Below are 64,149 nucleotides of genomic sequence, written 5' to 3' on the forward strand. Positions count from 1 at the left end.
GCCTTCTGTGTTTGAGAAATGTGATCTGTATGGTATTCTATGCAGTGAATATTTTTGGTTTTATTTAATTGTAATTTTATTACAGATTTGTTTATTAATGAGGAGAGGGGGAGGGAGAGGGAGAGAAACAGAATGCAGAATGTCACAGTGGCACTAGTATGTGTGAGCTTAAACTCAGAACCTTGCACTTGACAGTACAAGATTTTATCCACTGCACCACCTCCTGGGTCACAGTGTGTTTTGTTTTGTTTTGTTTTGTTTTGTTTTACTTAACAGTGTAAGGCTTCAGAGTCAGATAACCCTGGATTCAAACCCCTGCTTTGCACTTCCTACTATATGACCTTGATCTTAACCTCTTTAAACCTCAATTTCCCTTCCTATGAAATGGGCAGGATATGAGCTATAGATTTGGATTTTGGAGAAGTATGGTCAAGAAGACAAGGCTTATAAAGTGCTTATCAGGGCACACCTGGTAGAATGCACACATTATAGCACAAAGACTTGGGTTCAATCACCTAGTCCCTACCTGCAGGGGGAAGCTTTACAAGTGGAGAAATAGTGCTACAGCATTCTCTCTCTGTGTGTCTGTCTGTCTGTCTCTGTCTCTCTCTTTTCTTCTTCCCTCTATCTCTATCCTAAGTAAATACTTAAACCAAACAAAAAACCAAAATGCTTATTGTATTATCTGGTTCATAATGAGCTTATTTTCATTGTTATTCCCAGAGTTTTGGTCCTCTAAGGCAACTTGTTCAGGTAGATAGATAGGTAGAGAAAGAGACAGAGATACAGAGAGACACAGACAGAGAGGGAAAGATCCCAGAGCATTAGTGGAGCCGACTGGAACCTGGGTCATGTGCATTGTCCATGTGACCTATCTCAGCAGCCCTTACTGTGAGCTTCTTTGTGTTGGAAGGTAGGTGTTTCAGGAGGAGACACCAAGATTTGGAGCAGGTACACACCTTCTCCGGAGTCCCACTCAGCCAGTGGCTGAGAGAAGAAACCAAGTCATAGGGTCCTGGCCTCCAACTCCACCCACTGTTCTCTCCTCCCACTCTTAACCCCCTGGGCCTATTTTGTTGCCCAGATCTGGGAAGGCTTTGTTTGGGGATTGTTTTTCCTAAGAAGTTTCTTCTGTGGAGCCACTGGATGACTCAGAGGACTGAGTCACCAGGAAGCTGAGCCCTGGGAGAGGAGTGGGGAGGGACAGAAGAGGAGGGAAAGGAGAGAAAGGGAAAATAATTTTTTTTAAATTTTCCTTTTTGTTGCCATTTTTTATTATTGTTGTTATTGATGTTGTCATTGGATAGGACAGAGAGAAATGGAGAGAGGAGGGGAAGACAGAGAGGGGGAGAGAAAGAAAGACATTTGCAGACCTGCTTCACCTCTTGTGAAGCGACTCCCCTGCAGATGGGGAGCCGGGGGCTCAAACCTGGATCCTTAAGCTGGCGCTGGGGGCTCAAACCTGGATCCTTAAGCTGGTCCTTGTGTTTTGCACCACCTGCGCTTAACCCGCTGTGCTACCACCAGACTCCCAAGGGAAAATAATCTTATCTCCTACCTCCATGCCAACCCTGGTTCTTCTACTGCTGGGTTGGCTAGATCTGACAAGCCCTTTTTCCTGCCTGGCCTTGATTTACCCAAGGGATGGTGAAGGGATGGTGTTAGGCTTTGATGAGGGGTTCCCTGTGCAAAGCTGAGCCTCACAACCTCAGGCTCTTGAGGTTCCATTCTCAATCTGGAGACTCAGAACCTAGGTGTGGGGTCTGAACATCATGTTTTCTAGAGCTCCCTGGTGATTCTGCAGCACTCCTGGTTTGCAGAAGTGTTTGTGGACCACTTGCTCCAAGTGCTTCTTGGCTGGGCCTCAGGGTGGCTGCCTCTGCTTTGTCCTCCACAAAGGCCTGGAGAGCTCACTGCTTTTGCTGATAATTTTGCACAAGCTAGCCCTTTGCTGCTGATTTGGCTTAGTTGAAGTGGGTGGACTTTCTTTTCTTTTCTTTTCTTTTTTTGCCTCCAGGATTATTGATGGGGCTCGATACCAGCACTATGAATCCACTGCTCTTTATGGCCAATTTTTTCTTTTTCTTTTTTTTTTTTTATAGGACAGAGAGAAAATGAGAGGGGGAAAGGAAGATACAGAGGGAAAGAGACAGAGAGATAGATACCTGCCAACCTGCTTCACTGCTTGTAAAGTGAACCCATGCAGGTGGGGAACTGGGGGATTGAACCAGGATACTCACACTGGTCCTTATACTTCATACTATGTGCACTTAGTCCAGTGTGCCACTGCCTAGCCTCCGACTTTTCTTCCCCCTTAAATAGTCTCATACATACATCAGATTGGCATTACTGAGGTCCTGAGGCTCCAGGTTCAATCCCTAGCACCACCACTTTCCAGAACTGAATTTTCTCCCCCCCCCACAAACAAATATGTAAAATACATGCTTTTTAAAGAGAGAAAGAGACAGAGAAAGGAAGAAGGGAAGAGAGGGAGGGAGGGAGGAAGGAAGGAAAAAAGGAAGAAAGATGGGGCTGGCAAAATATCTCATTTGGGTAGTGTGTTGCTTTGTCGTGTATGCAGCCCAGGTTTGAGCCTGGCCTCCAAACACTAGAGGAAGCTTTGGTGCTGTAGTTTCTTTTTTCTTTTCTTTTTTTCTCTCACCCCTCACTACCCCATCTCACTCTCTCTGAAAAAGTCAATCCAAAATAGTGAAGTCTCAGAGGTGACAAAAAGGAAAAAAAAAGTTGCTACTAAGTACATCATATTGATGTATGTGGCATGGTCCATGGAGCGTGATCTAAGGTCTATGTGACATGGGACATGCATCGGTGCATACATATAGGACAAGGTCTGAGGAAGGCCATGGTGAGGGGCATAGAGAGCATGGTGTGTGTGACAGTGACTTGTTACAGAGTGCATACTACCAGGACAAACAACCAGAGCCCAGGGTTTGATATGTAACAGCAGGGCCTGCTTCTGCACCAGAAGGATTCTTTCAAGTCAGCGCTGGGGCCCCAGCTGGCGGCAGCAGGAGCCAGTTTTCTCCTCTCACAAAGGCTTGTCTGTTTTGTCCTCCTCCTTCTTGTTTCTTTAGTTGCCAAAGGGTGGGAGTATCCCAGAGGATTGGGCCTCAGTGTAGCCGCCACCAGCCCTCCAGCTCAGATGGGGGGTCAAGGCTTTGGGTCAAATCCATGGCTCAGGAAGATCCTGCTGGCCCCTAGGTCCCCCCTTTCAGAGGCTGCTCTGAACACAAGCTTGGCTAGGGTTGAGCAGGGTAATTTTCCTTTAAACCATCCTCTTTCATACTCCCTGGCTATGGCTGCTGGCTATGAAGGTGTCTAGAGAGGAGAGAGGGCTGTGCAGGGCTGCTGGGCTAGGGAGTGAGAGAGGACCTCTACCAGCTGTTAGTTGAGGGGAGGTAGAAATGGGGAGAGGAGAGACAACAGCTCACAGACCAGCATCTCTTGAGCCCTTCTGGCACCCAGATTAACTCCTTCATCTGCACAAGTGCTCAATAGCCTGATGAGGATACCAAGGCTCAGAGAAGTGAAGAACTTGCCCAAGGTCCTTGAACTCTAGACCTCAGCTCATTGGAGGCAGGATGTTGAGAATATATATATATATATATATATATATATATATATATATATAAATATTAAAAATATATATAATACATATATTTAAGATTTATTTTTTTATAATAAATAACTAGTAAGTCTGTGAGAAAGGAGGAAAAAGAGTACCAGAGCATCACTCTGGCATGTGTGATGCTGGGGATACAACTTTGGATCTAATGCTTAAGAGACCAGTGTTTTATGCACTGCGCCATCTTATGTTGAAGGCATGTTAACGCAAAGTTAGGTGATACAGAGGATGTTGTTGGGGGTGGTCAGTGGGAGGGAGATAAGGCTGCAAGAATCCATGAGCGTCAGGTCTCGAAGGATCTTGAATACAAACCTGGGAGGTCTGACTTCTGTCTGCACTGGGGGCTGTGGAAGGGTCTCAAATAGGGAATGATGCAATAGCACTAGATTACAGAGATCCTGAAATGAGCGGTGGGGGTAGGAAGGAGTGTAAGAAGGAGAATGTGGGGTCGGCTGGTGGCTCACCTGATTAAGTACACTTATCACCATGTGCAAGCACCCACTCCTCACTTGCAGGGAGCCACCTCATGAGCAGTAAAGCAGCAGGTCTGCAGGTGTCCTCTCTCTCTCTCTCCTTAACTCCATTCCCTTCTCAATTTCTCTCAGTCCTGTCCTACCAAGTATAACAAAAAAAAAAAAGAAAAAAGAAAAAGAAAAATGGCCACTGGGAGCAGTGGATTTGTAGTGCTGGCACTGAGCCCCAGTGATAACCCTGGTGACAAAAAAAAAAAAAAAAAGGAGTGTGTGTGTGTGTGTGTGTGTGTGTGTTCTCTCAACTGTACCTCAACCTTTGCATACTCTCATGGGAAGACTGATGATTCCTTCTGAAAATGCTTGAGAAGATTCTAGAAGCTCCTTGAGAGACAGGTACCTACCTGGAGGAGAATGTTCTGGCAGGTGACTGAGAGGGTGGAGGTAAGGCCGGAAGCACACCAGGGTGAGGTAACAGCACCCCTGTGTCCAACCACATGAAAGGCCCAGTGTTTTGAGTACTGACTCTAATTGAGTTATTTCCCATGGTTATGATCACTCTCTGAGCTGAGAAAGGAGAAACAGCATTCCAGGACCGTAACATTATTTATGTCTGAGAGGAGAACATACTCAAAAGAAAACCTACTGAGTAGCCTAGAAGGTGATACAGTAGATAAAACACTGGACTTTCAAGCATGGAGTCCTAAAGTTCAATATCTGACATCACATGCACCAGAGTGATGCTTTAGTTTTCTCTTTGTCTAATCAACACATCTTTTTTAACTTTTTTGAAATGAAAACAATTAATAACAATAAAAACATTGTTGAGCTCCTGGTAGTTCTATTGTACTAAAAAGAGTAAGATAAATTGCAAGGAATCTCTGACTAGTGTTTGGATAGTGTTTCCATTGTTAATATATATATTTTTAACTTGTCTAATGCTCTCATGTGGTTCCAGGGATTTGAACCTGGGTCTTTGGGTATAGAAAAGTATATGATCTACCAGGTGAGCTACCAGGTGAGACTTCTCATAGTTGGTTTTTACTAGTAGCAAGTTCTGGCAAACTTGGAGATGACCTGGCCCTTCTGTATCTGAGGACATTGGCTCAAAGAGATTCAGTCAAGACCATCCAGGTAGCAAGGAGCAGGACAAGAGTAGGATAGTGATTCTAGAGTCCTTGTTCTTTTAAGTGGGGCCTGGTAGGGGGAAGGGGGTATTATAAGGAGAGACTCAAAGAGTGCATGAAGGCAAGATGTGCACTTTCGATACTGACTTGAGGCCCTTACCTGAGATACCTCCCCACCTCTAGTTCTACTCACCATCCTTGGTCTCTGCTCCTTGGCTGGGACCTTTGGGTCTCCACCTGCTTGGGAGGCTGGCCATAGAAATCAAGGTCAAGGGTGAGTGTGAGGGTCAGTGCTCTGTTTGTATACAGGACCTGGGCACATGCTGGGGTTTGCCTTTGGGTTTGCTAATGGCTCTTGAGCCTACTGAATGCAAAACACAATGCCTGAGGCTCTTTCATTTTTCCCAGACAACCCATAGGGAAGGATTCATCACCCCATTTTACAGAGAAAGAAATTCAAGTGCCTTGAAACAGCCATCAGCCTTCACTCCTTGGTGACAGAGATTTGGGCTCTATCCAGTATCAACCTGAGCTTTGTCTTGTGCTCCTCTGGACAAAAGGTTGTGTTGCTTTCACTCTATTTGTCATTCTTGTTATCCTATGCTCCTTGGCCCAAGCTTTTGGACTCCCAGTGCCCTGCATCTGTCCCCTTTGTGTGCTGACTGCAGGGTGCAAGCTGACACCCAGACCAGAGGCTCCTGCTTTGACCAGAGATCAGCAGGGAGGAAGTTTTGCTGGTGAGGCTCGGGGAGGAGATGGGCTTCATTTGGAGCTGAAAGTAGGAGGGAAATGATACCATCTCCTTGCCCATAATCATTGTCTCCTTATGGCCATTACTGACCTTGGGAACCTCTAGCACCCCTAGGAGATCCTGGTGAAAGATGAACTCCATCCCCAAGTAGGCAGGAGACCTCGGTGCACAGTTTATCTTTTGCTTTTTCAGTCAGAGTCCTTGAGCCCTAGCATCCAAAAGGGTCTTTTTTTCCCCTTTCATTTGTGATTAATAGTGGGTTACAATATTTTAAGGTTATAATGTATATCATTCCACACCGTGCTCACTACCACAGTTCTGTGTCCCCACCTTCCCGCCTCTCGAAGATAACCACCCAGAGCATGGCCCAATGGGTCTTAAGTGATAGGCTGGTTATCTTATTACCTGAGTCCTTTTGGCTGAGTTACTACTGGGTGACTCATTACCTTTCTGGAGGAGGGAGAAGGAAATCAGCATTTTAAAACCTGAATTTACCATAAATTATAATTGCATGATAACATTTTTGAAGTTTCAGGCGTGCATCACTAAGAATTGGTGTTTGTATAGACTGCATCAGGTTCATGACTAAAATTCTGATTCTATCCTTCACTACATGTTTTATTTCCTTTACCTAATTTACCCATCCCCCCAGCCACAAATTTGTTTTAGAGAATCTAAAAGTTTCTCTATGAAGCTAGCACTTAAAAAAAATCTTTTTTAGGGGCCAAGTAGTGGTGCAACTGATAAAGTGCACAAGTTACCATAAGTGAGGACCTGAGTTCAAGCCCTTGGTTCCCACCTGTAGGGGGAAGCTTAATGAGTGGTGGAGCAGGCAATGTCTGTCTCTCTTCCTCTTTACCTCTCTCTCACCCTATTTCTCCCTATCTTTATCATCATCATCATCATAATAATAAAAAAATAAATAAAATAAAAGGAAAAATTGCAGTCAGGAATAGTGGCACCAAGCCCCAGTAATAACTCTTCTGGAGAAAGAAAGAAAGAAAGAAAGAAAGAAAGAAAGAAAGAAAGAAAGAAAGAAAGGAAGGGAGCCTGTTGGTGGCACAGCTGGTTAAGTGTACACAGTATAGTGTGTAAGGACCTGGGTTCAAGCCTCCAGTCCCTACTTGCAGAGGGAAAGCTCCACAAGTGATAAAGCAGGTCTGCAAGTGTCTCTCTGTCTCTCTCCCTCCCTATCTCCCTCTTCCCTCTAAATTTCTCTCTGTCCTATCAAATAAAATAAAGTTTTTAAAAAAGCACATCAAATATTCACAGAAGATTTACGTGTGTGTGTGTGTGTGTGTGTGTGTGTGTGTGTGTGTGTGTGTGTGTGTGTAATGAGACAGAGAAGTCAAAACAAGAACTTTTCTTAGTTCTGGCAAAGTGTGGTGTTGGGAATTGAACCTGGGGCCTCTGAAGCCTCAGGCCTACAAGTTGGTGCACTAAGAGGCTTTGTCTCTAGCCTAAAAACAGCATCTCTGAAGTCATGGTCCAGGGATACTCCACATTTATGCAGGTCTCATTCAGTCCTCTCCATTTGCCTTGGAGAAAGGCATTTCTATGCCAACTATCTCAGTTTCCTGGTCAGTATCAGTGCTGCCTTAGTCTTTCTTACCCAGCCCCCCCCCCCGAAACAATAACTGCTGCTTCCTTTGTACGTGTGTACCCTGTACCAAGCTCCAAATGCATGCCACCCTTCATTAAATTCTCACAGCTCCTGGAAGAAGGTATTCTAATCCGAGTTTCACAAGGGGAGGAAATTGAGATCCAGCTTGCTTGCTCACAGCCACATAGACTTGCAAATGGTGGGGCAGGGATTTGCCCCAGACTTTCCTGGCGGGAGCTCTCTCTACAGTCAATCCCAAGCAGGGGAACTGCCTCCCTTAGTTTCTGCTCTTTTTGGCTGGGATGGGAATGGGGGGCACCATAGAGATAGTCCCTGTCTTCTTCAGTATCTACAGCTGGGTCCCTTCATTGACAGCTAGTTTGTGTCTTGGGCTCATCTGTGGGCATGCTGAGTGGTGCTGGAGGAGCCATGACAGAGTTGTTTACAGCAATTTGCAGCCCAGTCTGCTGGCCTGCCAAACCTCCCAGGGCCAATTTCCACCCTGGGGAGGCAGAATTCTGAAGTGAGTCCCGGCAGGAAGGGCACTGGCCAAATCTGGCTGCTTCCAGGGCACGGGGTTAGGAAGTCGTGGAGCCAGACACCCTGTCAATATCCTGCCCTGGCTGTCAGCACCAGGTGGGGTTGCCTCTGAAAGCTGGGAAAGAGCCAGTGACTTTGGTCCCTGGGATTGCTGGCCTCTGGGAGGTGGCCTCGGCCAAGCCCCACTTGCCTTCTCCCTGACAGCTGGCCACACCCAGGACAGACAGCCAGGGCAAGGCTCCAGCTGGCATTTTAGGGAGCCCTATTATGTCATGGACACTCAGACCTTTGTGCTGGCTGAGCCAAGACCTAGGTTCTAGGTCTGCTCTGCTAGGTACTTGCTGTTGGACTCTGAGAAGTCATGCTTTTGTTCTTGGTATCATCATCTACTAAGAGCATGGACTGAGTTGGGAAGGTAGTTCAACCTGTTAGAGTACCTACCAGCTTGCATGCCTGAAGCCCCAAGGCCCATTTCCAATCCCATGTATCACTATATGCCAGAACTGAATAGCATCCTCTCTTTCTAAGTAATGAAATAAATGAATCTTGAAATGGACAGAGAACCAAAGAGTAAATGAACTAATGAACACAGTTGCCAATTAGCCCTCCTCTGTGTCACATGCTTCCACAGACAGTTTTGCTCCCAAGATCATAATCATCTTCTACCTGGGCATCATTATCTTTATTTTAATTAATTGATTAGTTAATTAATTAATTTTCTGCCTCCAGGATTATCACTGGGGCTTGGTGCCTGTACTACAAATCCACTGCTCCTGGAGGCCATCTTTTTTCCATTATTGTTGTTGTTGCTGTTATTGTTGTTGTTGCTGCTGCTGTTGTTTTTGTTGGATAGAACAGAGAGAAATGGGGAGAGGAGGGGAAGACAGAGAGGAAGAGAGAAAGATAGACACCTACAGACCTGCTTCACCGCTTGTGAAACAACCCCCTTGCTGATGGGGACTCGGGCTTTGGAACTGGGATCCTTGCCCTGGTCCTTGTGCTTAACCTGTTGTGCTACTGCCCCAACCCCCTCATTATCTTTATTTACAGATGACTCCATGAGGCTCCAAGAAGGAAAATAACTTGCTGTAGGTCACACAGCCCAGACTTGAGCCTAGGAATCTCATTGTGGGACAGTGGGTATATCTCAGCAGTAGAGTATATAATTTGCATGCATGAAATTCTGGGTTCAATTCCTGATACCCCCAAATAAAAAATAAATAAAAGATGCAAGTAACATAAACAAAACCTCACAACATCCCTCTGGGAGTTGTATTATCTCTTCTACAAAGTCATGTTCCCCTCATGTGGGGTACATGTGCAGAATGAAGGCCAGTAAACCTGAAGATCAGGCAAATAAACCTGAAGATTAAAAAAATGCTAACTTTGGTGGAACTTCTAATGTGTATCTAGTTTTGGGTTTTCTCATGGCTCCTTGAGTTAGATATCATTTATTTATTTTTTTTGATCATCACTAGAATTTCACTGCCCTAGGCCAAATAATTTCAGATAGAAACAAAAAACCAGAGGGAGAGAGGGAAAAATACCATAGTACCAAAGTTGCCTCCAGTGCAGTGGGGTCTAGGATTAAATCTGGGTGGTGTGCTCAGAAAAGCAGGTGCATTACTTAGGTGAGCTATCTTGCCAGCTCTGTTCAGTCCTCTGTTCAGTTTATAAATGAGGAAACTGAGGCCTGAGCAGATTCTGAAAAAGCATGTCTTTTCATGGACATAGGCCTCCTGAGATTTCAGTAAGGTCCTGCCAGTTTCGCTGGGTTTCATAACTGACTTCTCTGTTTACTGACCATTGTCCTAGTTAGCCAAGCCCTGGGCCAGAGGGGTGGGTGCTCCCTGGAGGACCCAGAGAGCAACAGCCATGAGCCAGAAAGCAAACAAGCTGCAGAAAGGACTTCCCATGGGTGGCCAGATGCCTGGGAAATGAAGAACAACAGTGTTTGGGATGAAGAGAAAAGAACAGGGTGGTGTCTTTTTTAGGACTGGCCAAAGCCTTTTGTACATTGTGGTCCAGGGAAAAGGGTGAGGCCACCTCTCCAGTCTCTGTAACTTCCCTGGGAGGTCCAGAGAGTCAGGGAGACTAGCCTATGATCAGAGAGGAAGCAGGGCCTGCAGCTGGTTATGGGGGTCTTGGTTTAGTTACAAGGGAGGGGCATGGGCTATACAGCCACTTCCCGGGACAGATACTGGTAAGCTGCCTGTTGTGTGCCTGGTAATGGACAGGAGCCAGGACACTCAAGATCAGACATCAAGGGCTCTCAGAGATTGAGAAGGGAGGCGGCTAGCAGCAGTTCACAAATGGTGGCAGGACCAGGTCCTGTCCCAAGGCAATGAAACCCTGCAGACCCTGTGCGACTTATGAGCGACACAGAACACGGGGACCACACTCCACACCCTCTATTTCATGATTACAGCCTAGGGAGCTTCCTCACATGTGCCTCCATCTGTCAAGTACTTGGGGGGACACAAAGGCTCCTCTGGTGTACCTCCTGCCACAGCCTGGGGGTGTGGTGGGGTCAGCTTCTCCAGGGACTACTGGCTACAAGGTCTGGCTGGGACTTGACTGGTGTAGCAAATTCAACCCTTTACCCTTAAAGGGCACTCATATTCCTAACCAGCCAGGATGGTGTCAGGAGGCCCATGAGCTCCATAAACAGGCTGCAGGGACTGGAAGTAAGCAGACTCATGTCTGAATCTCCACCATATCTCTGTCTGGCTGAGCAGCTCTGAGCAACTGACTAAACCTTGCTGAGTCTCAATTTCCCCAGCTGTCAAAAGTGAATTTAAAGCCAGTTTCTCCTGGTTCTTTATGGAGACACAGTACTCCCTCCCTGTCTTCTCTTAGAGGCATCTGAGCGCAGAAGTGAAGTGATGTTCTTCTGGTAGCTGTGGCCTTCTGACAGTGTGGCCTCCTTCTGTAGGCCAAGGGGCTCTGGACTGTCTGATTCAGAACATGTAGCAGGCATGGTCCAGTGCCCCATTTTACAAATTGCTATGAGCCCTGAGGTTCAGAGACAATCAGTCTCTGGACATGATCACTGAGTCAATCGCTGAGAATGCCTGGTCTGGGGATGATGCTTTAAGTCCTAGTCATGGGCTTCCCCTGTAGTTTGCACATGGATACCTTGAGGCCCAGAGTTGGCAGTCAGCTGAGGTAAAGAACAAACACCTCATCACAGACCCCTGCAAGCGTCAACCCGGCTTTGACCTAGCACGTTATGATTGGACCCTCCTCAATCGCTATCGAACAGGCCATGGCCGGTGCGCCGCTATGTTCCATCGCTGGGGAGCCAGAGATGACCCGAACTGCCCCTGCGGCTACAGACAGACTATGTCCCACATAGTCAACGACTGCCACCTCTCCAGATTCAAAGGAGGTCTCGAAACTTTACATCAGGCTCAACCTGACGCTGTTGACTGGCTATGGAAGAAGGGCAAACGCTAGAAGAAGAGGCTCACCCAGGAAGTCAGTGGCAGAGCCACAATTAGAACTGAGGCCTCTTCCTTTGCACCCAAAGGCCTGTCTTTTGCACCTAAGCCCTTCACTCCCCTGAAGTCAGACATCTTTCTTAAGGCAGGGAGCAGCATAAGGCCATGCTCCTCCCATTACAGTGTCCACATCACTGCCCAGTAAGGAGAGTCTCTGAGCTTTGGGACCCCCAAATGCAGGGGGTAGGACTACTCACAGGTCTCTGGTGCTGAGGATCTAGGTTCTAGAGCTATGTGACAGAAAACCCTGCTGGGACTTTGTGATCATTAACCTGGGGGCCAGTGACCCTGAGCTAGTAGTCAGTGACCTCTAGGGCCAAGGCCAAACATCCCTCTGTTAATCACCAACTGGGTAAGCCAGGGTCACCCTATTCCAACAGAAGCTGTTCAACTGCTGGTTTGGATTCACTTGAGGGGCCAGCTAGTATGACAAGGAAATTTCTTCTCCCTACTTGTTCAGAGTTCCCAAATGTTTGATGAACAGGCATCACTTTATGTATATTTGTAAAAGGACTTTTTCCCACTTTTTAAAAAAAATTAAAGATAAAAATAACTGTGTGTGTGTCTGTGTGTGTTTGTGTGTACACATGCATATGTGTGGTGGTGGTACAGAGCACCATTCTTGCATATGCTGTGTTGGGGATTGAACCCAAGGTCTCAGGCATGCAAGTCCTATACTCTATCTGATGATAGTCACCCTGAATCAGGTTTTTAATGCAATTAAATGAAGCTGGGTGAGTGACATAGCTCACTTGGATAGTGCACTGCTTTTGATATATGCATGACCCAGGTTCAAGTTCAGACCCCACCACATTGAAGGAAACTTCAGTGCTGTGGTCTCTCTCTTTCTCCTTGTCTCTGGCAAATAAATCAGTATAGAGCAGTTCTTCTTCTAGCGTTTGCTGTTCTTCCGTAGCCAGTCAACAGCGTCAGGTTGAGCCTGATGTAGTTTCGAGACCTCCTTTGAATCTGGAGAGGTGGCAGTCGTTGACTATGTGGGTCATAGTCTGTCTGGAGCCACAGGGGCAGTTCGGGTCATCTCTGGCTCCCCAGCGATGGAACATAGCGGCGCACCGGCCATGGCCTGTTCGATAGCGATTGAGGAGGGCCCAATCATAACGTGCTAGGTCAAAGCCGGGTTGACGCTTGCAGGGGTCTGTGATGAGGTGTTTGTTCTTTACCTCATCTGACTGCCAACTCTGTTTCCAAGAGTCTGGAACAGAGAAGTTCAGTGTAGGCTTAGGGGACCAGATTGGGTGATGAGACGTCAAGCGTTGGACAGGGTGGGCAAAGATATCCGCGTATATTGGCAGGTCCGGTCGAGCGTAGACGTGGGAAATGAACTTAGATGATGCCGCATCCCGACAAATATCTGGCGGGGCGATGTTGCTAAGAACTGGCAGCCATGGAACCGGGGTGGAATGGATGGTTCCAGAAATGATCCTCATGGAGGAGTATAATTTGGAATCGACCAAGTGGACATGGGGGCTACAGAACCATACTGGGGCACAGTATTCTGCAGTGGAATAGCATAATACCAGAGATGATGATCGTAGTGTGGAAGCGCTCGTGCCCCATGAGGAGCTGGCCAGTCTTGCAATGATGTTATTCCTCGCGCCCACCTTTGCTGCAGTTTTTATGAGATGTTCGTGAAATGACAGAGTGCGATTGAGAGTAACGCCAAGATAGACTGGGTGGGCGTCATGCCGGATTCTCATATCGCCAAGCTGCACATTTAGCTCACGCGAGGCCGAGGCATGGTGTAGATGGAAAACAGATGATACCGTTTTTGCAGTGCTAGGGATTAGTCGCCATTTTTTACAGTAATCAGATATCAGAGACATGTCTTTCGTGAGTGTTTCCTCGAGGATGTTGAACTTTGATGCCTGAGTTGCACAGCAGATGTCATCGGCGTAGATGAACTTCCTTGAAGAAGTTTCTGGGAGGTCATTGATGTAAATATTGATTAGTCGATGAAGCTGCTCGATTCACCATCAGTGGATTCGATTTAATATGCTATAATCTCCATCCTAAACACGGCCGAGCCATCTACGCCAAATCGTGTCTTGCGGACATTTACCATACGGCCTCTTCGACCTTCTACGACTCCATTACTATTGGAACTATTCAGCTCGTCAATGTATATAAGCCTCCCAGTGCCTCATGGGATAATGAGGTCCTGCCTAGCCCGAATCACCCAGCCGTTTACGTTGGAGACTTTAATAGTCATCACCAAGACTGGGGATATTCCTCCACTCGTGCTGACGGCTCTATCTTAGCCGACTGGGCTTCAGCGAATGACCTCTCCCTATTATACGAACCCAAACAGCCAGGCTCTTTTCACAGTGCTAGATGGAATAAAGACTCGTCACCCGACCTGTGCTGAATTAGCACAGTCAACGGCCAAGCCTTTCCCGCTACGAGACAAGTTCTCAAGATCTTCCCGCACAGTCATCACCACCCAGCTATCATCCACATTGGTCTCCAGCTCCCACTGATTCTATGCTCGGAGAAACTAAGATGGAACTTTCGGAAAGCAAACTGGCGTCTGTTCAGTGATCTTACCAACAAATCTGTTCCTGCAATTCCAATGAACTCTATCCCCTCTGAAGATTCCTACAGGCGCTTCCGCCAAGCCATCTTCAAAGCAGCTTCCCAAGCCATTCAGTATAGAGCAGTGTACACATGTACATCTTTGAGTCCCAGTATCGTGCAAGCACCATGAATAGCACCACTGAGGAGCTCCATGGATGGTGGAGCAATGCTGTGATGTCCCTCCCTTTCCTTTTAAAATCAACTATGACTGCCAATACCCATGTTCAGCGGCAAAGCAATTACAGAAGCCAGACCTTCCACCTTCTGCATCCCACAATGACCTTGGGTCCATACTCCCAGAAGGATAAAGAATAGGAAAGCTATCAGTGGAGGGGATAGGATACAGAGATCTGGTAGTGGGAATTGTGTGGAGTTGTACCCCTCTTATCTTATGGTTTTGTCAGTGTCTCTTTTTTATAAATAAAAATAAAAAAATCAAGTATGAGAAAAATCAACCCAGGAAAACCCCTCAGCAGTGATATTGTGTAAACATGCAGTCCTGAGTTCATTCCCTAGTGCCACAATAAACAAACAAAAAAAGCAGAACAAGTATATTGCATACACACCTATAAGTATAGTATATTGAACACACAGCCTTGATTAACACAGGTGTGAACTGCACATGTCCTTATATTAGAGCTTTTACTGTAAACAGATATCATAGAATTCTGGTACTGATAATGCAATCTAGTTTTGTAAATGTATTTTCTCTTCTCTCCTTATGATTTTCTTAATAACATTTTCTTTTCTCTAACTTACTGTATTGGGAGAATACATATATAATGTATATGATATGCACAACCTGAGTGAAGTGACTATATATAAGATTTATATGCTATAAATCTTCCAGTCAACAGCAGGCTATTGATAATTAAGTTTTGGGGGAAGTCAAAATTATCCAAGGAATTAACTCCCACATTGTTCAAGGTCAACTGTAGTTTCAAACCCTACAGCAAGTTGTGTTTATGTTCAATCACATATACTGAGGTGTAGTTTATATACTGTAACAATTCACCCATTGACAGTGAGTAGCATTGTAATTTTTTAATAGATTTTTTTTCAGTTGTGTAATCACCACCATGAAAGGAGTGTTAGAATGCTTTCATCACCCTAAAATGTTCCCCCATGCCAGTTCCAGTGATGGGTGCTTACTCCAGCTTCAGGCAGTCAGAGGATGTGTGAGAGTATAATTCTCTCCTTGCATTCCTTTCACCAAACTGCCTTGACCTTTTGGTGTTTGCCCTCCTGAATTTTTTTAAGGATCTACACAAAAACAGAGCCACTTCTCAAAAAGAGGAGAGGAGCCATGGTGTCATTGTTGTACAGTTTATCCCTGGCAGCCAGAGGTCTCTCTGTGCAGATAGAATGCCTACTATGTGCTAGGCACAGTCAGATCTGGCTCTGTCTTTCCCCCAGCTGTATAGTGGTCCATTGTTCAGTGGCTCCATCATTTACTCAGCCAGGACCTTTCTTCAAACAATGCTTCAGTGAACATCCTTGCACATATATTTGTGTGTTCCTCTGTGAGAAATACAGAAAGAAGTGGAACTGCTGGTGCATTGTGCTCTTGTATTTGCATAACCACTCAGAGAAGTAGAACCTATGACTATGTTCTGTTTCTAGCAGAATTATGAAAAGTGTGAGGTTTCTGTAATCCTCCAAACACCATTGGAGAGGGAAGAGCTCTCTGAATCTAGGCCAGAGCTGGTTCACTGCTGGCTCTGCAAGTCTCCCTCCAGACTCACAGCCTAATAACTCAGGCATCTCTCTGTGGCTCCCCTCAGACACCAGAAGGAAGTTGGGACTTTTCAGTGTGGCACACCAGTCCCTGTGAGCTCCCCCTGCCTTCTCTGTCCTCATCTCATGCTCTGTGTGCTTGGACTAGGCCTCTCACTATTCACTGGATGTGGCCTGTTTGCCTATCTTTTGCCCATGCTATCTCTGTCTTTCCTGTCCTACAGAGCCCAGGTCACAAGAGCCCTTCATTCTCCATGTAACCTCATCATCCCTACTGTCTGAATTGTCTTTTCTCTCTGTGCTCCCTCAGTCCTTTTTCTGGCCCACATTCCCCCTTAAGTGGGAGGAAGCTTTGGGCGGTGGGGTGCCAACTTCAGCCTGATTAGAGAGAGGCTGGTCTCCCAGAGGAGACAGACAGGAGACAGACGGGTGACCAGAGCTTCTGGGGAAATGGAGGGGGATGGGTGGGTAAGGAGAGCTTCAGTCTGCTCAGTTGCAGGCCAGGGCAGTTTTCACATGCAGATTGGATCTTCAGTAACTACAATACCCTTTTAGTAGATGAAAAAACTGAGCCATAGAATGAGTGACTAACAGAAAGTGGAGGCAGAAATCAAACTTGGGTCTCTATCTCTCCAGTTCTCTTTCCTGTGATTACCCCAGACTATTTGGAATGGGGGAAATCTGTGATACAAAGGGAAGTGGAAATCAGTTGGAAATAGCAGAATGGTAAGGAGGGTGTGAGGAAGGTTGGCAGAGGTGCAAATTAGACTTAGGTGTCTGAATAGCACTTCTCATGTCCTAGTAGCCATACCTTCTAGTGGGGAGAGTGGAGGCAAATGAAGAGAGTTTAGGATTAGGGAAAGAGACTTCCATCCTTTTCTTGTCTTGTCTTCTCCCCTGGAATGGTCAGTAGAGTGGATCCAGGGGAAGCCTTCTGCATTGGTGGCACCTGCAGGCTACCTAGGTGGGGCTTCCACCCATACCCAAACTACTTGGGTTCAGATCCAGGCTGCCCCACTTCTTAGTTGTATGCAAGTTGCTTAATTTTATCCCCTGAACTCTCCTCTCTGTCAAATGAGTCTGTCCACAAACCCACTCCGTGAAGGGTGCTGTCATCTGTCTGCCTTGGTATAATGTATGGAAAGGATCCAGTAAATGTTAGTTGGTGTTGTTTTCTTATTGAGAATGTTAGGTGTGGAGAGGGGAGGAGGCTCACGTGGGTTCCAGTTTAACCTGCATATGCCCGCCCAATTGAGCCGGAACTGAGTTAACACCTGGTGCTTGGTCCCACCCGGGAGTTGGGGTGAAAGGGTGGACTAGCCCAGTCGGGTCGATCCCCTTGGGAATCCAGATGTCACCAAAATCGAGGCCAGATCCCCGCCCCTCCTGATCCCGCGGGGGCCCAGCCCAGCCCAGCCCAGCGCGCTCCCTGCAGGGCGGTCCCAGGCTTGGGCCGGCGGGCTACTTAAGGTGGGGGACCCGGAGGCAACCGCCCAGGTCTGCTACTGGGGTAGCATGATGGCTGTGCCCCGCTCCGCGCTGCTGGGCGCGCTGGTCCTGGCCTTGTGCGCGCTGCCGCTGCGGGCTCATGCGGCCACCGTGCCGCGAGGGGCGCCCCAGGGACGGGTGCCTGAGACTCGGGTGAGTGCCCGGAGGTCCCGGGGGCTCCCGGAGTAACTCTATTGTGTAGTTCTTGCAGATACAACGCTAGGAAAAGGGGAGTAATTCAGGTCTAGAATGGATAAACTGTTTTGTTGCTTTGTAAGTATCTCTTGCTGCTTCTGGGGCTCCCGTGGATGGAGGTGGGGAGCTGGGGGGGGGGGGGTCCTCCTGGCTGTTTCCCTCCTTTGAGGCTAACCTGACCTTGGCCGGATTTCATTTCTCTCGCAGCCTTCCGATATTCTTACCCATGTCTGCCACCAGGTTTCTCCTTTTCCTGTTCTAATTTCTCTTTCCTGTAGCCCTGTTTCTTCTTGCACTCCAGCTTGCTCCTTGTCCTGAGTTCTCTCTCCCTCTCCAGTAATTTCTTTCTAGGATCAGCTCAGCTCTGTGCCTATGGTAGTTAAAGTCATTCCGTCCTTCCTGTTACGGCTTCTGTCTCTAGGTTGTTCTCCTTACACCGTTTCTCTTAAGCATTTCTCCACCAGCTGCTTGCCTTCTCTCAGTCTGTTTTCTCTGACTTTTGCCACCAGATCTGTGCTCCGGCCAAAGGCGACCCGCTCTTGCTGGTTTCCTCCCTCAGGCTCCAGCTAACCATGCTGCTGCTCCAGCCAGAATCCCATGCTTGTCTGACAACCTTCTTCCCAGCCGTGACACCTCATCTCCAACAGGCTCTGCAGACCCTGGCTGTGTCCTTTTTGCCTTTTCCAAGAAATGGAATTGGGGGGGGGGTTGTTGAGGGTGGGCAGGAGGGAGGAGGCAGACAGCTCAGGAGACCACTTGGGCTAGGTCATCTAGGCTCTTCTGGGGGAGAGGGGTGTTGGGGGTAAAATTGGAATATGGGAAACCTCCCCACTTTCCAAGGGCAAAAGCAAACAGGCTGTGTGAGCTCGGTCCAGTCCCCTTTCCTCTATGGGTTTTAATTTTTCTACCTGCAGAGTGGGGTTGGATGCAATCCTCTCTGAGGATCCTTCTAGTTCTAAGTGTCACTGAGAATGCTGGAAGGGAACCAGCTGAGCGCCTGGGTCTCCCCAAGTTTACACTGCCAATGCTGGTGATGATGGGGGGGGGTGTCTTTCTGTGACTGCTGAGCTCATGCTCTTTAGAAGCTGGGGCAATTCTTCCTTTGCCTTTTTTTTTTTTTTAGCTTGGGGCTCCTGGAAAAGGCATTTCTCCTTTCTGTTTTTCATCTATCCCACCCAATTGGCACTAAGAAGCAAAGATGTCACCTCCCTATCATTAGAGAGTTGAGTAAGAGAAACAGGTGCTGCCAAGAACAGGGTATGAAGCCTAAACTCTGCTCTGTTTGCTCACTCATAGAGATAGAGCAGGGCAGAGCAAAGATGGCTAGAATCCCATGGGGCGAGGAGAGTTCAGAGGCTCAAGTGAAATGCTCTTGGTGCTGGAAACCACCCTCCCTCATGCCCAGGGTCTTTCCCCTGCCAGGCCCCTGCCCCTGCTTAGGCTCTCTCCTATCTCTTCCAGCCCAGCAGCATGGTGGAGCACCCTGAGTTCCTTAAGGCAGGGAAGGAGCCTGGCTTGCAGATCTGGCGTGTGGAGAAGTTCGACCTGGTACCTGTGCCCACCAACCTCTACGGAGACTTCTTCACTGGTGACGCATATGTCATCCTGAAGACAGTGCAGCTGAGGAATGGGAACCTGCAGTATGATCTCCACTACTGGATGGGTGAGGCTGGTTCCCTCCCTGGCCCCTTTCTTTGATAAGCACAGACCTTTGAGGTGTAGTCTATGAGGGCCACCTATAAGATTGAAGTGACCACTGAGTATCAGTAGATGCTTTGGCTAGCATCCCCAGACTCTGTAGTCTGTCCGGGCCCAGCTCAAGCTGTGCCCTTTGGTGTGTTTCTGTGGCATGGTGTTGGCACCACACTGTCTCCAGGAGTTCCTTTAGCTGTCAGAACTGGAGGTATCTGGGGACTCTAGGCCCTCTCTGCAGCATCCCTGGCCCAGCTCCAGTCACACCCCAGCTTACCTTCTAGAGTTGGGAGTCTAAAGTCTGTCCACTCTGCTGTGTGTCCCTATGAGTCCCCTCACTGAGCCTCAGTTTCCCAATCTGAAATAAACCCATGATCTCATGCCTGACTTCACACTCAGGAGGTCTGAATATGCATGTGGTGACAGAGGTAGAGAGGTGAGTATATGCAAAGTTTTCAGAGCTAGGGAGGATTCTTAAAAAGCATACAGCTGGGAGTTGGGCAGTAGCGCAGCAGGTTAAGCGCAGGTGGCGCAAAGCACAAGGACCGGCATAAGGATCCCAGTTTGAGCCTCTGGCTCCCCACCTACAGGGGAGTCGCTTCACAGGTGGTGAAGCAGGTCTGCAAGTGTCTATCTCTCCCCCTCTCTGTCTTCCCCTCCTCTCTCCATTTCTCTCTGTCCTAGCCAACAGCAACATCAATAACAACAATAACAGTAATTACAACGATAAAACAAGGGCAACAAAAAGGGAATAAATAAATAAATATTTTTAAAAAGCATACAACCAACTCTCAAATCACACAAATGGGTAATAAGAGACACTGGTGCAGGGTCTTCCTCAGCTTCTACAGTTGGGCCAGGGCAGTTCTGGGGGTTCCAGGCATCTCCTCCTTAGGCTGCCAGGACCACTTTGGAGATATGGGACTTATACTGCTTTGATGTCCCACAGGAAATGAGTGCAGCCAGGATGAGAGCGGGGCAGCCGCCATTTTCACTGTGCAGCTGGATGACTACCTGAACGGCCGAGCTGTGCAGCACCGGGAGGTCCAGGGCTTTGAATCATCCACCTTCCTCGGCTACTTCAAATCTGGCCTCAAATACAAGGTGGGTCCTGGATGGTGGGGACAGTGTCCGGATTCATAGGTCCACTCATCTTTTTTTTTGAATAATTAAAAAATATTTATTTATTTATTCCCTTTTGTTGCCTTTGTTGTAGTTATTATTGTTGTTGTTATTGGATAGGACAGAAAGAAATGGAGAGAGGAGGGGAAGACAGAGAGGGGGAGAGAAAAATAGACACCTGCAGATCTGCTTCACTGCTTGTGAAGCAACCCCCCTGCAGGTGGGGAGCTGGAGGCTCGAACCAGTATCCTTAACGCTGGTCCTTGTGCTTTGCACCATGTGCACTTAACCAGCTGTGCTACTGCCCGACTACCAAGGTCCACTCATCTTTCAGTCTAATTGAGGAGAGGTGGGCAGGCCCTAGGTTTGAATCTTGGACTCCTTTTAGCTGTGGGACTGTGAACAAGTCATACTTTCTCTTGGAGCCTCTGATTTCTTGTCTTAGAATGGAGAGACTGCACAGGATTGTCTTCTAGGCTTTGAGCAGCACAAGCAGACCCTAGGTGGAAACCTAGCCCTTTATTTGCCCTGGACTTGGGCCTCATCCTGGTCCTGTATCCCTTAATTCTCTCCTTCCCTCTGCCAGTAACAGGTTCCACGGTAGACATTTGTGAGTGCACCCTTGATCACATTCCTCTTGTGTTCATTAGCGTCTCCTTTGAACTTGAACTCCAAAGAGACTAGGCCAACAGGGCTCTCCTCTCCAGCCCCAAGCCAGATAGGGATGAGCAAAATTAAGCCAAGAGGCTGTGCCCTCATATGCTGTGTGGCTTCTGAAAAGGCTCCCGGGACCTTCCTTTTCTCTCTGACTGATTGTGGGCCAGTTGTACCTGCTGTTCAAACTTGAGAAGAGCATTTGGTGAAGAGAGAGTTGGGAAATACCAAGTATAGGGTTTGGCAGTTTGGTCTGGGGAAAACTGTTGCACTACAAAGCTGGGTTTCATTTTGGTCAGGGAATCATAAGATCACACACTTTAATTGTCAGGCCTTAGTGCCAGAGTCCAAATCTTTTATCTTTTAAGAAAGGGGAATTGGGGAGTCGGGCAGTAGCACAGCGGATTAAGCGTACGTGGCACAAAGTGCAAGGACAGGCGTAAGGATCCCGGTTCGAGCCCCTGGCTCCCCACCTGCAGGAGAGTTGCTTCACAGGCGATGAAGCAGGTGTCTGTCTTCCTCTCCCCCTCTTTGTTTTCCCCTCCTCTCTCCGTTTCTCTATGACCTAACCAACAACAATGACATCAATAACAACAATAATAACTACAACAAGAGCAACAAAAGGGAATAAATAAATAAATATTAAAGAAAAAAGAAAGGGAAATTGAAGCTCAGAGAGGTTAAGCAACTGACCGGGGGTCAGTTAGCAAGTCAGTCTCAGTAGGGATCAAAATCCAGATCCCATAATTTTCCATTTTCTTGCCTCTACACCAACCTGTCTTTTACAAGCAGGGTCTTAGATTCCCCAGTCCAGTCCCATCTGTGCTGCTGACATGCTGTGTGACCTTAGATGAGTCGTGGTCCCTCTCTGCATCTCAGGATCAGCCATGTGAATAAGATAGTGACCCTGTCTGCCCAGGTGAGGCACAGGGGACTGGACCATGGGAAAGTGCTAAGGAGGCTGAGATAGCAAAGAGAAGGGTGGTATCCTGGGAACAGGGCTTCAGCCATCAGTTGGGTGGGGTGTCCAAGTTTCAGTCCCTGGAACCTAAAGAGTACCCTCTGTCTGCCTGACATCACCCATGCCCAGAGTCACCTGCTGGGTCACCCGGCTCTTCCTATGGCCCCTCCTGGGACCTGGGTTTACTGAAGGAGAGAACAGCAAGTTGGGACCCAGCCCCTGGTCTAGAGAAAGATATGACTCTTTTTAAAAAAAAATATTTTATTTATTTATTTTCTCTTTTGTTGTCCTTGTTGTTTTTCGTTGTTGTTGTAGTTATTATTGTTATTGATGTTGTCGTTGTTAGATAGGACAGAGAAATGGAGAGGGGAGGGGAAGACAGAGAGAGGCAGAGAAAGATAGACACCTGCAGACCTGCTTCACCACTTGTGAAATGACTCCCCTGCAGGTGGGGAGCCGGGGCCTCGAACCTGGATCCTTATGCAGACCTTGTGCTCTGTGCCACCTGCGCTTAACCCGCTGCGCTACCGCCCGACTCCCGAAAGATATGACTCTTTTGCAGTTCCTGGAGCAAGAAGAGAAAAGAGCACTTGTCCAGGAGTCAGAGAGATTAAGATTCAAATACCAAGGTTGCTTTCTCTAAGGGCTGTGAGCTTTCAGGCCAGCTGTGTGTCTCTGGGTGTGTACTTACACATTTCTTTGTAACTATGTTAAAGAAATTGCCATTTGTTTAACACATTTGTCAAGCTCTGCAACAGCAGTGTATGCTTATTGTTGTGTGAACAGCAGCGACTTGACTCAAGCAACTCTTGCAGCTGGTAAGTGAATGGGCTGGGATTCAAACCCTAGTGAGAAGGTCCTACCATTGAACTGATTCAGAGTGGGCATTTCAGGACTCCTGGTCTCTGATCTTAGTGTAAATGGAGCCTAGCAATCTGCATGTTTGGCAAGCTTCCTTTTCCCTCCTCTTCAATGATCTTTCTGGGATGGTTTTGAACTGAACTATATTCTAATAAATTTTCCCAAGGATGGCTGGCTCCCAGCCCATATCCAGATTTGGAGCTTCGGTACTGAAAGACCCTGACTCTTGGTGGAAATATGAGGTCCAAGGCAGGTCCTATTTTCTGCCTTTGGCAAGTCCTCTGGATGCCCCCACACTTGGCAGGCTCAGCCCCAGGTTCTCAGCCTAGCACCCTCATTAATTATAAATCTCCAAGGAGCAGAGTTTGTTACGCAAGACTTGTTCTGGTGAAAGCCTGCCTCTTGGAGCCAATTCTATCCTCAGGGTGTTCAGAGGGGGCAAGGAGGGGTCAGGAACCAACAGAAAGGGTTACATAGGGTGCAACCCATCTTGTTCTGTGACACCCAACCCCTGAGATCCTCAAAAGTCGCTAAATCTCCCCCCTACACTTAATATTGAGGGTTAATAGTTTACAGTACAGTTGTTAATAAATATCCCTGTGATCTGCAAAACACTTTCTCCCCCAACCTAAGTCCTAGTCTCACCATCACACACCAGACCCCCAGAGCCCCTCCTATCCATCCCTTTCCCTTCTTCACCACAGTCTTTTGCTTTGGTGCAATACATTACAACCCGCCCACATTTTACCTGCTGTTTTCCCATACTGTCCTTGCTCCTTAAATTCTGCCTGAGTGAGTTTTTCTAAATCTATTGATCTCTCCTCCTCTCCTCTTCTGTTTCTTTCTCCCTATTTGTTTTCATACAGAGATACCTCAGAGCTGGGTTACATGATATCCTCTGTTCAGATAGAATCTGAACTGGCCTGAGTTCTGGAAGCCCCTTGACCCAAGGAGCACAAAGGGAAACCCACAGAATGCCTCAAACCCTTCCTTTCCTCCTTCTTATTCTTAGATATGGAACACCAACTTCAGAGGGTGACAGGAACCAGCCCCAATTAATAAATTTTACTAAGTTCCATGAAAAGTTTAACTTTTTTTAAAAAGTGAAACTAGGTGGCATAGTGAAAAAGCTTTGGACTCTCAAGCATGAGGTCCTGAGTTTGAACCCCGGTGGCACATGTGCCAGAGTGATGTCTGGTTCTTTCTCTCTCATCCTATCTTTCTAATAAATAAATAAAAATCTTTAAAAAAAAAAGTGAAACTAGGGAGTCAGGTGGTAGTGCAGCAGGTTAAGCGTACATGGTGCGAAGTATAAGGACCAGTGTAAGGATCCCCACCTGCAGGGGTCCCTTCACAGGCAGTGAAGCAGGTCTGCAGGTGTCTGTCTGTCTTTCTCTCTGCCTCTCTGTCTTCCCCTCCTCTCTCCATTTCTCTCTGTCCTATCCAACAATGATGACAATAGCAACAACAGTAATAACAACAACAGTAAAAAACAATAAGGGTAACAAAATTGAAAATAAACAAATAAATAAAATTTTTAAAAGTGAAACTAATAGTTTTACTCCCTCTAACTGAAAGTTTATTAAGAGATTTCAAACATTATAGAAATAAATGTTTTAAGCAGTAATGTCAACCATGAGTCTACTCTAGAAGATATACACAAAATGGTGGGTTTTCTCCCCCCTTTCTGTCTCTAGTCATATTTACATTTATAATCAAAGATAGATATAAAACTATATAGATTTTATTTATTTATTTATTGGATAGAGACAGCCAGAAATTGAGAGGGAAGGGGGTGATATAGAGGGAGAGACAGAGAGACACCTGCAGCCCTGCTTCACCACTTACACATTGCCAACATGTGCGCTCAACCAGGTGCGTCACCGCCTGGCCCCAACTGTATAGATTTTAGTGTTCATTTTAAAGTGGTTTTTATTCAATTTTGTTCAAATAATTTGTTAATAGTTTCTGCCAACCTAATGACTAGACATAGAAAGAAAACTTAATTAATCAGTCCTAAAGATTACATTAAAAACTAAACAAAAACAAAAAATTCCTCTTCTCTGCCTTTCTAGATCTACTAATATATTCTAAGAACTTGCTATTATTTATTTATTTTCTTGTTACCTAATCTGTTCAAGTCTAAATTCCTAGATCAGTAAAATTAAGTAGTTATTAATCAGAAAATACATGATCATAACCGTTATAAATCAAGCACTCCTTTATTGTTTTTAGGCTCACCTACAAAGAATTTTCTGAAACTAAAATCTGTGGCACAATACTCTTCCTTTTGTGTTTTTTTTATTTAAAAAAGGTTCTATTTTTAATAGCAAAAATGAAATATGTGTTTGAGTAAGCAGACTATCTTAGAGGCATGTGGGAAAAAGAAGTAAAAGAGAAAGCGTCTTTCTCACCCAATCACCTCTCTATCTCATCTCCAGTATCATTTAGATAACTTTTTCAGGTCCATTGTCTCTTCACCTCCAACTGAAGGAAGTTTTGGGGTGGGGGCTGCCCTCATTGTCAAACTTGAGCAAGGTCAAGTCCCCAGAAAGATGGGGCTGACACACCCAGACTGTAATAGCCAGTTGGGACCCTGGACACCAGGCTGAATCTCTCTGCACCTCAACTTTCTCGCCTGTGAAGTGGGATAATCAGAGTGTCTGCTCCCAGGACACCTGAGGACTGCATCACATGTCCATAGAGCAAATGTCCCAACTCCTGGCGTGTGCCCAGCAAATATCAGCCTTGGTGGTCATCACCAGGTGAGCATGGCCATTGTATTCCCTTCCCCAGCTGTGCTTACTCATCTGCTCCCCTGTAGGAGTGCCCTTGAAACACAGTAGAGGGAAAAACATACAACTCAGAGAACCATTTGGTGGCTCTACTCAAAATATTGTGGCAAGGTCTCGTGCTGGTACAAAGAAAGGGCACTTAGAAGCACTCCAGGCACTTCGAATAGGAAAAAAACAAAAAACACTTTTCTGCTTGAGCCATTTTGATCCAAACAGTGGTTTATTTTTCCTATCTCCTATCCTAGATAACTCTAGTGATCTTTCATCTGAGTAAAACAAAACAATAACAATAACCACCACCACCACCACCACCACCACACACACCCTGATGTTGGAGGAAGATTGTTTCTTTCTTTATGGATTTGGTCACACCTTGAGTTAGATTCTGAGCTTCAACATCTTAGCAGCTGTTCACTTCTGGGCTTCACTTTTTGCATTTATAAGATGGGCATAATGATACTTTCTTCATAGATGTTGCATGCAAAATGCCCAGCACAGTGAACATTGTTAGTGCTTAAGTAATTCTATACTGTTTACTGTGTGTTGACATAACAGAAACCTCTGTCTCATCCTTGAAGAGTCTATGCAGTGAGATACAGACTTAGCTTTGTTTGGTGGCAGAGAGGATGGCTGCATTTGGTTGCATTTCTGGTCTGAAGGGAAGTCTTGCTCCACTGCAGAAAGGAAAAGCTCAAGACTTCAGAGAAGAAAGAGACTTATCTAAAAGTCACCAACACTGTAGTGACAGGGCAGGGACTTGAATCTGTTCCACAAACTACTTCTAAAGGTATAGCTAGTAGAATTTGAGATAAGGAGTGACTGAAGGGTACAATGATGGGGAATTTACCTGAAGGTGATTGGTGCACAGTCTAGAATGCCCTCCATCTCATCCTTTCCTCTATGTCTACACCTCACACTTTCCTCTTTGGACTGATGCTATCTCCTTGGCCCCACAGAAAGGAGGCGTGGCATCGGGATTCAAACACGTGGTACCCAATGAAGTGGTGGTGCAGAGACTCTTCCAGGTCAAAGGGCGGCGTGTGGTCCGAGCCACTGAGGTGCCTGTGTCCTGGGAGAGCTTCAACAATGGCGACTGTTTCATCCTGGATCTGGGCAATGTGAGTCCTGACCTTTCCTATGACCTTGGGGTTCCTTCAGCCTGGGCGAGCTTGCCCTAGAGAAGGATCCATGTGAACAGGTGCAAAGACCTGACAGACAAACCTCAGGAACAGCAGGCCATAGGCACACACATGTGCTACTCATATAAGTCAGACATGCCTGCAGAAACTCAGGTGCTGACATGTTCAGCAAATAGATCCCCACATCTCAATTGTGTCAGACCCATGTGTGCAGACCTTGACCTCAAGACTTCCACTAATGTACAACTTATTGACATCGTGTGATCATATGTACAGCTTAGGTACCTATAAACATTTCATTACGACTGTACAAATACATGACAGTGTATGTACCAACTAGCCTTTTTGCCTATCCTCTCCCCTACTATCAGCATGATGAGTACATACACATAGATTTGGGTGTGTTGTTCAAGGGCCCATGTATTTGCAATATGTATAGTCATATATACATTTCTTTTTTTTTTAATTTTTATTTATAAAAAGGAAACATTGACAAAAACCCTAGGATAAGAGTGGTACAACTTCACACAGTTCCCACCACCAGACCTCCGTATCCCATTCCCTCCCCTGATAGCTTTCCTATTCTTTAACCCTCTGGGAGTATGGACCCAAGATCATTGTGGGATGCAGAAGGTGGAAGGTCTGGCTTCTGCAATTGCTTCCCCACTGAACATGGGCGTTGACTGGTCGATCCATACTCCCAGCCTGTCTCTCTCTTTCCCTAGTGGGGAAGGGCTCTGGGGAAGCGGAGCTCCAAGGCACATTGGTGGGCTTGTCAGTCCAGGGAAGTCTGGTGGCATCCTGCTAGCTTCTAGGGACCTGGTGGCTGAAAAGAGAGTTAACATACAAAGCCAAACAAATTGTTGAACAATCATGGACCTAAAGGCTGGAATAGTGCAGATGAAGTGTTGGGGGGCCCTCCATTTTGTAGATAGCTAGTAGGCATATTTTAGTTATATTTCAAAGGGCCTGTAGCTATACTAGTGCATTTTTTTGTTTGTTTGTTTTTGTTTTTTGCCTGAGCCTGAAATCTGATATGCAGGTGGATCCAAGTTATTGTCTGGGGAGATGATGTCATGGCTGGGAAAAGGACCAGAAAGCTGGATCAGGGAAGAGAGTAGCTCCTTAATTTGGGAAAGGGGTATAAATATTGTTGATTATAAACCCCATCGATTTGATGTGATCTGATTTGGGGTCCATAATTAGCTTAGGAGCCTGTGTGACCTCTGCATCCCTCTAGATCTGAGCTGACATTCTGTGGTCATGAGTAGGAATATTCCATGCTTCCCCAGTATCGACCCATCTTCCTCAGGTGTAGCATAGAGTATGTTGTCCATCCTCCCTTCGGAGATTAGAACATTCTCTACCATTGTTGATCCAAGGTGAGGGTAAGGTCCTGTGGGGGCCCACAAAGGAATCTATTTTGTTATTCCCTAATTTAAAAAAATATTTATTTATTTATTTCCTTCTGTTGCCCTTGTTGTTTTATTGTAGTTTTTACTGTTCTTGTCATTGTAGGATAGGACAGAGAGAAATGGAGAGAGGAGGGGAAGACAGAGGGGCGGAGAGAAAGATAGACACCTGCAGACCTGCTTCACCATTTGTGAAGTGACTCCCTTGCGGTGGGGGGGCAGGGGCTTGAACTGGGATCCTTATGCCAGTCCTTGGGCCTTGTACCACCTGCACTTAACCTGCTGTGATACTGCCTGACTCCCTATATATACATTTCTTTTTAAATTTAATTTGTTTATTTAAAAAAGGAGACATTACCAAAACTGTAGGATAGGAGGGGGTACAACTCCACACAATTCCCACCACCAGATCTCTATATCCCGTCCCCTCCTTCCCCTGATAGCTTTCCCATTCTTTATCCCTCTGGGAGTATGGACCCAAGGTCATTGTGGGTTGCAGAAGCTGGAAGGTCTGGCTTCTGTAATTGCTTCCCCGCTGAACATGGGCGTTGACTGATCGATCCATACTCCCAATCTGCCTCTCTCTTTGCCTAGTGGGGTGGGTCTCTGAGGAAGTGGAGCTCCAGGACACATTGGTGGGGTCGTCAGTCCAGGGAAGTCTGGTTAGCATCATGCTGGCATCTGGAACCTGGTGGCTGAAAAGAGAGTTAACATACAAAGTCAAACAAATTGTTGAACAGTTATGGACCTAAAGGCTGGAATAGTGCAGATGAAGTGTTGGTGGGTACTCACTGCAGAGTATTGTGTACTTTGGCTTTCAGGTATATATTTTGCCCTAGTTTATGGATACGTGTGAACATATGCTCTATCTCAGGGGACCTGGTCTATATCTAGGTTTTGGGACTTTGTTAGGAAGTGAACCACCTGGAATGGAATTAGAGAATGCTATGAAAGGAAAGGTCTCACCAGAGTAATGAAGCTGAAGGGTTGTCATTCCACACCTGAAGTCTCTGGAGACAGTCTGAAGTGAAGCATGCTGGGGTGGCACTCCTTGTGTTGATTAGGTTGTGATCGGCAGATGCCCTAAGGTTCCAGGACTGGGGGAAATACAGGCTCTATCGTGGAAATGTGAAGTTCCTGCTGTCTTAGGGTTCAAGAAGACAATGGATAGTTATTGTTATCATCACATTATTTAGTAATTGGGTTAGCTTTGAAAAGTCCCTCTGTTAGGATTTGCTGTATAATACCCAGCATCTTGTATATAGCTGTGCCACTGGTTGCTTTCTTTTTTTTCTTTCTAGTCACTGGGGCTCCATACTGGCACTATGAATCTACTGCTCCTGGTGGCCATTTTTTTCTTTCTTTCTATTTTATTCCATAGGACAGAGAAATTGAGAGGAAAGGGAAGACAAAGAGGGAGAGTGATAAAGATAGACACCTGCAGAACTGCCTCACAGCTTGTGAAGCATCCCTGCTGCAAGTGGGGAGTGGGTGCTTGAACCTGGTCCTTGCACTGGTCCTTGCACATAGTACTGTGTGCACACAGCCCCCCTCCCCCATATATGCATATTTGTAGATGACAACTTTTGTGGGATGCACTTTCCTAGACCCATCTTGTGGATGTGTGATGCTTTATATGCATTCTCACAAACCATATGCACTCAGACCTGTAAATAGACATGACCTGATGTCATACCCAATTTCATGTGCATATATGTATGCATGGTGCATGTTTGTGCAAGTGTATGCACTTACTTAATCTAAACTATTTATTAGGGTTCTCTTGGGGGCTGGGCAGTGGTGTACCCAGTAGAGCATACGTGTTACATTTGTAGTCATCTGGATTTAAGAACCCAGTTTTTACCTGCAGGGCTTAAACTTCGTGGGTGGTGGAGCACTACTTCAGATATCTCTCTTCCTCCCCCTTTCCTTTGAATTTCTTTCAGTCACCATCAACAAAAGAAAGAAAGATGACTTACCAGAAACAATGTGTTCATCATGCAGGCACTGAGCCCCAGAGACAACCCCCACCCCCCAAAAAAAGCAAAACAGAACCGCAAGCTTAATAGGCATACAGGAAAGTGTGAATTTTGAGTGCACAACTGTATTAAAGAATATACCTATATATTGAACACCTGGATCAAGAAACTGTTATCTGTGTTAGAAAGCACTTCCTGCCCTTTTCCATTCTTTTCTTCCCCAACGATGACTATCATCCTGAACTTTCAACATCATAGAGCATTTTTTATTGTTGATTGCATATATAGAACCATTCTCTTTTTGTATCTAACTTCTTTTGCTCAACTTTATGTTTTTGAGACCCATCCATATGATTGCTTTTAGTTGTAAATTCTTTTTTCTCTTTGCTATGTAAGAGCCAATTGGGTGAATATGCCACAGTTTATTTGTCAATAATTTATTGATGTGCACTTGGGATAGCTCCTAGTTTGGAGGCCTTACAAGTGAAGTTACTTTGAATGGACTTGCACAGGAATCTTTGTGGACACAATAATGTTGGGTGTATTCCTGGGAAAGTGCTTCTAGTTCAGAGTAATTATTGTCAAATGATTTTCCAAAGTGGGTATACCAATTTTTACTCCCGTTAGCAGGCAAAATTTTTATGCACACTCTGTGTAGTTGTGTCTGTGAAGAAACACAGTTCCCGAGCTATGTATTCACATGCCTTTACACACACACACACACACACACACACACACACACACACACACACACACACACACTCACACACTCCTGGCCCTCAGCAAGGCAAGCAGAGAACAACCCCTTAGGCTCCTGGCCATGTCCCCGGGCACAGCTTACTCGGGCTATTTTACAGGACATCTACCAGTGGTGTGGCTCTAACAGCAACCGTTTTGAGAGGCTGAAGGCCACACAGGTGTCCAAAGGCATCCGAGACAACGAGAGGAGTGGCCGAGCTCGAGTGCACGTGTCTGAGGAGGGCAGTGAGCCTGAGGCGATGCTACAGGTCTGTATAGCTACATCCAGTGGTATGGGGGAAGGGTCACATGGGAATAGGATTGTCATCACTTCTACTTGGTAGGCAATTTTGAGGTGAATTTGTTTTTACACCAAGTTAGGACTCTTTAGAAAGTGGGGAAGGGGAACTTCTAGCCTCCATGAGAGGATGGGACTGGAATTTTCTGGTGCATGTTGGGACTGAGCCAAAACTTCCAGTGGGGGAAGACACAGAGCTGAGGGCAAGGGTCTTGGTATCTCCTAAAGGCAAATTTGGTGCTGGAGCCAGATCAGAAAAGGATGACAAACTCAGTGCCCTCCTCCCTTTTATGACCATTTCTGGTAGTTGATCACTCATTTAGTCAACTGCATGATGACTCTACCAGTCATAGAGGTGAAGGAAAAAGGAGACCAATGAGCTCTGCTCCACCCTACTCAGCAACTGCTGGTCTAAGGAGTGATAATCTCCACCTTCTAGGAAGAAGAATAAATGATTACTATAGGGAAGAGGCTGAACAACAACCGTGGTTTGGAAAGGGGCCATTGCTATAAGTAGTCCAGAATGGAAGAGTGAAAAGAGCACTAGTGTGAGGAATTTAATGAGATCTCTTAAAGGCAAAGCAAGGAGTTCTTCACAGGCATCTCTGATTCTACTCCATATCCAGGAAGTACATGAACAGATACAGATATCTGGGGCTGGGATGCTACAGGGGGTAGAAGGTCACCGTGTGTGAGTGTGTGTGTGTGTGTGTGTGTGTGTGTGTGTGTGCATGTGCGCGCGTGTGTGTGTGTGTGTGCGCGCGCGCGCACATGTCTTCCTTGCCTTTCTGGGGACTCACTCTTGCCTCTATCTATCTATCTTCTGCAGGTGCTTGGTCCCAAGCCTACTCTGCCCCAAGGTACTGAGGACACAGCCAAGGAGGATGCTGCCAACCGCAAACTGGCCAAGCTCTACAAGGTGGGTGTCAAACTTCTCTGTTTCCTGATTGTAGAGTCAGGACAGGCAGGCAGGAGATCCAGTCCTCCCAAACTCCCTGGTTATGGGACCTTGAGCAAAGCCAGGTGGAGGATCACTTCCACTTGTCTCTAACAGCACACACACACACACACACATACTCTGGCTTTGCCCGTTTACATAAAGTATATGAGAATGCAATCAGCTGTAGACACATCGAGACTTCTTTCAATGTGGTTTGGGATCTTGGGCAGCCCATCTCCCTTCTTGGGTCTTAGTGGCTATTAATAAGGAAAAGAACAATAGGGTTGACTTTGTGGGATTTCTGGGAAGTCTTAAGAAAATACTAAAGGAGTGAGAAATGGGAATAGATGGGTTGTGGTTAATGACTTTATAGCTCTTGTGATTTTAAAAATCAGAATTGATGCCTGCCTTGACCTAAGGAACTCTTGGCACACATTGTGTCCTAGGTTTAACTGTGGTAAAATGACAAAATGGTCTGTAGATTGTCAACACCTTCTCTTCTGCAGATTGTCAACACCTTCAAGACAACCACATTATAGATTTTTAAATAGATTTTAATTCTGACTATCAAGTAATTAATCATAAAAAAATAATAAGCTATACCTAAGAATATAAAAAAACAATGTGGGGCCCAGGCAGTGGTGCACCGGCTTAAGTGCACATACTAAGCACAAGGACTCATGCAAAGATCCAGGTTCAAGCCCCTGACTCCCCACCTGCAGGGGGGACACATCACAAGTAGTGAAGTAGGTCTGCATATGTCTGTTTTTTCTCTCTCCATCTCTCTCCCTCTCCCCTCTCAATTTCTCTCTGTCTTATTCAATAAAATAGAAAAATAGAAAAAATGGTTGCCAGAAGCAGTGGATTTGTAGTGCTGGCACTGAGCCCCAGTGATAACCCTGGAGGCAAATAAATAAATAGTCAACATCATTTTACTAGTTGAAGATAGCAAACACTATTTACTTAGTATTGGATAGAGACAGAGAAATTGAGAAGGGAGTGAGAAATAGAGAGGGAAAGAGACAGAGAGACACCTGCAACCCTATTTCACCGCCTGTGAAACCCCCTGCAGTTGGGGACCAGGGGCTTGAACATGGGTCCTTGTGCACTGTAATGTGAATGCTTAACCAGGTGTGCTACTGCCTGGCACCCTACACTTTTTATGTTTTAATTATGAGAATAACAATACTGAGTTTAAAAAAATCAACTTTTTCAGTGAAAGAAGATCCAAATACATTTTCCTATGTCTAAGTATGTATCTTTCTATCTGTCTGATAGAAATGGATCTAAAGTATTCATGATATTCATGACTTTTTCCCCACTTGATGTGGTCAGGAATATTTTCTATAATTTTTTTCTATACCCTTGTGGTCCTTTAAAATTTTCTTTTTTTTTTTGTTTAAGATGGGAAAATATATATATATATATGTAGAGAGAGAGATATTAACACCAAAACTTCTTTCAGGGTGGTGTGTATCAGGCTCTCACCTGGGTGGATCCCATAGCAAAGTAGGTGTGTGGCTTGTAAGCACTTCAGCAGATCCCAGTTCATGGATAGTAGGCAGTTTTCACTTTATGAGAGAGTTTTGTGAAACAATGAAGGAGGTGTTGGGGCAGAGGGGGAGAGAAGGAGGGGCTCCAGACCAACATGGGTATATGTGGAGCAGTTAGTCAGTGCTAGAGTTGCAACTGGGAGCCTCTAGCATGCAAATCCTGTATTGTACAAACTGAACTATCCCTCCCCCTACAGCTTGATGGATTTTTTGCTTTGGAATAATGGTTAAGCTTATAGAAAATTTGCAGAAATGCTATAGAGGATCCCCATATTTCCTTCATCTAACTTTTCCATAATACTGTGAAATTGCCAGTAAATATATTTTAATAGTTTATTTATTTTCCTTTTTTGATCATTGTTGTGGTTATTATTATTGTTGTTATTGATGTTGTTGTTGCCAGATAGGACAGAGAGAAATGGAAAAAGGAGAGGAAGACAGAGATGGGGAGAGAAAGACACCTGCAGACCTGCTTCACCGCTTGTGAAGCGACTCCCTTGCAGGTGGGGAGCCAGGGGCTTGAAATGGGATCTTTATGCCAGTCCTTGAGTTTAGCGCCATGTGTGCTTAACCCGTTGCACTACAACCTAACCCCCATAGCCAGTAAATATATATTTTAAATATTTATTTATTCCCTTTTGTTGCCCTTGTTGTTTTATTGTTGTAGTTATTATTGATATCATTATTGTTGGATAGGACAGAGATAAATGGAGAGAGGAGGGGAAGGCAGAGAAGGGGAGAGAAAGATAAACACCTCAGACCTGCTTTACTGCTTGTGAAGCGACTCCCAGCCCGGGGGGGTTCGAACCGGGATCCTTACGCTAGCCCGTGCACTTGGCGCCACATGCGCTTAACCCGCTTCGCTACTGCCCGACTCCCACCAGCAAATATTAAAACTAACACATTACATTGGCTGCATACTGTCAAGCTAGACTACCCACTTGATTCAGGTTTCTCCAGTTTTTTCATTCCAGGTTCCAATTTGCTTTCAGTTCTTTTTATATTTTGTTTGCCTTTTATATGTTCAGCTCTGGATTTGGTAGTGCTGTGGGTTGACTCTAGGTCCTCTTTCATGCAAGTGATGGGTGCTACCACTGTGCAGATTCTCTCCCTTCCTTTTCTGTCCACAGGTCACACATTGAACATGCCCCTGAGTTTGAGGGTGCAAATTCAAGTGTCACCACTGCAGTGTTGTTTGTGGTATGGGTGGACTCTGTTGGCTTGGGGATGCCCTCAGCAGAGAGAGGCATGAAAGCCATTAATTTTGGTTCCCTCAGGTCTCCAATGGTGCAGGCTCCATGTCTGTCTCCCTCGTGGCTGATGAGAACCCCTTCGCCCAGGGGGCCTTGAGGTCAGAAGACTGCTTCATCTTGGATCACGGCAAAGATGGAAAGATCTTTGTCTGGAAAGGTACTGGGGGGCAGGACAAGGATTTTAACCAACGTCTGGGACCTTGGGACTTTGGGTGGAAGCTCTTATGGCCTTGCAAGCTCTTGTGGGAGGTGAGGGAATACACTTCAGGTACCTTGCGACAAGACAATGAATGGAAGTCAGGGATTCTTGCACTGAGGTCCTGACTTTGCAGTTGACATACTGTTTGACTTGGGGCTCTAGTATTCCCTCTCTGGGACTCAAGTTTCCAATTTGAATACACTAATTAGAAATATGGAGCTAGAATTGGTATTGTCCTGTGATCAGATAGGCTTAGGGGCAACACTGGGCTAAGTAATGTTAACAGGTTTATTTATTCTAGAACTTTTAAAAGCCTTTGAATTGCTAGTCTATGATGAGGAATTTCCTGAATGTGGTCTTTTTTTTTGTTTCCTGGAGACTCTATGCCAGGGGACCATGAACAATTTGTGGGGGGGGTCAGGGCGGTAGCGCAGTGGCTTAAGCACACATAGTACGAAGTGCAAGGACCCATGCAAGGATCCCAGTTCGAGCCTCCTGGCTGGCTCCCCATCTGCAGGGGTCACTTCACAAGTGGTGAAGCAGGTCTGCAGGTGTCTGTCTTTCTCTCCCCCTCTCTATCTTCCCCTCTCCTCTCAATTTCTTTTTGCCTTATAAAAAATTTGTGGGATGTCTTGGGACTGATTGTGAGAGGCTGTGGGGAATCATTGATCCAGCTGTTCCCGAGATGTTCTGAGAGGGCACAGAGCATCCTTTTCTGATGTTTCTTGACTTGTCCAAGGCAAGAAGGTAGATGGAGAAGGAGATAGTGGGTGGACAGAGGACGCAAGTGTGTGGGCAGGGGTAGTGAGGGAGAGACTGAGTCCTCATGTCTACTACTATTATCATTTGGGCTTCTCTGCCTTGATGACAAGCAGACTTAGGGTTAAGGGCTGGCATCGGCTGGCCGAGGATTGTCAAGGCACAGGAGGACATTCAGGTTTGGGAGTCTCCAAAATGTGCAGTGGAAGAGGTCTCTGATGGTGGCCAGATAGCCTGTAGAAGGGAGGGGGCCTGAGTGTTCAAGAAGTCTTGGCCAAGTCACTCACTCTCTCTAAGAACCTGTCTCCTGGGAGTCAGGCAGTAGCGTAGCGGGTTAAGCGCACATGGCGCAAAGCCCAAGGACCAGCATAAGGATCTTGGTTCGAGCCCCCGGCTCCCCACCTGCAGGGGAGTCGCTTCACAGGTGGTGAAGCAGGTTTGCCGGTGTCTATCTTTCTCTCCCCTTCTCTGATTTCCCCTCCTCTCTCCATTTCTCTCTCTCCTGTCCAGCAATAACAATAATAACCACAACAATAAAAAACAAGGGCAACAAAAGGAAATAAATTTTAAAAAATTAAAAAAAAGAAAAGAACCTATCTCCCTTGATGTAGATGTGAACAAGTAAAACTGATCTCTGTCACACAGGGAGGTTTGGAATACACAAAGTAATCTGTGTAGAATTCTGAGCACAAAACACATGTGCAGGGAGGTGGGTGGTGGCACACTAACACATGTTACCCTACGTTAGGGCCTGGGTTCAAGCCCTAGGTCCTAACCTGCTGGGGGAGGGAGAGCTTCATGAGTGGTAGAGCAGTACTACAGGTGTCTTCTCTCTCTCTCTGTCTCTCTCTGTGTGTGTGTGTGTGTGTGTGTCTGTCTGTCTGTCTTTCTCTCTCCTCTATTTCTTGACCCTTATAAAAAAAATAGCCACCAGGAATGGTGTAGTTGTGTAGGTGCCAAGGCCTAGAGATAGTTCTGGTCGTAAAACCAAACAAAGTATGCTCAGTAAATGGTTCACAGTGGTGACTATGTCTCTGTCTTCAGTCACTTCCTTTGAACTCCCCAGGGAGTTCAAAGAATAGTCAGATCTTGGGGGTAGGACTCTGACCTCAACTTTCCACTGTCTAACAAAAATAGGAATGGGGGGCCGGGTGGTGGCACACCTGGTTGAATGCACAAGGACCCAGGTTCGAGCTCCCAGTCCCCACCTACAGGGGGAAAGCTTTACAAACGGTGGAGCAGGGCTGCAGATGTCTCTCTATTCTCTCCCTATCTTCCCCTACCCTCTCCATTTCTGACTATCTCTATCCAATGAATAGATATAATAATAATAACAAAAACAATAATAATAACAATAACAATAAAGAAAAATAGGAATGGGAATTTTGGCAGCTGCTTCTCTGAACCATTGGAAATGCAGCACTGACCACAGGCACCTCTCTCTCACCACCTTTCTGGCTGTGAACAGGCAGGCAGGCCAACACAGAGGAGAGGAAGGCTGCCCTCAAGACGGCTTCTGACTTCATCTCCAAGATGGAATATCCCAAGCAGACTCAGGTGCACTGCTGAGCCTCCAGTCTGGTTGGGGAGGGCCTTGGGCAGATGCACTGGGTGTGGAAGGTATCTCCTGAGCTCAGTCACAACTGGCTCTTCACTGCCTTCCTTCTCACACCTCCAGGTGTCTGTTCTCCCTGAGGGTGGCGAGACCCCACTGTTCAAGCAGTTCTTCAAGAACTGGCGGGATCCCGACCAGACGGATGGCCCGGGCTTGGCCTACCTCTCCAGCCACATTGCCAATGTCGAGCGAGTGCCCTTCGATGCTGCCACCCTGCACACTTCCACCGCCATGGCCGCCCAGCACGGCATGGATGATGACGGCACAGGCCAGAAACAGGTACCTGGGTGGGTGGGCATGCTGGGGCTCTTTCCTCCCCCCTTTACCCACCCGTCACCCAGACACTGCTGCATCTCACTCTTTAAAGTTGAGCTGGACTAAATCATTGTCATTTTGTGTGCTTCTGGGAATTGAACGCAAGACCCCAAACATGAAAGGTGTGTACTTCACCACTGAGCAACCTCTCTGGTGGACCACCTCCCCCTCTCCAACCCCTCCAAGATATTTTTCTCTGAGGTTTTCACCTGCTAAATGAATGAGATTTTTATTTAACTAATTTCCCCCAGAACACTACTCATCTCTGGCATATAGTGATGCTGGAAATTGAACCTGGGACATTTAGTGCCTCAGGCACAAAAAACTTTTGACATAACCATTACCCTACCTCCCCATCCCTGAATGGCGCTCTTTTGTGTTTTTATAACCAACATGCCTGGAGCACCTACTATGCACTGTGCAGGCCCTATGCCAAGAGTCTCAAAGCCCTCCCTGCCCCTGAGCAGTCCCTGGTCTGGGAGGGAGCTGACCTCAGCTTCAGTCAGACTGCTTAGTTCAGAGTGGTCCCTGGAAAATGGAAAGTGAGCACAGGAACTCTGAGAATACAGGAAGGGCTAGAGGGGTGGGCTGGGATGGGGAGGCAGATCCAGCAGCCCTCACGGAGATGGGGAAGTCTTTGTCAAGGCTCAGAGGATGTGCTGGAGTTTGTAGCCAGAAAGGAAGAGCAGCAGATGGTTCAGGTAGGGGCTGTCCTAGGAAGTTGGTGTTCATCATATCCTCAAGATGTGGACTTGATATTTATTTATTTATTTAATTTTAAATTTATTTATTTATTATTGGATAGAGACAGAAATTGAGAAAGGGAGGAGGAGGAGGAGGAGGTGGAGGAGGAGGAGGAGGAGGAGGAGAGAGAGAGAGAGAGAGAGAGAGAGAGAGAGAGAGAGACCTGCAGCTCTGCTTCACCACCCCTGCAGGTGAGGACCAGGGGCTTAGATCTGGGTCCTTCCACATTGTAATGTGAGCACTTAACCAAGTGCACCACCACCTGGTCCCTGGACTTGATTTTTTAAAAGCAGCAACTTCACAGGCTGCACTCTGTACTTTAGAAACTTGCACCAGGAGTCTGGGAGGTGGAGCACCTGGTTTAATGCACATGTTACAATTTTCAAGGACCCGGGTTCGAGTCTCCAGTCCCCACCTACAGAGGGAAATATTTGTGAGTGGTGAAGCAGTGTTGCAGATGTCTCTCTGTCTCCCTCTCCATTACCCCCTTCCCTCTCAATTTCTGGCTGTCTCTATTCAATAAATAAATAAAGATAATACAAAAAATTGTTTAAAGAAAAAAGGGGGCTGGGCAGTAGCGCAGTGGGTTAAGCACACATGGTGCGAAGTGCAAGGACTGGCATAAGGATCCTGGTTCGAGCCCCCAGTTCTCCACCTGCAGGGGTGTCACTTCACAAGTGGTGAAGCAGGTCTGCAGGTGTCTATCTTTCTCTCCCCTTCTCTGTCTTCCCCTTCCTCTCGATTTCTCTCTTTCCTATCCAACAACAGTGACAGCAATAACAACAATTATAACCACCACAACAATAAACAACAAAGGCAACAAAAGGGGGAAAATAGCCTCCAGGAGCAGTGGATTTGTAATGTAGGCACCGAGCCCCAGCAGTCACCCTGGAGGCAAAAAAAAAAAAAGGCACAGAGGCAGGAAAACACTGAGGGGAAACCCCAGGAGGAGGTCATTATTGCTTAGGGAAGAGAAGATTACCTTGAGACCAGGTAGGTTACAGTGAAAGCAGAATGTTTGTGTGGAGCTTGGAAACATTTATGAGGCAGAGTCAGTTTCTGACAGATAATGATTCTATTTCAGATGATAGAAATATCAAAGGCATTGATTGTCATGCATTCACTAGTTCCGTGGGAGGGGAGGATGTGCTAACGGTGTTCAGTTTAAGGCAGGGTGGAAAGAACCCTGGCAGTCCATCTGTGTGGCCTTCAGTGAGTTATTTGACCTCTCTGAGCCTGACTTCCCTAACTTGTAAAATGAGGTTGAAAAATTTTCAAGCTCTGTAGAGATTCTGGAATGGTTTCCTCAGACTTGGAAAAGGCCGTGTCTCTGCAAAATAAACACCAGGTGGCGCTGCAGGCCTGTGTCACCCTGTAAAGACGTGCAAGCAGTAGAGAATGTGCGGCCACTTTGTGATGAAGGTGCCGCCTGTGACGGTCTCTGAAGTAAAGGCAATTCAATCAGGATGAAGAATGATAACGATAATTCCATAGCTTCTATCTATGAAGCTGTCCTCCTGTGGCTGGCACTGAGCTAGACTTTTATGAGTAAACTTATGTGAGGCTCCCAACAGCCTCCCCCAGGTTGTTGCATTTCTTTTTCTGGGGGACACATGAGAATGAGTTGCATTTTTCAGAGAAGGGAACTAAGACTTTTATAGGTCAAGTAAACTACCCAGCACAACTGCTCAGGGAGGTAAAACCTGATTTGGAGCTGGGTCCTATGTTGACATGAGTCCTTAGCCCTAACTGTGTTACATTAGCTATAAGTGCATTCTAGAATCTACCAGGTAGCTGCCAGTTCCTACTCTGATACCTGAAGGGTAATAAAGGGTGAGACACAGAATAAAGACCCCGAGGTAGAAGACCAGGATTTGAATCCTAGTGGCTCTGTGATTTGGAAGTGTTTAACTTCAAGCCTGAGTAACGGAGTCACTTATAGCAAGCTTGCTCCATTGTGTGGCTGATCTGAGTTGGAGGTGGGAGTGTCTGAACCCTGTTTTGCTCTGGCAGATCTGGAGAATTGAAGGCTCCAGCAAAGTGCCAGTGGACCCTGCCACGTATGGGCAGTTCTACGGAGGGGACAGCTACATCATTCTGTACAACTACCGCAGTGGAGGCCGCCAGGGACAGATCATCTACAACTGGTGAGGCTCTGGGACCATGTGCTGAGTGGGGAACTTGAGGGGGAGGACAGTGGCTGGGCCTGAGCATGGCTACAAGGTGATAACGGAGGGAGGAGAAGGAAGGCCTGAGAGTGTGAGGGCCTGAAGTGGGACAGATGCTAGACAGTAGGACAGGCTCTTAGCCACAGGGAATCACCATCTGCCATTTCTCAAAGCAATTTTTACATTATTATCAAATATTACACGTTCCTAGAAGAGATACAGTGAATAAGGAGAAGCCTCCAAATAGAAAGCTTTTTAAAAAAATATGATGTTTACTTTAGTTTTCTGAGAGAGAAAAAGAAAAGAGATCAGAGATCAGAGCACAGCTCAGTTCTGGTTTATGGTGGTGCTGGAGATTGAACCTGGAACCTCAGAGCCTCAGGCATGAGAGTTTGTTGCATAACTATTATACTATCTCCCCAGTTCCAAATAGAAAAATCTTTCCTCTAATTCTTTTTTTTTTTTCTTTTTAATTTTGTTTTCCAGAGCACTGCTCAGCTCAGGCTAATGGTAGTGCAAGGGAATTGAACCTGGGACTTTGGAGCCTCAGGCATGAGAGTCTCTTTGCATAACCATTATTCTGTCTACTCCTACCCATTCCTCTAATTATTTATATAAACTTTTACATAAAGGTGCTATCCTCCTGTATGTTTTCTAGTAAAAGATTTTTTCATTTCCCTAAAATTAGACAGTACACTCATCTGATTAGAACATCAAAATTGGACATAAAGATCTCTATTGAGAATTCTTTTCCTACCCTATCTCTCTCCCTCACCCTGCCATAAGTGACCCCTTTTATTACTTTCTTCTATATCTTTTCAATAATGTTTTATGCAGATATTATACTATTCATGACTCTTGTCTTTTCTTACACAAACACCTACTGCACTCTGTGCTATGATCCCCCCCCTCAATACTCCCTAGAGTTCCCTGTGTACCAATGTCAATGTGCAAAAAGCTTCCTTGCTCATTTTTATAGCTGCATGCTATTCCACTCTGTGTTAGCCCTGTGGTTTATTTAGCAAATTCCCAGTTGATACATTCTTGGGTATCCAAGCATTTATTTGGATGTAAAATAAGATTACTGTGGCTAGTAATCTTAAACAAACGTGATTTTGAGTGTGTAGAGAAATATTTGCAGAGCAAGTTCCCAGGAATCGGATTACTGAATTGAAAGGTAAATGTCCTTATCATTTTGATTAATAAATAATGTTTTACATTTCCATCAGCAATGAGTGAGATTGTCTATCTCCTTGTAGCCTCACCGGGCACTGTTATCAAACTTTTGAATATATACAAACCTTACAAAGGTTAAAATGGTGTCTCATCTTTTTTCAATTTATATTTGTCTTACTGTGTAATTTCAGACTTTTAAATGATTGACTGTTGGGTTTCTTCTCCTCCTCCTTTTTTTTGGTTTTATTTTCCCTTTTGTTGCCCTTGTTTTGTTGTTGTAGTTATTGTTGTTGATGATGTCATCATTGTTGGATAGGACAGAGAGAAATGAAGAGAGGAGGGGAAGACAGAGAGGGGAGAGAAAGATAGACACCTGCAGACCTGCTTCACTGCCTGTAAAGTGACTCCCCTGCAGGTGGGGAGCCGGGGGCTCGAACCGGGATCCTTACTTCGGTCCTTGCGCTTTGCGACATGTGCACTTAACCCGCCCAACTCCCTCTCCTCCTCCCTTTTTTTAAAAAAGTTTTTATTTATTTATTTATTTATTTATTTATTTCCTCTTTTGTTGCCCTTGTTGTCTTTTTATTGTTGTTGTAGTTATTGTTGTTGTTATTGATGTTGTCGTTGTTGGCTAGGACAGGGAGAAATGGAGAGAGGAGGGGAAGACAGAGACGGGGAGAGAAAGATAGACACCTGCAGACTTGCTTCACTACCTGTGAAGGGACTCCTCTGCAGGTGAGAAGCCGGGAGCTCGAACCGGGATCCTTACGATGGTCCTTGTGCTTTGCGCCAGATGCGCTTAACCTGCTACGGTACCGCCCGACTCCCCTCCTCCTTTTTTACCAATAGGCTTATCACTGGGGATTGGTGCCTGCAATTTTACTATTTTTAGTTAACTTTTCCTTTTTCTTTCTTTTTGATAGAGGGTGAGAGACAGAAAGATAGGGAGAGAGACATAGACGAGAGACACCTGTAGCACTGCTTCACTGCTAATGAAGTTTCTCCCCTGTGTGTGGGGGGTGGTGGTGAGGGAGGGTCAGGGGTTAAGCCTGGGCCCTTGGTCATGGTAACATGTGCACTCTTTTAGGTGAGCTACCACCTAGCCACCAGGATTGATTGATTTAAACTTATTTAGTCTGGCTAAAGAGGTGTGATATCATTCAGGTAGTTCTGTATACCCCTTCTATGTTCAGATCTTAGCTAATCATAGTGTAGTTAGCAAACCAGGAAATTAACATCGATGCTGTACTGTTTACAAAAGTTTTTTTTTTTCTTCCAATTTTCCCACCAAGATTCTTTTTTCTGTTGTATGCTCTGTCCCAGAGATTCTCATGGAATTTAGTTATCACAACTCTTACCTGTGACAACTTCTCAGTCTTTCCTTTTTTGGAAAAGCAGTTACTTATTTGTAGTTCTTCTTATTTTTTTTTAGTTATGACCCTGCCACCTTGAAAGACTACTGATCAGTTATTTTGTAGATACCATTTGACCTCACAAGCCCAGAATTATAAAATACAACTTAGAAGAATATTTTGACTCAGTAATATATACCCACTGTACGAAACTCATAAGGAGGATTGTAAAAATGAAGATTTTGGCATACTGATTTGGCCAATGTTGTTTGCTTATATGAAAACATTTTGCAGTATAGGAAGAGGTTGGGCAGAATGCCAGCCCCACCTCAAGTTCTCCTGTCCACTGGCCTTTTGGTGGACATGTTCATATAAGGCAAAAATCCATATATGTCGTTTTCCATAGATACCACTGTCCCCTAACCCACTTTTCCACTTGATCACCTTTCTGTATCTTAGACTCAAGTTTCAGCACCATATCTCCTGGCTCCCTCCCCAGTGCAGACTGAGTGGCACATTTAGAATGAGGAAGTCTGTTGGTTGTGCTCAGGTCTACAAAAGAAGGCAAAATACCAAGCTAGCTGGCTCTGTTCCCTCTCTGTGGCTCATTTTCGTTACCTATCAGCTAGAGATGTGTGAGATCCTCACACCCAGGGCCATAACGAGACATGGGATTCCATGGGAATCTTGATGCTGAGTGTCACTTTCTCTGCAGGCAGGGTGCCCAGTCCACTCAGGATGAGGTTGCTGCGTCCGCCATCCTGACTGTCCAGCTGGATGAGGAGCTGGGAGGGACACCAGTCCAGGTGAGCCCAGGTTGCTGCCCTCCTGAGCCTCATGGTGGGCTTTGTGCATCTGTGCACTTATCTGACTGCTCCTTTCTCCATCTGTCCACCACCCATTGACCACTCTATCTATCCATTTATTGAGGGGCTCCCATGTGCCTGATACTGCACCTGCATCCCAGAACACACAGACCCATCCCTTCCCTGGTGGGCTACGCTGTCCAGGGGAGATAAAAGGTTCACCAGAGGTAGTCGGGCAGTAGTGTAGTGGGTTAAGCGCACGTGGCGCAAAGCGCAAGGACCAGAGTAAGGATCCTGGTTTGAGCTCCCGGCTCTCCACCTGCAGGGGAGTTGCTTCACAGGCAGTGAAGCAGATCTGCAGGTGTCTATTTTTCTCTCCCCCTCTCTATCTTCCCCTCCTCTCTCTATTTCTCTGTACTATACAACAATGATGACATCAATAACAACAATAACTACAATAATAAAACAACAAGGGCAACAAAAGGGAGTAAATAAATATTTTTTAAAAATTAAAAAAAAAATGGTTCACCAGAAATATCCACAAATGTACGCCTAAGTGAACATGAGGCAGCCTGGTGGAAAGGTCCAGAAGCTAGACGTGGAGCCGGCATGCTAGAGTTTGAATCCTGTCTCCACCTTTGGAACCGAGTTTAGGAAAATCTCTCAGACTCTTTGCTTCTGTGTCCTCAAGCCAGGCCTTATTATAGCATGGTAGACCTCTTGTTTGCTTCCTGCTACCCCCAAAGCCCTGCCTGCAGTCTTGATCTGGGGTTTTTTGTGGCCATGCTGGAGGGGAAGTCTCTCCAGATCTGGAAGGCTCTCTTCCCATCACTCCACTGGCTGTGAAAAGATCACCATTCCATTTGCTCTGACTGAGGTCATTATCCTGGGAGAATGTCCATAGGCTCTGTACTTCTATTTAAGAGAAGAGTTATAAGCATGGGCTCCATTGGTTCTTGGACTTGACTCAGGGTTAAAAGGCAGGTCTTAAGGGAGGAGTGAGTGACAGACCAGTATGTGGGGCATTTCAGGACTTTCTTTAAATTTTGTTTCCCTACCCAGCTTGAGTATTATAGAGAAGATAGACACACAGCCTGCCCCCCCCCCCCTCTCTCTCTCTCTATGCTGGCAAGGGAGGGAGGTGAGCCTGATGCCCCAAACTTCCCTGACATTTGTCTCTCTACCAGAGCCGTGTGGTCCAAGGCAAGGAGCCCGCCCACCTCATGAGCCTGTTTGGTGGGAAGCCCATGATCATCTACAAGGGAGGCACCTCCCGGGAAGGTGGCCAGTCAACCCCGGCCAGCACTCGCCTCTTCCAGGTCCGGGCCAGCAGCTCCGGAGCCACCCGAGCCGTGGAGGTAATGCTAAGACCTTGAATCTCAGGCAGGACTGTCCTGCCCCCCATGCAGGTCGTCAGCACACACAGGACTGGGTGGAATAGACAAGTGGTTCAGAAGCAGTTTTGGCCTTCCTGCAGCAGGACTGTAGGCTTATACCACCACCCCCTTACTGCTGCTCCCCTGTCTTTACACTCCTACTCCTTCTGTAACAGAGAGCATTGTTTTCCACAATATGGACGCTGTTCTGGACTGCATTCCAGTTGGCTGCTACCCATTTCATGAGGGCAGGTGGCAGAGCTGAACAAAATCCTACTAGGCAACATGGAAGGCCTGGAGGGGAGTGGCACTATCACCTCCTTGGTGTTGGGCAATTGACCTTTGCTAACATGGCTCAGAATTCTAGAATCACCTTGGACAGAGTCATAGTGAGCCAGAGAGTCCATTAAACCCTTTGGTGTCCACAGTCTCTGTCCTCACCCATGATGAGGTGTGCTCCTTTGAGTCCCCATCAAAGAACTGGTCCTGTGCAGGGTCTCAGACTCTGCTTCCTGATTACTTTGGTTTTACCCTTCAGGTCATTCCTAAGGCTGGTGCCCTGAACTCTAACGATGCCTTTGTGCTAAAAACCCCATCGGCTGCCTACCTGTGGGTGGGCACAGGAGCCAGTGAGGCCGAGAAGACAGGGGCCCAGGAGCTACTCAGGGTGCTGCAGGCCCGACCCATGCAGGTGGCAGAAGGCAGCGAGCCAGGTAGGTGCTAGGGACCAGAGGAGCCCACAGCACTCTGGGGGCTGTAGTGCTTCGCTCTCCCTTATTCCCTCCTGCTGGAGGTGCTGGAACCACCACCACCACCACCACCACCACCCCCACATCTGTCTTTAATGTTTACTGGAGGGACTGGGGAAGTAGCAGTAACATACTAGCTATGCAAAAGGACTTTCATGCCTGATGCACCAAAGGCCCCAGGTTCAATTCCCAACACTAAGCCACAGCTGAGCAGTGCTCTGGTTTAAAAAAAAAAAAAAGTGTGCTGGAATAAAATGAGGGCTGTGGTCAGTAAGTGATGAAGTGGTTTCACTTGGGCTGGGCAGCTAAAGAAGGCCGCTGAGTTTGGGGGTCACTGGGAGGATTAAGAGCTTCTCTGTCTCTCCTGGTCTGGAATCTCAGAGGATGGCAGTACTATATAGTCTGCTCTGTCTCCAGATGGTAAGTGGGGAACACCTTCCTGCTGGCCCAGTCTTTTGAGTCTTTGTCCTCCCCCTTGATGATGAATGGAAATGGGGAGGAGTTGCTCAGTCCAGAGCAGCACAGAGCAGCACTATCTGGTGGAAACTTCTGAACGGGTAGACACATTCTGTGTCTGTTGGGTCCACAGTGGTGGTTGCTGGCTACATGTGGCAAATGAGCGCTCGAAGTGTGGCTGGTGGCAACTAGAAAGGATGAGGGATGACCTTTTAATTGTATTGCATTTCATTTTCTAAAGATTTTTTTCATTTCATTTTATTTTTAAAAATTTCTTTATTGGGGAATTAATGTTTTACATTCAACAGTAAATACATTAGTTTGTACATGCATAATATTCATTTTATTTTAATAAGAGAGTGAGTGAGAGAAACTGAGCCCAGAATACTACTCAGCTCTGATTTATGGTGGTGCTGGGGGTTAAATCTGGGACATTGGAGCCTCAGACAGAGAAATTGAGAGAGAGAGGGTGAGGGAGAGGGAGAGGGAGAGGGAGAGGGAGAGGGGGAGGGGAAGGGGGAGGGGGAGAGACAGAGAGAGAGAGATAGAGAGGGAGAGGGAGAGAGAGGAGAGAGAACTACAGCACTGTTTCACTACTCATGAAGCTTCCTCCCTGCAGGCGGGTATTGGGGACTTGAACCCAGGCCCTTGTGCATGGCAGCATATGTGGCTTACTGAGTCTGTTACCATCTGGCATGACTGTCTTTTGCATAACCAGTAGGCTTCTTCCCAGCCATATTGCATTTCATTTTAATGAGCCTAAACATAGCTTTTGTTTTGTTTTTATTTGGTGGGACTGAGGACTCATGCATGTGCGATTTCATCACTCTGAGACAATTTTTTTTCTTGCCTCCAGGGTTATATCCCTGGGGCTCGGTGCCAGCACTAGGAATCCACCACTCCCAGCAGGCCCACCCCCATTTTATTGGATAGAACAGGGGGAAATTAAGAGGGGAGGGAGAAATAGAAAAGGAGAGAGAAAGATTGTTGTTAAAGTTTTGGAGGCTCCAGCCGGCCAGGCTAGCGTCGGGTGGTAGACAGAGACAGACTCGGGGACACATGACTGGGCTGAGAAGCTGCAGTTTAATCTTTATTCACGAACGGGCAAATCACCACACCATGTGCTTCCCCATCATTCTTCCTCCGCGGCTGCTGCTGGGACTCTGCACGTCCTTAGCATTGGGGACGAGGAGAAAGAGGGGCGCGAAACTAGCAAGGGCCAAACCAATTTTTCTCAGAGGTCGGGGGGGAAGGGGAGCAAACCAATATGACCAACAAAAGATAGTTACCGGGAGTCAGGCTGTAGTGCAGCGGGTTAAGCGCAGGTGGCGCAAAGCACAAGGACCGGCATAAGGATCCCGGTTCGAACCCCGGCTCCCCCACCTGCAGGGGAGTCGCCTCACAGGCGGTGAAGCAGGTCTGCAGGTGTCTATCTTTCTCTCCTCCTCTCTGTCTTCCCCTCCTCTCTCCATTTCTCTCTGTCCTATCCAACAACAACAACAACAATAATAACTACAACAATAAAACAACAAGGGCAACAAAAGGGAATAAATAAATAAATAAATACTAAAAAAAATTAAAAAAAAAAGATAGTTACCTGTAGACTATCACCTGTTTTATCACTTGTGAAGGGTTCCTGCTGTAGGTAGAGAGAGGGAGCTTGAACCCAGGTCCTTGTGCTATGTGCACTTAACTGGATGCACCACTGCCCTGAGACAATGTTCTAGTCAGAGAGAAAGACAGAGACATACCAAGATCATAGCATCAAAGCTCCCTTGATTGCCATAGCACCTCCCATGTGTGCCAGGCCTCAAACCTTGCTTGTGTGCATGGCAAAGCAATCACCCTACCTGGTGAGCTAGCTCTCTGACCCCAAGTCTAAATTTAAATAGTCACATGAAGACAGAGCAGGCCTAGTGGGGAGAACATGGGAATCAGAGTCAGACAAGACTTGTGTCCTGGCTTTTCTATAGACAAACTGGTGTTGGGTGGATTGCTTGACCTCTCTAAGCCTCAATTTCCTTGGAGAATAATTATTCTCAACCTGTAGTGCTGTCATCAGCCACAGGCTAGATGTCACCCTGGCTATATGTCCCATGCCAAGTTTGCCCTCTCTGGGCCTCCCATGCGTCACCTTTGAATTCCCTCAGGCTCCTTCCTGCTTCCTCTTGGGATTGTGAAGTGTAGGGTGGGGGCTGGAAGCAGATGGTTGGGTCAGGGCAGGCTGTTCCTTGTGACTGATAGGAGGTTCTGGGTGTGTGGTTGGGGGTGAGGGTAACTGGTGTGCTCTTCCCTCAGACAGCTTCTGGGAGGCCCTGGGTGGAAAGGCCACCTATCGCACTTCCCCACGGCTGAAGGACAAGAAGATGGATGCTCACCCTCCTCGCCTATTTGCCTGTTCCAACAAGATTGGGCGTTTTGTGGTGAGCCCCTGCAGAAGTCACTGTCTCTGTTTTCCCCTGGGGAGGCCCTCTTGGGAGCTGAGAGAACCAGCCTGCTTGCTGAGGGAAGCTGTTGCTGGTGCACCTTCGTGATCCTCTTTTGTGTCTTCCCAGATTGAAGAGGTTCCTGGCGAGCTCATGCAGGAAGACCTGGCCACCGATGACGTCATGCTCCTGGACACCTGGGACCAGGTGAGAGTGACAGCCAGTGCAGGCTCTCCAGGCTTTGGGAGTGGGAAGAGCCAGGTTTCCAGCTCTCAGTGACCAAGATTTTGAAAAGGTGGTGCCAGAGGTCTGCTATGAAAGTTCTGGAGCTGCTGCATTTGCCACCCCTCTTCCTGATCATCTGTTTCCTTACCTACAAATGGGAGACATGGCATCTACCTTGCAGAACCCTACAAGGGTGATCTGTAGATAAGTTCATGGGAGTTGGGCAGTAGTGTAGCAGGTTAAGCGCATGTGGTGCAAAGCACAAGGACCAGAGTAAGGATCCTGGTTTGAGCCCCCCGGCTTCCCACCTACAGGGGGGTCGCTTCACAAGCAGTGAAGCAGATCTACAGGTGTCTATCTTTCTCTCCCCCTCTCTGTCTTCCCCTTCTCTCTCCATTTCTCTCTGTCCTATCCAACAATGACGACATCAATAACAACAACAATAATAACTACAACAATAAAAAGCAACAAGTGCAACAAAAAGGGAATAAGTAAATATAAAAAAAAAAAGAGATCACCTCACAAACAGCCAAGCACTAGATAAATGCAAATGAGATGACCAGCATTCTCAACCAAGTCTTAGGACAGTGTGAATGTTTCTTTAAAGTCTGCTAATAAAGAACAAGGACCTGGGCCAGAGAGGTAACTCACCTGATAGGGTGAATGTGATGCCTTGAGTGCCACCTAGGTATTGAGTGCCAGCACCACATAGGAGGTGCTATGGTGCCTCTCCTTCTGTCTGTCTTATCTGTCTCTCTCTGCCTAGCCTGATGGGAAAGAAAAGAGGCTTGAGGGGGCTGGGCAGTGGCACACCTAGTTAAGTGCACATACCAGCAAGCACAAGGACTTGGGTTCAAGTCCCTGTTCCCCATCTGCAAGGTATCCACTTCTCAAGTGGTGAAGCAGGTCTGCAGGTGTCTATCTTTCTCTCCTTCTCTATCTCCCTATCCTCTGTCAATTTCTCTATTCTATCTAGTAAAAACTAGAAAAGAAGAAAAGGAAGGAAGGGTGGAAGGAAGGAAGGAAGGAAGGAAGGAAGGAAGGAAGGAAGGAAGGAAGGAAGAAAGGGGTGCCAGGAGCAGTAGATTTGTAGTGCTGGCACTGAGCCCCAGCAATAACCCTGGTGGCAATAAAAGACAAACAAACAAATAAGGTTTAGGGGCCAGGCAGTGGCACATCTGGTTGAGCACACACATTATTTACAGTGTGCAAGGATTTGGGTTTGAACCCCCGGTCTCTACCTGCAGGCGGAAAGCTTTGCGAGTGGCGAAGCAGTGCTGCAGGTGTCTCTCTGTCTCTTGCCTTCTCTCTTTTTTAAAAAAATAATTTTTAAAATATGTATTTATTCCCTTTTGTTGCCCTTATTGTTTTATTGTTGTAGTTGTTGATGTTGTTGTTGTTGGATAGGACAGAGAGAAATGGAGAGAGGAGGGGAAGACAGAGAGAGGGAGAGAAAGACACCGGCAGACCTGCTTCATCACTTGTGAAGTGACTCCCTGCAGGTGGGGAGCCAAGGGGAAAAATTTTTTTAAAGTATCTTTATTTATATATTGGACAGAGTCATCACACAATTGAGAAGGAAGGGGGTGATAGAGACAGAGAGACACCTGTAGCACTGCTTCACCACTTGTGAAGCTTTCCTCCTGCAGGTGGGGACCAGGAGCTGGAACCTGGGTCCTTCCGTACTGTAGCATGTGCATTCAGCCAGGTGTGCCACCACCTGGCCCTGTTCCCCGCCGCCCCCGTCAACCTCGTTTCACTTAATTTCTGGCTGTTTCTATCCAATAGAAAATAGAAGAGGTGAAATTGTATGTATGCATGTGAGACTTCAGCTCTAGAAAAAGAAAGTTGAATTTAGCTATGTTCTACACAGGCAATACCATCATTCATTCATTCAACCAACCAATGCTGTATACACTCTCTGTGTGTCAGACATTGTTCTGTTGCTGGAAGTAGAAAAGTAGATAAAACCAACATCTCCCTGCCTTTGCAGGGCTAACATGCTCATGGGTGGTGGCAGTTGTTGACAAAGTTCTTTTAAGTTGGCTTCTCCCAGAGTCATCAGGATTATAGATGGCATCTACTCAGGCCTGACCTCACTCGGTGCTGCTTCTTGGGGTCCCTAGTTAGAAGGTCAGTACTAAAAACATTTGCAGTATGAGCCATTCAGCTACTATTGTCGATGGTCTCATTCTTTATCTAGTCTGTGTTCATCTGTCTGCTTATTAACTCAGCCAGCAATTGTTAACACTGTCTTCCTGGAAAACTGTTGCAGTGGTGGGAACCATATAAGTAAAATAAACAAAATACCTGCCTGGGTGGGACTTCCAATTAGCAGGAGACAATTTGTAAGTGAGCAAGAGTAATAAACTCTGGTGTTTTATGTCTAGTGACATTTTCCCACTAGCACGTGCTCTTTAAAACAATACTTTAGGGGCCAGGTGGTGGCACACCTGGTTGAGTGCGTGTGTCACAATGCAAAAGGACCCAGGTTCAAGCCCCCAGTCATCACCTGCAGGGGGAAAGCTTTGCAAGTGGTGAAGTAGTGCTGCAGGTGTCTCTCTGTCTCTCTTCCTCTCTATCTTCCCCCTTTCCTCTCAATTTCTGGCTGTCTCTATTCAATAAATAAAGAGATTAAAAAATTAAAACAATACTTTAGCTATCCATACAGTTATATAATAAAATGAGCTTGACAGATTTTTTTTTTCAGCTGTAAGTAGTAAGTAGGCTCTGAGTACCAGTAGTGAGGAGCTATTTATTCCAACTTTTAGGTTCAAGATATTGACACTCATTTGGAGCCAGGTGGTGGTATACCTGGGTGAGCACACATGTTATAATGTGCTAGGGGTCTGGGTTTAAACGCCGGGTCCCCACCTACAGGGAAAAAGCTTTGCGAGTGGTAAAGCAGGGCTGCAGGTGTCTCTCTGTCTCTTGTCTCTCTGCCTCTCTATCTCTTCATTTTTTATTTTGGCTGTCTATCCAATAAATAAAGGTAACACTAATAATAAAAAAGGGAGGTGTGGGATGCAGAACTCTGGTGGTGGGAATTGTACCCCTCTCTTATCCTATGGTCTTGTCAATCATTAAAAGAGAGACTGACAGCACACTCTGGGTGCATACTTGTTGGATGGACAAATGAGTGTTTGTATGTTAGGCCATTCATTTGTAGTAAATACCTAGAAAGAGATTGTTAGGCTGGGGAGATAGCATAATGGTTATGCAAAATGACTTTAGTGCCTGAGACTGTGGTGTCACAGGTTCTGTCCCCAGCACCACCATAAGCCAGAGCTGAGTAGTGTTCTGGTTTAAAAAAAAAAAATTGGGGCCTGGTGGTGGCACACCTGGTTGAGCACATGTTACAATGTAGAAGGACCTGGGTTCAAGCCCCCAGTCCCTGCCTGCAGGGGGAAAGCTTTGCAAGTGGTGAAGTAATGCTACAGGTGTCTGTCTTTCTTCCTCTCTATCAGCCGCTTCCCTCTCGATTTCTGGCTGTCTCTATCAAATAAATAAAGATAATAAAAAATTCAAAAAAGAAAGATTGTTTAAGAACTTCTAGAGAGGGGTCTCAAATTCTGTGTCCAGTGGCACCTGGTTGGCATTGTTAATGAGTGATATGGACAGATGGGGTGACATGAAGGAGTGGCGTCTGCAGAAAACTGGAAGTTGCCTACCTGGAGAGGCAGTCCCTGCTCAGCTTCATCCACATGGTGGTGGGCACCTGCAGCTGCCAGATCCTTCAAGTTTCAAGAGAAATTGGAAATCTAGATTTCAGTGTAACAGTTGGTAACTGAATTTGTCTGGAAAAAAAAAAAACTTGGTTGTGGCCCTGAGATAGCTCACCTGGGAGGGTGCCTACTTTAATATGCACACAACCCAGTTTATACCCACCCCCAGGACACCACATGGAAGTTTTAAGGCACCGAAGGAAGCTTTGGTGGTGTGGTGTCTCTCCCTCTCTGCTTCTCTTTCTGAAAAAGTTGCCCCAGGGCAGTGAACTTGTGTATGCTTGAGGCCCTGGCATTGCAAAATAAATTAAGATTTTTTTTTTTTGCCTCCAAGGTTATTACTGGGGCTCACTGCCTGCACTGTGAATCCATGGCTCCTGAAGGCCATCTTTTTCCATTTTGTTGCCTTTGTTGTTGTTGTTGTTATTGCTGCCATTGTTGTTGGATAGGACAGAGAAAAATTGAGAGAGGAGGGGAAGACACAGAGGAGAAAGACACACACCTGCAGACCTGCTTCACCACCTGGGAAGTGACGCCCCTGCATGCAGGGAGCTGGGGCTAGAACCGGAATCCTTATACTGGTCCTTGCACTTTGCACCATGTGTGCTTAACTCACTGTGCTACCACCTGGGGTCCCAGTCAATTAAGATTTTTTTTTAATTTTCCCTTTTTTTTTGCTGTTTTTTTTATTTTATTGTTGTTATTTTTACTGTTTTTATTGATATTGTCATTGTTAGGACAGAGAGAAATGGAGAGGGGAAGACAGAGAGGGGGAGAGAAAGACACCTGCTGGCTTGCTTCACCGTTTGTGAAGCAACACCCCTGCAGGTGGGGAGCCAGGGGGCTTGAACTGGGATTCTTATGCCAATCTTTGCGCTTCACACCATGTGCACTTAACCCGCTGCTCTACTGCCCGACTCCCTTAATTAAGATTTTATTGGGGGCCAGGTGGTGGTGCACTCAGTAGAGCTGACCTGTTACAATGGTCAAGAACCCAGGTTTAATCCCCCAGTTCCCACCAGTATGGAGTAAACTTTGTGAGTGGTAAAGCAGGTGTCTTTCTTTATCTCCATCTTTGTCTCCATCTTCCCACTCAATTTCTGACTCTATCCAATAAATAAATAAATAAATAACATATTAAAAAAAAATGCTGACCAACATGGGAAGGACAACCCAGTGAAGGCTGAGCAGTCAGGAAAGGCTGCTGGAGCGGGCTCCTAGGAAGCCCTGAAAGATTATAGGTAGAGTACCAGCCTCACAGGAGACAGAAGCATCACTTAATCATTAGACTCTCCACGCAAAAGGAAGTCACATGCCCACTGTTTGAAAAACCCGGTCGGGAGCTGGGCAGTAGTGCAGCGGGTTAAGTGCACATGGTGCAAATCCCAAGGGCCGGCTTAAGGATCCCCGTTCAAGCCCCCAGCTCCCCTCCTGCAGGGGAGTCGCTTCACAGGCGGTGAAGCAGGTCTGCAGGTGTCTTTCTTTCTCTCCCCTTCTCTGTCTGCCCCTCCTCTCTCCATTTCTCTCTGTCCTATCCAACAACAGCAGCTATGACAACAATAACTGACAACTACAACAAGCGCAACAACAAAGGCAACAAAATGGGAAAAATGGCCTTCAGGAGCAGTAGATTCGTAGTGCAGCCACCGAGCCCCAGTAATAACCCTGGAGGCAAAAAGAAAAGGAAAGAAAAACCCAGGTCTAGGCCATCTTCCTTATGCCTCAGTCTTTCTGCCCTTCCCTTGAGCACATATCCTTCTGCACAATGCCTAATAGAAATGGAGAAGCATGTTCTCTGGACACCAATTTATAAGTTTACTTCTAAATTCTTGTCCTCATGGCCTATTGGTTTGTTATAGCTGAGAGGCTGACATGCCAGGACTGGCAACCTCCCTGTTCATCCCCTGGCAGTTGAGTTTACTCCATGCTCCTCATGTGTTTTGCATTTCGACTCACCTACAGGTCTTTGTCTGGGTTGGCAAGGATTCTCAAGAAGAAGAAAAGACAGAAGCCTTAACCTCCGGTGAGAAACCAAGTCTGTGTGCTGTTCTGTTTCATGGGGTGTGGTGGAGTGGGAAATGCTTCCCCTCTGGCTTGGGATTTCATGACAGTGGCTGGGGACTTCCTCATCCTTTGCTACACCAGCTCCACCCTTTCCTTTTGAAAGTCTGAGGTCACACCTGGGAAGGGGCAGATAGGAAGAAGCTGTTTGACTTCTCTGAACACCCCAGGTTTCAGTGTTGCAAAACAGACCACTTGGAAAGGGAATAGATCACACTGAAGATCTGGGAACCCACCCCCTGTTTCTTCTTTCAGTAAGGGCCAGCAGAGGGGAAATGGTGGAAGTTTTGTGAGACAGGAGGTTGAACTGTGATTCCTGTCCCTTCATGGGTTGCTGGACAGGGTGGTGGAGGAACCACATGGGTGTCAGTGGCTTTAAGGGCTAATGAATGGGGCCTCGTACAGGGCTAGCAGGAAACCATCCCAGACAATACTTGCCCTAGAATGTAAGGCACTAAGGATTTTTGGACTTGCTTTCTCCTGTGTGTGTCTCTGCAGCTAAGCGGTATATCGAGACAGACCCAGCCAATCGGGACAGGCGGACTCCCATCACTGTGGTGAAGCAAGGCTTCGAACCTCCCTCATTCGTGGGCTGGTTCCTTGGCTGGGATGACAACTACTGGTCTGTGGACCCACTGGACCGGGCCATGGCTGAGCTGGCTGCCTGAAGAAGGGCAGGCCCACCTCTGTCCCTGTTCAGTGCCTTTTAGAACTGTCCCTCCAGTAGAGTCCTTTCCACCAGCAGCGTTTCTGTGGTGTGTGTGTGTGTGTGTGTGTGTTTGTGTGTGTGTGTGTGTGTGTGCGCTTTTATTTTTTTCTTACCTTAGCCAAATAAAGCCCTGCAGAAAATCAGGGGCCTCGCAAAATTGTCATAAGTGTCTTTGCTTTTGGAAAGTGGACTCAATAAAAGCTTTTGAAGTGTGTTAGCCTTCTGTGAGTGTGTTTCCTCCATGCTGTGTGTTAATTTTGATGGGGGGTAGCTGGTGGCATGGTGAGATGATACATATGGGCAGATGGTATTGGAGGGAAAGGGTGATGGAAGGGTGCTGGGGAAAGTGACATGGTATACAACTTCCATATCAGAAAAGGACGGAGGAAGAGAAAGATGTAAGGAAGCAAGTTACATGCACGTGCCATCCAGGAATATTGGGCAAAGCTTATGGGGAGTCTGAGAACATGCCATTCAGAGTCTTCTTTGGCCAAAGTCAGAGCAGCCAACAAGTCAAAATAAGTAACTGGTGAACTATCATTCTTTTCTTATATTGCACTAACCATGCATACATAATATTATATTGAACAGTTTGATGATTTTTTAAAAATTTTCTTTAGTGGGGAATTAATGTTTTACATTCAACAGTAAATACAATAGTTTGTACATGCATAACATTTCCCAGTTTTCCATATAACCCCCACTAGGTCCTCTGTCATCCTTCTTGGATCTGTATTCTCCCCACCCACCCCAGAGTCTTTTATTTTGGTGCAACATGCCAATTCCAGTTCAGGTTCTACTTGTGTTTTCTTTTTTTTTTTTTTTAAATATTTTTTAAATACTTATTTATTCCCTTTTGTTGCCCTTGTAGTTATTTTTTTAAAGTTTTTTAATATTTATTTATTTTCCCTTTTGTTGCCCTTGTTGTTTTATTGTTGTAGTTATTATTGTTGTTCTTGATGTCATCGTTGTTGGTTGGATAGGACAGAGAGAAATGGAGAGAGGAGGGGCAGACAGAGAAGGGGAGAGAAAGACAGACACCTGAAGACCTGCTTCACTGCCTCTGAAGCGACTCCCCTGCAGGTGGGGAGCCGGGGGCTCGAACCGCTATCCTGACGCTGGTCCTTGTGCTTTGCGCCGCCTGCGCTTAACCCGCTGCGCTACCGCCTGACTCCCTCTACTTGTGTTTTCTTTTCTGATCTTGTTTTTCAACTTTGGCCTGAGATTGAAATCATCCCATATTCATCCTTCTGTTTCTGACTTATTTCACTTAACATTAATTTTTCAAGGTTTATCCAAGATCGGCTGAAAACAGTGAAGTCACCATTTTTTATAGCTGAATAGTATTCCTATATATATATATATACCACAACTTGCTCAGCCACTCATCTGTTGTTGGACACCTGGGTTGCTTCCAGGTTTTGGCTATTACAAATTGTGCTGCCAAGAACATATGTGTACACAGATCTTTTTGGATGGGTGTGTTGGGTTCCTTAGGATATATCCCCAGGAGAGGAATTGCAGGAAGTTTGATGATTTTTAAGTGAAGATATCAGTAGTATTAAATACGTTCATGATGCTAAATATCCATCCCCACATCTAAACCCAAACCTACCTCATACACCCCAACATAAATGCTGTACCTATTTTATGATCCTTTGATTCCCCCTCCTCCTCCTTGCTCCTGGTAATCTTTGTTCTACTTTCTGCTTATTAATCTGCCAATTCTGGGTGGCTCACACAAGTGCAATACTTGTCTTCCAACTTCGTTTTACCTCATGCAGTATTGCATTTTCAAGATTCATACATTTTGTGTCACATATAGAAATTTCATTTCTTGTGCAGCTGGATAATATTTCATTGTATGCATGGCATGCTTCATTTATCCATCCAAGAGCTGCAGATATAGCACAATAGTTCTGCAAAAAACCTTTCACGCCTGAGGCACCAAAGGTCCCAGATTCAGCTCCCAGCATCACCATAAACTAGAGCTGAGAGTGCTTTGGTTAAGAAAAAAAACTTGGGGGTCGGGTGGTAGCACAGTGGATTAAGCGCATGTGGTGCAAAGCACAAGGACCGGCGTAAGGATCCTGGTTCGAACCCCCCGCTCCCCAATTGCAGGAGAGCCACTTCACAGGTGGTTAAGCAGGTCTACAGGTGTCTCTCTTTCTCTCCCCCTCTCTGTCTTCCCCTCCTCTCTCCATTTCTCTCTGTCTTATACAACAGCGAACGACACCAACAACAACAATAATAACCACAATAAGGCTACAACAACAAGGGCAACAAAAGGGGGGAAATGGCCTCCAGGAGCAGTGGATTCATAGTGCAGGCACTGAGCCCCAGCAATAACCCTGGAGGCAAAAAAAAAAAAGAAAAAAAATCTCATTTATCCATCCAACCCCTGATGAACAGTCAGGTCATTTCCATCTTTTAGCTGGGAATCATGTTGCTGTGAACATCAGTGCCGAAAGATCCACTCAAAAAGTGTTCTTTGGCCAAAGTCAAATCAGCTAAAAAGGAACTGCAGGTCTGCCAGGGGTAGGTGTGGCCTGGCTTATCTCCCCACTACACAGAGGGTGTGTGCGGGGTGGTGGTGGTGGTGGTGGTGGTGGTGTCTGTGACCTCTGAGCCCAAATGGGGACAAAGTTCAAAAGCAGCAGAAGGAGCCCTTTCTCGATAGTAAGCCAGTTGCCTCTCACAGCAACATCAGCCCAGGCCTTCCTTCTTTCCTCTAGTTTCTGTGTGTCATTCTGTTGCTTACAGCTGCTTGGAGAAATCTCTCATAACTGCAGTTACCATCATACCAGGTGCCCTTGGAGGACCCCAAAATCTACAGCTTATGGGGTTTGGGAGATGCTATTCCTCTCAGCCTCACTTGGTCCCCAGGGGATCTGACTCTCTGCTCATGCTCAGGATGTCTCGAAGTGCCTCTTAGACATTTCCACGAACTTGTGCTTCTAAACCTTTTTCTTTATAGTTTCAAAACCTACTCAAGGTGGTGGTGATAGTAACAGCAGTAGTAGTTGTTGTAGTGTGTCCTATTCTCACCTCTCTGTCTGGATTTTATCATATTTTGTTCCAGGCTACCTCTGCCCTCTTCCAATTTATGGAGGGGTAAAAAATACCATATAAAAAACTAAAGAGAAACCAGTGTGAGCGACTTCTGTGGTGGGAAGGGTGTATGTGCATGCCTGTGTGTTTGTGTGTTTACACTGTTGTTTCCAAAGCTGGCTGATCATACAAATTGCCCAGGGAGCTTTTTAAAAGTATAAATTCCCAGTGGCTCTGCCTCCTGAGATGCTGATTCATCACAGAAGTGACGAGAAAGCAAGGAAGGAATTTTCCAGATGAAACATGGGGGTGGAGAGTAAGGCATCTGAGATGGAGCATGCACAGATATAAAGACAGGGAGGGAGCTCTGAGCGAGAATGTTGGGACAACAGCCCAGCTAGGCTCTCACTGACAGGTGAGCAGGGCTGATTCACAATAAGCCTTGAATGCCATGTTAAGGGGTTTATTTTCATTTTATGTTTGTGATTAATAGTGGATTATAAGATGACAGGATATAGTTCCACACCACACACACCACCAAAATACTGTGTCCTCATGCTCTGACCTCTCAAAGATAACCACTATAGTTCTCACAAAGTCCCAGAAATAGCTTGCTTTTCTCTTTCCCTTTCTTTCTTTCTTTCTTTCTTTCTTTCTTTCTTTCTTTCTTTCTTTCTTTCTTTCTTTTTTTTTGGCAAGTTCATGTGTATCAGTTTTCTACATTCCAGGTATGAGTGAAACCACCTGTTAGCTGTGGACAATCTCTGGATTGTCCGCAGTCTGGTTGCCGAAAATGGTCTTCATTCTCACAGTAGATGCAGCAAAAAGCAACAAAAGATTCTCAATTTGAAATTGATCCTCAATTTCCCCAACTGTAAAATGATAAAATTATATTAGTACAGTAACTAACTGAAGATATGTAGCCTGGTAAATCCACACCTAGCATTGTCAGTAGGTTTAAGTGAAACAATTAAAAAAAAACTGGCAAAATAAGTCTTTGAATGATGTTGCTTGCTTCTACATCTGGATGGCAGGGCTGTGCTTTGTTATTTCTGCCTCTCTGAATGAAGCTGGGTGAGGAGACAGCTCAGGGATATCACAGGGGCATAAAGTGCTGGGTTCACTTCCTGTCACCATATTGGAAAAGATTCTTTCAAGTTTCCCCAGAAAAAGAGCAGAACTGTCCCCAAGTCCATTAAAAAAAAAAAAAAAACTTCATGTCAAGAGCCTATACTGGCTCTATGAAATTACAGACTAAGAGAATGGAATTGTGCATAGCACATTAGGTTCATTCGAGTGGCCAGCGGGTGAATTCTTCCTTCTCTTAAGAGCTCTAAGGAGAGGTTACTTAAAGTCAAGGTTCCTTAGAAGGAGGAAAGGGTCAATGGATGCTGGGTAGGCAGCCATTTTGTTGAAGACATTCTTTGAATCAGATGCTGAAAGTATTTCTTAACAGTAGTATTTCCTTATAATTTCATGGTATTTTTAGAAGAATACTTAATTTACAGCCTGGTGGTTTTTGTTGTTTGTTTTGTTTTTTGTTCACTTGTTAGTTTTTGTCTCAGAATCTTTAAGGGAAGATCACCAACTGCCATGACTAATGTGTTTATATGCTTTCTAAAACTGCAGTATTATCAAGTGGTTTCAATATCCTTTCTTACTAAACTCCTCTGGCAATAGGATGAATTGAAAATGGCTGGATTCTATTAACAAATGTGACTCCTTTAGGCAAACTGCAGCTTGGTGTGAGGCCATCATAATAACCCCAAAGAATCCAGGGTCTATCTGCTTAACCAAGTGCAGCATTCTGCATTCTGCAGGAATTATGTACAGAGACAGAGGTTGGTATGTGAAATGTCTCCTACAGTGCTTGGCACTCAAGATAATGTGGTGCGCTTTACTTTCTCCTTAGTTTGCTTCCTTAGTTCTTACAAGAGTAAAGCTCTTAGGTGGTACAATGATTACAGCACTGGACTTAAAAGCATGAGGTCCCAAGTTCAGTCCTTGACATGGCATGTTTCAGAGAGGTGCTCTGTTTCCTTCAAGAGGAGGAGAAGAAGGAGGAGGAGAGAGAAGAGGAGGAAGAGGAAGAAGAATAAACGAAGTCACTTCTAATCCACTCTGCAAGGCATGCTGACATTAATAATGGTGGTATCCCTTTTAAAAAGTAGAAAGAGGATAATTGAAAGAACACCATAAGTTTATGGAATGTATGGAAGGCATAGAACCAGATTTTCTAAGCTGACAGAGGATAAAATTTTTCTAGATGGGAGTCGGGCAGTAGCACAGCAGGTTAAGCGCAGTTGGCGTAAAGCACAAGGACTGGTGTAAGGATCCTGGTTCGAGCCCTTGGCTCCCCACCTGCAGGGGAGTCACTTCACAGGCGGTGAAGCAGGTCTGTAGGTGTCTATCTTTCTCTCCCCTCTCTGTCTTCCCCTCCTCTCTCCATTTCTCTGTCCTATCCAACAACAATGACATCAATAACAATAATAACTACAACAATAAAAAAACAAGGGCAACAAAAAGGAATAAATAATTTGTAAAAGTTTTCTAGATTTAGTAAAATAAACATAAAAATGTTTTTGTTTAATATGGGGAAAATGAAAGCAAAATAATGAGATAGATACAAGACAAAAATAAATATGCTTATATGTCAAATAAAAGGAAAAAAGAGTGAAAGCTCTTTAATTATCTGTATAACTTTGAAATTATAAAAGATCTTAGAGTCAAGCTAGTCTGTTGGTTCTTAAATTTTTGGATAGGTATGGTCAGCACATTCCCCAAAGTTGCATTCTTGTGCTTAATAACTTCTAGCACATCTTTAAAAGATTTAGACCAAACAGAATCCCATCTCCTTACTCAGCATGTGAGGAAAACAAGACTCAGAGTCCAGCCCACCTAAGGTCACACATTATGAATGAGATAGGATAGTGGGAAAGGCAGAGACTGGAATCTAAAGACTTTTCTGAGGCTCTCCAGTGATTTCACACATAATTGATTTCCAGTTCCATACTTACAGTGGTAATATATATCAGACACTTAGAAACAAAATGGAAACATTGACACCAGGGTCTGATTTGACTGGAGTTATTTTTCACTACCCAACTAGTTTTACATTACTACAGGCATATTTTTATATGGTCCCAGGCATGAACTCAGGGCCTGCTATATACACTCTACTGATGAGCAGGCTTCTTGGTCTAATTTTTATCTTATATTTTGTGAGTGAGACCAGACCACTGGTCCACCACCCATGGAGTGCCTGTTTGTGTGTGTGTGTGTGTGTGTGTGTGTGTGTTTGTGTCTTTGTTGCTTTGATGTGGTATCAGGATCAAACTTAGGTCCTCACTCATGGGAGGCATGTGCCTCAAGTCACATCCCCAATCCTCAGTTTTATATTATTTTTTCAAAACAGCCTCAATGGTTAAGTAAACTTTATACATTTGGAGATAAGAATTTATCCTAGTCTGTAGTGCAGCGGGTTAAGCACAGGTGGTGCAAAACGCAAGGACCAGCGTGAGGATCCTGGTTCAAGCCCCCGGCTCCCCACCTGCAGGGGAGTCACTTCACAAGCGGTGAAGCAGGTCTGTATGTGTCTGTCTTTCTCTCCCCCTCTCTGCCTTCCCCTCCTTTCTCCACTTCTCACTGTCTTATCTAATAACAACAATAATAACTACAACAACAATAAAAACCATCAAGGGCAACAAAAGGGAAAATAAATATATATAAAAAATTTTAGAAAAAGGATTATTATTATTATTTTTCATTTAAGAAAGGAGACATTAACACAATCATAGGATGGGGGGTACAACTCCACACAACTCCTGCCACCCAATATCCATATCCCATACCCTCCCCTGATAGCTTTCCCATTCTCTGTCCCTCTGGGAGCATGGACCCAGGGTCATTGTGGGTTATAGAAGGTGGAAGGTCTGACTTCTGTAATTGCTTCCCCGCTGAACATGGGCATTGACTGGTCGGTCCATACTCCCAGTCTGCCTCTCTCTTTCCCTAGTAGGGTGAGTCTCTGGGGAAGTGGAGCTCCAGGACACATTGGTGGGGTCTTCAGTCCAGGGAAGCCTGGCCGGCATCCTGATGGCGTCTGGAACCTGGTGGCTGAAAAGAGAGTTAACATACAGAGCCAAACAAATTGTTGAAGAATCATGGACCCAAAGGTTGGAGTAGTGGAGATGAAGTGTTGGGGGGTACTCACTGCAAACTCTAGTGTACTACTGCTTTCAGGTATATATTTGCCCTAGTTTATGGATACCTGTGAACATATGCTCTATCTCCTGTAACCTGGTCTATTTCTAGGTTTTGGGACTTTGTTAGGAAGTGAACCATTGGCATGGAATTAGAGAATACTATGAAAGGAAAGGTGATGAAGTGAGTGATGAAGCTGAAGGGTTCCACACCTGAAGTCTCTGGAGACAGTCTGAAGTGAAGCATGCTGGGGTGGCACTCGTTGCATTGATTAGGTTGCGATCAGTGGATGCAATATTATTTGATAAGAATTGGGAGAAGCATACGGGAAAGTGGGCCCTATCCTAGGGTCCCAGGACTGGGGGAAGTTTAGGCTCTATAGTGGAAATGTACACAATGGAATACTATGCAGCTACTAAGAACAATGAACCCGCCTTCTCTGACCCATCTTGGTCAGAGCTAGAAGGAATTATGTTAAGTGAGCTAAGTCAGAAAGATAAAGATGAGTATGGGATGATCCCACTCATCAACAGAAGTTGAGAAAGAAGATCAGAAAGGGAAACTAAAAGCAGAATCTGACTAAATTGAAAGTAGGGTACCAAAATAAAAACCCTGTGGTGAGGGGGAGGGTGGACTTGTGGCTTCCTGGGCCAGTGGGGGGTGGGTGGGGTGGGTGGGGGTGGTTGTGGGTGGGATGGGACACAATCTTTTGGTGATGGAAATGGTGTTTATGTATACACCTATTAAACTGTAGTCATATAAATCATTAATTAATATGAGGGGGGAAAATTGATTGTATGTCTAACAAAGGGACTTTTCAAAGTTAACCTAATTATCAAATAATGTGATGATAACAATAACTATCCATTGTCCTCTTGAACCCTAAGACAGCAGGAACCTCACATTTCCACTATAGAGCCTAAAAAAAAAAAAGAATTTATCCTAGTAAAGGGCACTTAAAATCTGTTACCAGATTAATTTC

General features: G+C 45.9%; 1 protein-coding gene and 1 long non-coding RNA gene across 3 annotated transcripts; one reads left to right on the top strand and one right to left on the bottom strand.

Moving 5' to 3' along the window:
* Nucleotides 1-12,177: 12,177 nt before the first annotated feature.
* On the bottom strand, nt 12,178-14,437 carry LOC132540912 (uncharacterized). Its single transcript, XR_009552090.1, has 2 exons — nt 14,324-14,437; nt 12,178-12,529 (listed from the first exon to the last, which is right to left on the bottom strand). It is a non-coding gene; the product is annotated as an uncharacterized LOC132540912 (long non-coding RNA).
* Nucleotides 14,438-17,432: 2,995 nt separating this feature from the next.
* On the top strand, nt 17,433-56,127 carry GSN (gelsolin). 2 transcript variants are annotated; one of them, XM_007539925.3, is made up of 17 exons: nt 17,433-17,613; nt 19,117-19,318; nt 20,297-20,451; nt 26,697-26,858; nt 31,128-31,277; nt 32,136-32,225; nt 35,077-35,209; nt 37,479-37,567; nt 37,689-37,904; nt 40,698-40,831; nt 44,096-44,186; nt 45,374-45,544; nt 46,101-46,275; nt 49,066-49,190; nt 49,323-49,400; nt 55,106-55,166; nt 55,703-56,127. In XM_007539925.3, exons 1-17 carry the CDS (start codon nt 17,488-17,490, stop codon nt 55,870-55,872), a joined length of 2,328 nt encoding a protein of 775 aa, XP_007539987.2. In that variant the 5' UTR covers nt 17,433-17,487; the 3' UTR covers nt 55,873-56,127. The 2 variants fall into 2 exon arrangements, with proteins under 2 accessions (XP_007539987.2, XP_007539988.1); XM_007539926.3 differs by lacking the exon at nt 17,433-17,613 and adding an exon at nt 17,695-17,733.
* Nucleotides 56,128-64,149: the final 8,022 nt, after the last annotated feature.

The sequence above is a fragment of the Erinaceus europaeus genome, chromosome 10, assembly GCF_950295315.1.
Source record: "Erinaceus europaeus chromosome 10, mEriEur2.1, whole genome shotgun sequence".
NCBI lineage: Eukaryota > Metazoa > Chordata > Mammalia > Eulipotyphla > Erinaceidae > Erinaceus > Erinaceus europaeus.

What these genes read in the sequence shown, in the direction of transcription:
- GSN (XM_007539925.3), top strand. Translation starts at nt 17,488, where the DNA reads ATGATGGCTGTGCCCCGCTCCGCGCTGCTGGGCGCGCTGGTCCTGGCC. An exon ending in AACTGGCCAAGCTCTACAAG is followed by an intron (nt 32,226 to 35,076) that starts GTGGGTGTCAAA and finishes TGGTTCCCTCAG; the next exon opens with GTCTCCAATGGTGCAGGCTC. An exon ending in TGGGAGGGACACCAGTCCAG is followed by an intron (nt 44,187 to 45,373) that starts GTGAGCCCAGGT and finishes TCTCTCTACCAG; the next exon opens with AGCCGTGTGGTCCAAGGCAA.